Genomic DNA, 72,089 nt, shown 5'->3' with positions numbered 1-72,089 from the left:
ATCTGAAAAAGAATGAGTAGAAGACAGAAATTTCTCCAATTTTCAGCTATTTCCTGTAGAACTCCTCCTCCTGAAGCTCTGATACCACTTGTAGGATCGTTTGGCGACCCGAACGAGTCGTTCAGAGGTGTTTTCGTCAATTACAGGTGCGGAATAACAAGTAATCAACGTAGGAATAGCTTGCAATACACTTTAATCTCCTTTTCTATTGATTTGACGATGAATACAACCTGTTTTCGATCCGGCAGCACCTCGGTACGAAAATCAGGAACCGTTACAAATGAGATCGCTCTAGAGGTATTTATAGGCTACTGGAACCGCTTATTGGACAGGCCCAATAAGCGGCCCATATACATGACATTGGAGCGGCCCACAAACTTGACACATAAGCGGCCCAAGATAGTGTCATACGAGCGGTCCACTATCACCATGTACCTATGAGCGATCCAAACCCTATAAACCTATACAATCTCATAATTTCTCGTATTACGTGCCTGGATCTAACGTTCTAAGATAATGACTCGATACAAGACGTAATCAGCAGATGTAGTGCACCAACAATAATCTGCTTCATTAAACAGTCTTTTAATGCAAAAACCTTTTCAAAACCCCAACTTTTATGGGAAATCCGTAAAATTAAATACCAAGAAACCCAAGGGATAAAATATCGAAATTCAAAGAACAAAAGCAGATTATGAAAATTACAATTAAACGATTCATTTTCCATGTAAACGCGTTTTTTAAACTCTATAAAAAACCGATGATTCGTTTTGATTCAAAACATCAACAACTCGTCCTACAAATCACTTTCTGTCAAAATAGTTCCAAATCAGAAAACCTACAAAAAATCTACATGGCAAAGTTCAGTTTCTACCACAGGTCAGACACCAGCGATCTTAAAACACAATTCTCGATGTGGTCACTCAAAGAACAAAGAACAAACCAAGAAGTAAACAGGAAAGTCGACATAATCAACAACACTAATAACAACAAAACCTGGAACAGCATAGCATTGCTCGATGAAGTCCTCCACTCTCCTCCATCAGACTTCCAGAAGAATGCAGAAGAGTTTCTTACACAACTTCTAGAACAGGATCAGAAAATCTGCAACATGGTAACTGACCTGAAATTAAAAAGAGAGCATGAAATCACATGGAGAAAGGCTAGAGTCTACGAAATCTTAGCAAGTGTTAATCCTAGCGTGTAATACTTTATAAATATTTCATTCAAATTCAATATTTTTCTCTGTAGTAGTTCATTTTAATAATATAAACATGCATCTTAACAGTTAATAAAAAATAAGAAACAAACCTAAAATGCAAAGGTCTCTTCTCAACTGGTGTAGCACAACTGACCTTTTCACGATAGAAGATACATATCGTCGGTTGAAGTTGCAACTCTCCCATCAAAGAATGTAACACATGCAACTTTTCATGATGTTGCAACAATTATATTGCAACATCGACATTGAAAGGTTGATGTGTGATGGCCAACATCATTGATACGACGATGTTGGAACAATGATACCGGAACGATAACATGTAAATAGAATCATCAAACATTCGAACACAATTGTGTAATCGGAGAATAGCGGCTAAATCACGAGAGTCGAGAAAGATGCATTTGAGAGAGAGAGAGAGAGAGACACGCTTGCAGATATCAACGAGAGAGATTTGAATGTGCAGCCTGATAATTATGTCTTATTTATAGAATGGTTTGAATTTTGAATTTTGAATGTGGAGACAGAATTTGAATTGGAGAAGATGTTGATTAGAGAGAGTAATTGATTGAAGAAGATGATATGTTATATATCTGGAGCCACTGTAATTTTGAATTTTGAATTTGGAGCCATAATATTGAATCGTCAGAGTTTTGAAGTTTGAATTTTTAATCATCAGTGGTTCGGTTACAGTGGTTTGATTACATTCGTTTGAATGGGCAGACCTTTGAATGGGCAATGGTTTTGATTACAGTGGCTTGAATGGACAGTGGTTCTTATGAGATTTTGAAGGGGCAGACCTTTGGAATCTAAATGTGGTCCAACTTTGAATTTTAAAGTCTTTTAATATTAGACTTTATGATGTAATAATGAGATAAGAAAAGCCTTGTTGGACACCCTCTCCCGCTGACACATCAGCTTTTCTTATGTCATTTGGATTTCTCCTTTTATAGAAAGTATAGATAGATGATGACTCTTAATAGATCATAAAGTCATATTATGTTTTAAAGAGATATATATATAGTTTTAGTGGGTCATAGTAGAATATAATGGGCAATAACAATAGGGGTGTTCATCTGGTTTCAGGTGTTTATCAGGTTTTGTTTTTGGATATTGGCTGGGAAAAGGTGATCCAATAATCGACCCTTAAAGTGCGGGTTTGGTATATTCGAGTTCGGGTCAGGTTATTCGGTTTTCTGGTTTAGATGTAAAATGAAAATAAATGTTTTTATTACAAAATTATCATCAAAAGTCATATTCCTACTAAAAATATATCACCAAAATCCAAACATCATTTGACAATATGATATTATAATGTTCAATACTCCCAAAACTTAATGTTCCAATACTAGAGACTCCAAACCAAAACACATCTATCAAAAAAGACAATAAATGTTCAGGGTTTTTTTCAGGTTTCATGTTTCGGATTTTTCAGGTCGGGTTGTTCGGGTTTTTGGCTAGGAAAAAGTGACCCGATAATCAACAGGTTTAAAGTTCGGGTTGGTCGGGTTCGAGTTTTTCATGTATTCTCTAATTCAGGTCGATCGGGTTTCGGATAAAAGTGAACAACCCTAGATAACATATTGTAGCATCTTTAACAGACTGTATTGTACCTTGATAGTCATGATGACCCTTAATGGACCATGGTGAATTTTATTTGGTCATAATACGTCTTACTGGACCATGGTGGTCTTATTAGTAATGATGCTCTTAATAGACCATGATATACTTTACTAGGTCATATTGTGTCTTAGAGGGTTATATTAGATCAAAATGGTTCAGTGTTATCATTTGTAAGAGTGGGTTACGGTTTTGCGAACAGGTAAAAATTATCATTTTAGTAAACAGGTCCAAGTTGTCATTTAAGTAAAAGGGCCAACGTTATAACTTTCAGTAAAGCCTTGATCATACCCGTGTTTAGGGATTGTAAACTATGATCCCTTTAAGGTAAAAGGTCTAACAGTAAATTGTCACTGTCTCTCCTGATTGTAAACTGTGACCCCTTGAAGGTCCAACGTCATTGGTGGTAAGTTGAAAAATCCTATCTACTCAATCAAATGAAAATGTATTCAATTTAAAACCAACATACAAAGAAGCTGGTGAACACATTATTAAAAATACCGTAACGAATAACTAGAAAACTCAATAATCAAACATTGTCGTAAAAGCATGTAGATGCTATATTTTGCATTTCACTTTTTGGGCTTTGCTTTTTTCCTGGCGATCTGCTTTCCATGATAACATGAATTCCCCATATCTAACAATTCAAGGCTTTCAACACAAATATACATGCCAACTATGTGTGAAGAAGCACTGAAGTCTGCAAGTTGTGATAGCACCTCTGTCTCCGGATTATAAACTTTGATCCCCCTACCGTATGGGTCTAACAGGAGATCGTCAGTGGCGGTAAGTTGAAAAAATCTATCAACTTGATTCCCATATGAAACTGTATTCAGTTTAAAAGCAACTGACCAAAAAGCAGAAGTGTCATTATATTCTCTCCTCACCCAAATCGTGCAATCATTGTGTCTTACAGAAATTCTAGAAATAACGGCTAGAGAACCTTTGATGACTGCCAGTCCACTCGTTTCCCAAGTTGGCTCTGGCAACTCAATCGAAGAACAAACCTCAGAGCTGAAATCGAAAGTCATTATATGATGATCATAATAAGTGTATTTATCAAATAACAATGTTCGCACATGTGTTTCGACCCAATGCAGTGCTCCATTGAAAAGACACTGGTATGAAGTCACCCGAGAACACTCATTAGGGGAAGCAATCTTACGCCAAGTGCGTGTCTTGACGGTGCAAACAAATAAAGTTGGGTGGGATATCCTCAAAATCTTGTAATCTTGGATGACGGGGTCGTAACCAAACCCATAGACAGGAGAGTCACCACGAAAAGTACGAGGATCACGAATAGCTACTTTGCGCCTAGTTGAAGGGTTCCATAGAGTCACACCCTTTCCAAATGCACGAAGGCATAGAATCCCATTACATGAGCCAAAAGTTGATCTGGCATCTATGAAAGGATACTTGATTGGATTTATGCCCATATAGGAATTATAAGGCAATTGGCCTTCAGAATGGAATGTATAGAAGTTTTTAGTCTTATATATCCCTTCATCTTTATATCCATCGTGGTGTATGCACAAGAACTTTTTCGGAGAACGAAGAGCATGCAAACGGATGAAGGCGGGGCTACCAATACGAGCACATAATGATTTGGAAACTGCTCTAAAACGGAGAAGGGATTTGGTTGGTAGTCTGGAGAAGATTTCAACAGTCATCTCATCACATACATCTTTAGACATTTTTTTAATCCAATCCTGCATGAAATCAGAAAGTTGTTTTCATTAACTAACTCTGGTAATTAAATTATAATAATAACTAAATAATCAACGTCAGGTCACTTTTTTATGAATTTTGGATTAGTTCTAGGAATCATGCATGATCAAGTATAACAGCAATATGCTTCGCGATCTATAGGGATTAGGGATGATAAGTATAAGGAAAAACAAGGATCGGTGATTTACCTAAAAGAATTTCTTCCGATAATCTGCAGTGGGGTGGTGATGTTACGCAGTCCGAGGAGACGTGGAAACAAGAAGGGTTGCGAGCAAGATGTGGAAAGTTTCAGGTTCATATATTAATCGTTGTTGCAGATAAAGGAGACGTGACTTTAGGTATTGTCAAGACTCATATTATTATTATTGTTATATTTTTTTTCTCATTGTTTATTTCGGATATTTCTAACTGGTTAAAAGAATGGTCAAAAGTTTTTTTTGGAGTTGTAACTTATAAGACTATCCGCATAAGTGAAAGGCTATCCTTTCTACAAACAGCCTAATCAGCATGCCACATCAGCTTTTCACTTATTCTCCCCACAAACACTTTTTACCCACAACAATAACATATATATCCTTCCCACAAACAACCTTATAAAAAAAAAAGGACCCACCATTAGCCCATTCTTCACCATTCTTCCCCAAGAATTGTGAAGAATGAAAACCCTCCATGTCATCCTCTACAACACCCACTAATCCATCCCTCTCACAAATGCCCTCCACATAGGAATGAACACCCTCCATGTCACCTACAAACATCCTTGATGTGGATAGTCTAAGTGATTCTAACATGGGAATAATGTAATTAATATTTATTATTATCGATAGTTATCACAAGTTATAAAGATAAACATTATTCTATTAACATGGGAATAATGTAATTAAGTTATAAATTATGGTTATAACAAGTTATCTATACTATATAATAAAAGAAACCACTAAAGGGACACTTGTCATAATTCTAGACCATCCTTAATTATAGATAATTATTATTTAATTTAATTTATTAAATTTAATATATATTTTAAACATAAAATATCGACTTATGTATAATATATATTATCATATATAATACGATCAAAAGGATGAAAACATAATACAATTAATATATCTAAAGGATGAATTACGATCAAAAGGATGAAAACATAATACAATTAATATATCTAAAGGATGAATTAAATTAATATATATTTAATTTAATTTATTAAATTTAATATATATGTTATTTAATTTAATTTATATAAAATATCGACTTATATTGTAAAATATTCGAAAAAAAAACATGGAGGCATGTTTATGAACTTATTTCCAATTGACATGCATTATCGACTTATGAGAAAGTATGTTTTTAACTAACTTCAAAATAAATTCTTTAAAAATTTTAATGTACGATTTTTTTTCCATAGTACGTTCATGACTATTTTTGGTGAAACATATTTACTAACGGATTTTCCTTGAGACAATATGATTTTATTTAAAAAATACACATATTATCAATGGTTACCCTCTTACTTACGAGTTACAAAATCTAATTACTAACTAAATTTATGTAAGAAATATAATTACTTATCTAATTTAACTTCTAATAAATAATAAATATAAACAATTGTAACTAACTCTCTTTGTCTCAAAATACATGAATATTGGATTTTAATAATCCCAACTATTTGTCGTTAAGTTTTGATCTTACATGACACAAAATTTTGTTTGGATATCAGAAAAACGTCTTAAAAATACTGTTTTTATCATTTTTAAATCTTTGTTATTAACTATTTGATTGTTTATTTACTTAACCCGTGTAATACACGGGGTTATAACCTAGTAAGTTATAAAGATAAATATTATATCATGTTATATTGATTAGGTTTCTAACTTCTATCCTTATATTTGATACTATATAACAAAGTAATCAAACACGTGTCTAGAGGATTTATATTTTTATTATTTCCGCCTCTTGATAGAAGATAGGAATAAAAATTTTTATATTTTTATTATTTCCACCTCTTGATAGAAGATAAGGATTTATATTTTATATTTTTATTATTGTTGTTTTGTTTCTCACAAAAATATTAACAATAATCCTTATTTGTTCTATAAAAAATAGGTGAGGCAAACACAACCAATAATATCACAATATAAACAATATACACCAACGTAATTTACGGCTTTTTGAATTTTCGAGAAAATAGATAATGCTATTGAATATCTTCAATTTAAATCATAATCCAAAAATATATTATTGACAAAGATTTGATTTTATAGTATATTACACGATTAAATAAATTAAATTTTATATATCAAATAATAAAAAAGTTATATCTTTAAAAAACCATATGTACGGATTGAATAAATCTAATTTCATATAACAAATAATTAAAAAGTTGTGTCTTTAAAACCCCGTGTATTATACGGGTAATGTAATTTTGTATAGTTAATAAAAAACTATCTTTAAAAATGATCTTTGTCACTATGCTATAAAATCAGATCTTTGTCAATAATATATTTTTAGATTATGATTTAAGATTGAAGACATTCAATAGCTTTATTTTTACTTCCTTAAAAGTTCAATAAGCCATAGAGTATGTTGGTGTATATCAGAGCCGTCCCTGAGAACTTTTGAAAAAAATTAGGCCTTGGGCGATGAAAAAAACTGGGCCTAAAATTATGGTTAAGGGTAAACGAATTACAAAAAAAAAAAAAATTAATGATGGAGCAAAGATTCAAACTTGAGACCTTTAGATTATTTTAAGATGGTTTTTGCCACTACACCACCAATATTTTTTTGCATATTGAATGGATGAACATACTAAATATATACAAGCTTATAAATATTTTTCGGCCCTTTAAAATTTTGGGCCTCGGGCGTCGGCACGGTTTGCCGGCCCCAAAACCGGCCCTGGTGTATATTGCTTGTTTAGAGATATTATTGGTTGTGTTAGCCTCGTCTTTTTTTTTTATGAAAAAAATAAAGATTATTGTTAATATTTTTTGTAAGAAACAAAACAATAATAATAATAATAATAATAATAATAATAATAATAATAATAATAATAATAATAATAATAATAATAATAATAATAATAATAATATAAAATCCTTATTCTTATCATCTATCAAGAGGAGGAAATAATAAAAATACAAAATTCTTATTCTTATCTTCTATCAAGAGGCGAAAAATTAAAAAAATAGATGTCCCAATGAATAGCGTGTGCCATATATTGATTTACTTTATTATATAGTATAAATATAAATTTTATTCCACCGTATAATATATGGGGATATAACATAGTATTTTAATAAAAAATTGTAAAGAGTAGCACGTGTCGGTATCAAATTTTTTCTCTCAATTTTAATGCTATAAAGAGTTTTTAAATTTAAATTCTTGGTTATTAAATCTCTTATTCTGATTTTGGTAATAAACCGTAACAAAATCATATTGAATACATAATTTTGATAGAGCTTATTATATTTATCTTTGACGTAAATTTGTTATAAATATCTTAACTATACTTTTCAACACGATCGTTCTTGTGTCAATTGAATCCAGCACAGCCAGTGTATGAAGTAGCACCAACGGTGTCAAGTCATCAGGCGTCAGCACTACCGTGCTTCAATCTCACAGACCATGCGTCGCGGCAAGATCATGCAAAGCAGGGGTGTAGATTAGTAGATGCTCGGGGGTGCATCCGCCCCCCCGATGTTTCGGTTAGAAGTGTATAATTTCCGATATTTCGTTTGAAAATTATAAAATTATATAGGATCGCCCCTCCAATATTATTTTGCCTAAATATTTATACAATATATAAATCAAAGTAAAGTTTGTTACCACTTTAAATCTTAAAGGTCGTTGGGCTAAGTTGTAATTCTTCGTCCAGGTTTCGTTTATCTCGTACCATTATACATATATTGGTCTTTGTTCATTAAACAATATTTCGTTTTTTTTATATGTAAGAACAAGTCCTTTGAATGAACGAAATTATTTTAGTTTTAATTGGAACTATTATTATTTGACCCGACCCGACCCGAAACATAACGATAGGAAAAAAAATTTGGGTCCCATGATTTTACGCCCCCTTGAAACTTTTGGTCAAGCTCCGCCACTGATGCAAAGCACAGGCAATGCTCGTGAATCTTCATGGTAGTTTCGCCAACATCGAGCCAAGCACAACTGTGCTCAACTATGGCACGACCATCCTGCACAACCTCGGGAAGACTTTCTAGACTTAGCTGAATTTTGAAACATCGACAAAGGCTCTTTACCCAAGCGCGGTTGTGCACATCTAACACACCATGCATTTTCCCAGTGAGGCCTATATTTGCCTAATTCTATATATGCTCATTACAAGTGTTGGGCCTTGGGGGATCAAAACCACCTCTGAGTTCTGTCCAACCGAAATTCGACGTTCCAAATGAGCTTTTGAAGGCCTACATAATCGAAGATTCATCAAGCAACCCTCATACTTGCCTTCTTGCTAGTGGTTTGAATTCTTTTGTAAGGACCGTGACTACGCAAACATGAAATAGAGTCTTACGCTAGTGTATGCCTGATTGACTTAGTGTGAAAGCAATTGATCGTCAAGCTTGCTTCACAATTTGATGTTAACGAATGATGAAAATAGTCGATGATCACGTTTGATGATTGGTTTAAACGATAAATGCCAAGGTTTATCTTAAAGTGATATTTTGATGTTTTGTCTGAAGACAAAATCCATGGTCTATTTCTAATAAACAATTTTTTAATCCATTTTTAGATGGTTAGAATGTGCAAAAAAAACTCATTAATCTTTCTTAATTGATGGTGGATAGGCATCACTTTCATTGAGAGAAAATTGACCAAAGCTTATTCTTTCATTTTAATTTTTTAATTTTTAATCTTTGCTTAATACAAGAAATGTATACTTTAAATAATTAAGTAGCATATTTGAACATTGGGATTATACAATATGCATACATGATGGTACCCTTTGGATGAATACACCCTTGGTAGTGTTTACAACGTTTAACAATTTTAACATATAATTACTTTGTTTGTTGCATAATATAATCCCTCCTTTTGATCTCCATATTTTCACAATATTGTTTCATACGACCTGGTTCGTTGGAGTATTAGTAACCGCTCATGTTTTTAGGCGTTAATGGCTCCAAACAAGCATTCGGATGGCAAAAACATCAAAAAAGGAAACGAGCGGAAGAATTTGAGAAGTCTCAAGCCGGTGCTATACGGTATGTAACTCACTAGAATACTATGATTTTGTCACTATCATAATTTCATTGTTTATCTGTGAAATTTTATGAAACAACTAATAACAACAAATAACAACTGATCAACACAAGAAATAGCGACAAAACAAGTGACAAAACTCTTATTAAACCAACCCAAAATATTTGCCCCCCAAGATACCCAAAACGATCTTACTATTGTAAGATCTAATCAACCACAAGTACAGCAGTACAAAGATGATCATCCACTGATGATCATCAGAACAAGAATACAACAAACCCAGAAGAACAATCTCTAACTTCAGAGATTGTTCGTACAAACCCTAGAAGGTTACAACAACAAGAGAGAGAAAGAGATCTGAACAACTAATCTCATCAACAGCGAACAAACCCTTAAATAGGGTGTAACATTGCAACTTCAACTTTAATCCAGAACTCTAAAGTATCAGCACATTTAGTCCCTGAATTTACACAAAGACCCTTGTAGATATTTTACACCTGCAACAGCCCAACAAACTAAACCATATATTAGCAAAGCCCAATAACTAATTACTAACAACCCAACTATACTAAACCAACGAATGATAATAAGCCCAATAACAATATGTCCAATAGGCAACAATTTTAACATCCCCCCTTCATTCGATTGGTTTAAACATGTCAACCAAACCAAGTTGATTACAAAACAATTCATGCTGATCACTATTAAGCCCTTTGGTAAGAATGTCAGCAAGCTGACTTTCTGTATCAACCTTGACAGTTCTTATAAGACCATCAACCAATTTTTCTCTCAAAAAATGTAGATCCAACTCAAAGTGTTTCGTTCGTTCATGAAACACAGGATTGGCTGCTATTGAAATAGCAGCTTGACTATCACAGTTTAAAGACATAGGTAGATCACAACTAATATTTAATTCAGACAACAAATTTCTTAACCACATAAGCTCACAAGTAGCAGAACACATGGCTCTATATTCTGCTTCTGCAGTTGAACGAGCAACTGTAGATTGTTTCTTGCTTTTCCAAGAAACAAGACAAGAACCTAAAAAGATACAATATCCAGTAACAGATTTACGAGTATTCAAACACTTTGCCCAGTCAGAATCGGCAAAACCATACAATTCAAGTTTAGAACCTTTTTTAAATGATAAGCCTTTTCCTGGACTTTGTTTCAAATATCTTAGTAATCTAAGAGCCAAATTCAGATGAACTTCTTTAGGACTATGCATAAACTGACTTAAAAACTGAACTGTATAGCTAATATCAGGTCTTGTTAAAGACAAATAGATTAATTTTCCAATCAATTTTTGAAATCCAGTAACATTGTTAAGCAATTGTTGATTTTTTTCAATTTTAGAAGTAACAAGAGAGCTCAGTTCTATAGGAGTAGAAACAGGTTTACAACCTAAAAAACCATATTCATTTAAAAGTTCAAGGCAATACTTTCTCTGATTTAGACAAATAATATTTTTATCATATAAAACTTCAATACCTAAAAAGTATTTTAAAATGCCTAAATCTTTTATTTTGAAAGTTTTATGTAATATGGTTTTAATCTTCTTAATTTCATATTCTGAGTTTCCAGTAACAACCACATCATCAACATAAACCAGTAAAAAAACAGTAACATCTTCTTTCAACAAGATAAATAGAGAATGATCACATTTACTTTGAACATAACCAGAACTTAACAAAACATCAGTTAGTCTTTCATTCCACTTTCTAGGAGCCTGCTTAAGGCCATATAAAGACTTAACAAGTTTACAAACTTTCAATTCATCCTTAGAATAATATCCTTGAGGTAATTTCATATAAACATCTTCACTAATAGTACCATGTAAGAAAGCATTATCAACATCAAGCTGATATAAAGGCCAATTAAAAGACACAGCTAAGGTTATAACAGTTCTAACAGTTACCATTTTGACCACAGGTGAGAAGGTCTCTCTAAAATCAAGACCTTCTCTTTGGTTAAAACCCTTAGCAACCAACCTAGCTTTAAACCTTTAAATCTCCCCATTTGACTTATACTTAACCCTATACACCCATTTACAACCAATGGCCTTTCGACCTTGAGGAAGATCAGCTAAGACCCAGGTATTGTTCCTGAACAAAGCCTCCATTTCTTTGTTCATAGCTTCTACCCATCTAGGATCTTTTGCTGCTTCCTCATATGAAGAGGGTTCAACAGTTTTGTTAAGAGAAGTAACAAAGCATAAATTCTCAGCAGACAAACAAGCATAATTAACAACTTTGTCTAGACTATACTTCACTTTACCATTTAACACAAAATTTTCAAGTTTTTTTGGTAAAACACTTTTCCTACTTGATCTCCTAAGAGATACATTTGTTCCCTCAGATGGGTTAATCTCATCATTTGAAGCTCTAATGTCCTCTGCCCTACCAGTCCCTTCACTACTACTACTTTCAACTCCAACAGAAGAATGTTGATGTTCAACATTACTTGGAGTGGCAGATGTAGAGGGGAAAGGTTGCTGATCATCATCAGAAACCTCATGAGATTCATTGTTCCCCTCTTCATCATTGGGATTTATAGGATCAGTTGTTATAACTTCAACACTATCAAAAAAATTTAAATGATTTAAGCTATCAGCTAAAGTATCATGATTGGTTAAACTGTTAGATTTGTAAGGAAATACATTTTCAAAAAACTTTACATCTCTAGAATAAAACTCCTTTTTGTTATCTAGACTCCATAGTTTGTAACCTTTTTTAACATTTGAGTAACCAATCAAAATACATTTCTCAGCATTAAAAGACAATTTATCTATATCATTAAGGATAGTGCTGAAACACAAACAACCAAATATCCTAAAATGTGCAAAAGAGGGTTTAAATCCAAACATTAACTCAAAAGGACTTTTTCCTAACAACACAGATGAAGGTAACCTGTTAATGATATAAACAGCAGTCAAAATACAATCAGACCAGAAAGAAAGAGGAACACTACTTTGAAACAGCAATGATCTAGCCAAGTTTAACAGATGTCGATGTTTCCTCTCAACAACACCATTTTGTTGAGGTGTATAAACACAAGTTGTTTGATGTAAAATACCTTTTGATTTACAAAAAATGTCCATTTTATTATTTACAAATTCAGTCCCATTATCACTTCTAAAAACCTTAACTCTTTTTTTAAACTGAGTTAGTATTAACTCATAAAAGCTTTCAATATTTTCAAACACTTCCATTTTGTTTTTTAACAAATAACACCAAACAACCCGTGAATAGTCATCAACAACAGTTAGAAAATACTTAAACCCATCTCGACTAGTAACCCTATAGGGTCCCCAAACATCCAAATGAATCAAATCACCTACATGTTTTGACTTGTGTTCACTTAAAGGAAAAGGAGTTCTAACCTGTTTAGCTCTATGACAGATTTCACAGGATTGTTTATCAAAACCAACAACACCTAAATCATTTTTTAAAATAGACAAGACTTGATCAGCAGGATGCCCTAATCTATTATGCCACAAATTGCTAACATTCAAACTATTAAAACATAGATTAACAGCATTATCACCTTTGTTAACAAAGTACAAACCATTATCCTGTTTACCAGTCACCAGGGCTTTCCCTGATTTCAAATCCTGAAGCACACAAGTATTTTCATTAAACACAACAGTGATTTTATTATCTTTTGCTAACTTATACACAGACAAAAGGTTAACACTATAGGTAGGTACAAAGAAAACATCACTTAAAATAACATTTTCAGCAAGTTTTAAATTGCCAATTTTTGAAACCTTAGCTTTTGTACCATTTGGATGTGACACAGACAAATCATATTCAGAAACATCAACACAATTAAACATTTCTTTATCAGTTTTAACCATGTGCTGATTAGCACCTGAATCACAAATCCAGTTGTAATCAAACCCAAAGTTAATCAAACTAGAACAACTCATAAACTCTCCTAAAGAATTAAAACCACAACTAGTCTTACCTCCTATATTAGAAGGTTGAGACTCAGTACTTGATTTTTCACCCAACAAACTTAAAATTTTTGCAACCTGCTCAGGAGAAAATGGAGAAACAGAAGGAACAGAAGACACATTTGACTTAGAATTAGACATATTTTTTCCACTTTGATTAACAGGTTTCTTTTTAAACCCCTGAGGATATCCTATAACTTCAAAGCATCTGTCCACAGTATGTCCTATTTTATTACAATGAGTGCACTTAAAATTTGGATTTGGACCTTTAAACTCTCTTTTTCTTTGATCAAAAGATTGATTTGTTTTAGAGACAAATGACACACTTTGATTCTTAGTTACATTACTAGAATTCCTATGTGACTCCTCTCTAGACACAATTGAAAAAGCAACTTTGACTGAAGGCAATGGCTCTCTAGTTAACAAATTAGTTCTTACAGGATGGTAAATATCATCCAAACCCATAAGAAACTGCATCAATTTTATTAGAGTAGAAAAATCATTGAAATCTTTTGCAGCTTGACAAGAACAAGTAGGCAGTTGAAGCACAGCATCAAACTGCTTCCACATTGTATTTAGCTTATGATAATATTCAGACACTGAGCTACCATTTTGTGTTTGTCACACCCCCAAAATCCACACGCGGAGTACCACCGCTAGGAGGCGTGACATGACCAGGATCAAGCCACCAATCATATCGAACATGTAATTAATATCAAGTATAATAAATGTAAACCAATCATTCAATACGATAGGTGTTCAAAACATAATCATAGTTTCAAAGTATAGCGGAAGCATAAGTATGAAAACCCAATGTGTAACATAAGTTCAAATGTTTAAATGTCTTAACATGGCATCCACGTTCCATGCTCCACAACGACCTGCTCCTCCTTGTGCAAGCTCCATGTATCTAATGACCTGCAAGGCATGTAACAGAGGATCAACAACTAGTTGAGCGAGTTCACAGTTAACAGTTCAGTAATAGTATAGTGTGAGTAGTAGTATGTTCGTTCGTTATGTCATGTATCGTATTAATTACCGTCGCGGCCTCCCAGGCAGGTATGCGAAGATATCAGGGAGATGTTCGTCCCGTGTATTCTAGACTAGGTTTATCTGTATCGCGGCCTACCAGGCAGGTGTGCGAAGAGGCCTTCCAAAGGCAGGTGTGCGAAGTCAGTCATAATATCGCGGCCAACCCTTGGTAGGTGTGCGAAGATCAGTTCAATAAGTGTTACTAGTCTAGTCGTAGTTCTATCAGCGAAGTATGTACAATAGATCATCAAATCCCATTCCCACCCGGGAACCCCATGCCTTGGCTGTGTGAACTCACCTTGTTTTGCTCGATATGTTATTGCTTCTAGGGTTTATTAATCTCTAAGTCCGTTACACACGACCTAGGATATATTGCACATGATTCATTCAATTAGGGTTTACAATCCTCGATATTCAAGCAACGGTGCTTTGTGTGTTTAGTGTGTACACGATGATATCACATAGAATGTCTACGTATGCAGGATCGTACAGTTGCATTCAACTTCATACAAGCATATATCGTATCATACAGTTATAAGCAGAGTGAACAGTAACATGAGATCATATACAAATCATACTGTGAGCTTTTACATGCACTTCACTTGTAAAGTCCGGGCAATTAGTATGTAAACAGGATAAAATCATGTTTAGTACGTAATCAGGATAACAATCATGTTTCATTCACAACAACTTGACATATCAGCACAACAGATGATTAGATCGCATTCTAGGTTAATAAATTCGGACCTCTAAGGTTTCATAGATGAAACTCGGACATGGGTGGGGGTTTCCCATTCATAAAAAGTCGGACAAGGGTAATGGGCCAAAGAATTCGGACATAAGCTAATTTGAAAGGTCGGACAAGGCATGTGTCTTCAAAAACTCGGACCATGTGACTATATATAGTGAAACTCGGACAGAATATGAGGAGGATCACAAGGTCGGACAAGAGGGGGGGGGAGTTTCCTCATGAAACTCGGACTAGGCTGCCCCCATTAAACTCGGACATGGTGAATTTCTATCACAAATTCGGACTAGGGGTGTCCTCAAGAAACTCGGACCCCTTTGCTTCTTAGAAAGGTCGGACCTAGTGTCTAATGTATAAAACTCGGACCACATCCATTGTCCTGAAACTCGGACCATGCTCATGAATGAAACTCGGGCCCTTTTGTTTGTTTAAAAGCTCAGACAACTTGTTTTAAAGAGTTCGGACCTATCAATCATATAAAACTTCGGACTGATTATAACATCATTAAAAAGTCGGACCTTGTAGTGTGATACAAAGCTCGGACTATAGCATTTTTCACAAACTCAGACGGGCAAAAGTCATACAACAGATTATTCCAGTTCAACGTGATTGTATCAGTTACGTTTTCTACGTTCGTGCAACCCTAGTTTCTTTCATATCGATAACAGATTCTTAACAAATCCACCATTGCTTAAAAACAACAATCATTACAAGCATAATCTACCAAGTATACAACTAATCATCATCATAATCACAATTATCCAGAATTGAATCAAAATCACAGATCATTATATGAGGAACTAGGGTTTTTGTGAACACATAATCAAGAATCAAGAATTCATAACAATCAAACAATCAATTAGAGTTTACAAGTATTACAATGATCAATAACAATTACCTTGAATGATTTTAGAGAAAGAGAGGAATCAAACTTGTGATGTCTTGCCAATGATTTGGTGATGATTGCCAGAGAATTGTGAACTACGTGCTTGGATTTTTGTGTGTGTGGTTTAGTGAAGGATTAGGGTTAAGTATAATTAAGTTTTCACTAATTACTCAATGCACCCTGAATAATTATATTTTACACAAGCATACCATCTTACAAGCATTTCACAGTTTCACCACCATGTTCACATAATTGACAAGTCTATCACAATTAATCAAACAACCATGCACAATCACACAATACGATTTATTGCATCAAAACGTATACCATTCCATAGCAATCAATTGTGCAAATAATTAACTACACGAACAACGAACGTGCAATAAATGCAAAATAGAAATCTTGGAAATTCAAGTTGTCACAGTGTTATACAGTTAATTTTTTTTATACAAATCATACACTATAGAGCCATCTACCTTATCATAAGTTTCTTTCAAATCTGTCCAAACCTCAGATGCTAGCTTAGAAAAAACTTGACCAAGATATAACTCTTCTGAAACAGAATTTAACAACCAACTTAAGACCACAGAGTTACATCTATCCCACTGACTACTTAACACAGGATCATCAGTTTTCTTTTTACATTTACCATCAATAAAACCAAACTTATTCTTTGCTTCCAAAGCTAATTTCATAGCACTAGACCAGACTCTGTAATTTTCAGTTCCTTTTAATTTTATACTAACAATGGTCAGAGAACTAGAATCACTAGGGTGCAAAAACAAAGGATCACCAATATCTAGTTTACTAATCAAAGTTTGAGATGAACTAGTATTATCATCTTTATCACTCATGATGAACAATCACAGCAAAGACAACAGACAGTATAACAACAGCACAAACAATAACAAGAAATCAATCAAAAACACAAGGCGAAGCTGTATCGGTGTCCAGATTCCAGGTTCATCACTTATAGTGCCTGGACAGGTCTTAATACAGGAGCCAATACCCAAACCAAAGAAATAAAGAACCAACAAGAAACAAACAGATGTGCCGGTCCTCACTACCCCGACTTCAACTAATCAACCAATCAACAAAAATAAAGAGAAAGGGAAGAATAGCCTCACAGCGGGTGCAACTAGATCTGAAGTTTGCAACAACAGATCTAGAATCAACAACAAACAATAAACCACTACTGGTCAGTTTGCCCTAAATCTTCAAGGATTTAGAGACCAACACAGTATGTTTATTCACCAAGAACAAGAAGAATCTTCACACTTCCAATGAAACCCTAGCTAGGGTTTCAGATGCAAATATCGAAGCACCACAACCAAGATCAAGATGATCTATCCAGAATAACAGCCAGATCTGTAACTTCCAAAAGACCTAGACACAAATCAACAAAGGATCAGCAAATAACAGCGGAAAACAACAGATCAAGAGCCTTAAGCTCTGATACCATGTGAAATTTTATGAAACAACTAATAACAACAAATAACAACTGATCAACACAAGAAATAGTGACAAAACAAGTGACAAAACTCTTATTAAACCAACCCAAAATATTTGCCCCCCAAGATACCCAAAACGATCTTACTATTGTAAGATCTAATCAACCACAAGTACAGCAGTACAAAGATGATCATCCACTGATGATCATCAGAACAAGAATACAACAAACCTAGAAGAACAATCTCTAACTTCAGAGATTGTTCGTACAAACCCTAGAAGGTTACAACAACAAGAGAGAGAAAGAGATCTGAACAACTAATCTCATCAACAACGAACAAACCCTTAAATAGGGTGTAACATTGCAACTTCAACTTTAATCCAGAACTCTAAAGTATCAGCACATTTAGTCCCTGAATTTACACAAAGACCCTTGTAGATATTTTACACCTGCAACAGCCCAACAAACTAAACCATATATTAGCAAAGCCCAATAACTAATTACTAACAACCCAACTGTACTAAACCAACGAATGATAATAAGCCCAATAACAATATGTCCAATAGGCAACATTTTTAACATTATCAAATACTACAATTTTTGTCATTTTCGTAATTATATTGTTTATCGTTAAAGCATATGGGCACATTTTTCGAGCTCGAACAGGGTACGTGAATTCTTAGAGATGCCACTGTGTCTAGTCTTTTAATTTCTCTGAATTTAACTTGCCTTTCATGTTTGTATGATCTTTAAGGATTTTAGAACCTTGTGTATGTCTCCGATACCACTTATTATAGATCCAAACGAAGGTGTCTCACAACAATGAAATGTATATGAATAAATTGAAGAACAAGATTAACAAACAAGAAAGTTTTACATGTAAAATCACAAGTAATGTGATTTCCTTACTTTTATTACACACAAATAAACCTTGTCTATAGGGGACTGGGATAGGGAGAATGTGAAAAATGTGGCTAGATGTCTTAGAATTTTTTATTTATGCTCGGGTTTGAAAATAAACCTACACAAATCTAACATATATGGGCTGGTGTGAATAACGAGAACATAAAAGATATGGCTAGTATGATAGGTTGTAATGTGGATAACATCCCTTTGTCTTTTTTGGGCATTAAAGTGGGGGCCAATATGAACAGAATAAGAAACTGGGACCCGATTAAAGAAATTTTTGATAAAAGATTATCGGTTCGCAAAGCGAAAACTTTGTCTATAGGGGGGAGACTGATTTTTGTGTGTGTGGTTTAGTGAAGGATTAGGGTTAAGTATAATTAAGTTTTCACTAATTACTCAATGCACCCTGAATAATTATATTTTACACAAGCATACCATCTTACAAGCATTTCACAGTTTCACCACCATGTTCACATAATTGACAAGTCTATCACAATTAATCAAACAACCATGCACAATCACACAATACGATTTATTGCATCAAAACGTATACCATTCCATAGCAATCAATTGTGCAAATAATTAACTACACGAACAACGAACGTGCAATAAATGCGAAATAGAAATCTTGGAAATTCGAGTTGTCACATTATCCCCAACTTAAAAGAAATTTCGTCCCGAAATTTGGTACGCACTCACTGAGGAAGCTAGGTAAGTTGTATTGTTCACTGGTTTTCCTGGGGTGTCACATCATCCCCCCGTTGATTTGGAATTTCGTCCCGAAATTCAGTAGTAGTAGCTTCAGCCTCACTAGTGGTTGCATTGGTTCCGAATAATTGGGGGTACTTTTCTTTCATTTGGTCTTCGCGTTCCCAGGTGTACTCTAGGCCACGTCGGGAGTTCCAACGAACTCGAACAAGAGGGATTCTCTTGTGTTTGAGGACCTTAACATCCCGGTCCGTGATTTCAACTGGTTCCTCGACGAACTGCAACCGCTCGTCGATAGTGAGTTCCTTAAAAGGAATTATGAGGGTCTCATCTGACAGGCACTTCTTCAGATTCGACACGTGAAATACATTGTGAACTGCACCGAGTTCAGCTGGTAGGTTCAGTCTGTAGGCTACTGGGCCTATTCTTTCAGTGATTTCGAACGGTCCAACATACCGTGGATTGAGTTTGTCTCGTTTACCAAATCGAACCACACCCTTCCAGGGTGAGACTTTAAGTAAAACCCGGTCCCCGACCTGAAATTCCAATGGCTTCTTACGCTTATCCGCGTAGGCTTTCTGACGGTCGCGTGCTGCCGCCATGCGTTGTCGTATCTGTGCAATCTTTTCTGTGGCGTCCACTACAATCTCTGGACCCGTAATCTGACTATCCCCCACCTCTGCCCAACAGAGAGGTGACCGGCATTTACGTCCGTACAATGCCTCGAATGGAGCGGCTTGTATGCTGGTGTGATAACTGTTATTATACGAAAATTCCACCAAAGGGAGATGCTTTTCCCAGCCGTTGCCGAAATCGATAACACATGCCCGAAGCATGTCTTCAAGAGTCTGGATCGTTCGCTCAGACTGCCCATCCGTCTGAGGATGATATGCTGTGCTCATGTCTAAACGTGAGCCGAAAGATTTGTGCATCGCTTGCCATAGCTCTGACGTGAATCGTGCGTCCCGATCCGAAATGATGGAGGTGGGCACCCCGTGCCTCGAAACAACTTCTTTAAGATAGATGTCTGCGAGAGTGGAGAACTTATCCGTTTCCTTTATAGCCAGGAAGTGTGCAGACTTGGTGAGTCGATCCACGATCACCCATATAGTATCATTCCCATGCTGGGATCTGGGTTGGCCTGTAACAAAATCCATGGAAATCTCTTCCCATTTCCACTGTGGTATCCTGGGTTGCTGAAGTAGGCCTGCGGGTTTCTGATATTCAACCTTGACTCTGGCACAGGTCAAGCACTTGCCAACATAGGTGGCGATGTGGGCCTTCATGCTAGGCCACCAATAAGTAGTTCTGATGTCGTGGTACATTTTGTCCGACCCTGGATGTACCGAGTAGCGAGACTTGTGTGCTTCGTCCATCACAAGCTCTCGTAAACCGCCATAAAGTGGGACCCAAATACGCCCCGTTACATAGTAGGCGCCGTCTTCCTTTTGTTCCATTCGTTGCCTTGAACCGCGTAAGGCTTCAGCCATGACGTTTTCGGGTTTCAATGCTTCCATCTGAGCAGCTCGTATCTGTGCAGGAAGACTGGACTGAATAGTAAGCTGTAGCGCTCGCACACGCTTAGGTAGGGTTTCCTTTCGACTGAGGGCGTCGGCCACAACATTGGCCTTGCCTGGATGATACTTGATGGCGCATTCGTAGTTGTTCAGTAGTTCAACCCATCTTCGTTGACGCATGTTCAAATCCTTTTGCTTAAGAATATGCTCGAGACTCCTGTGATCGGTGTAAATCGTGCACCTGGTACCGTACAGGTAGTGTCGCCATATCTTAAGCGCGAAAACAACAGCTCCCAGCTCTAAATCGTGCGTCGTGTAGTTCCGTTCATGAATCTTGAGTTGCCGCGAAGCGTAAGCAATAACCTTATCCCGTTGCATCAATACGCAACCAAGACCCTATATCGATGCGTCACAATAAACCACGAAGTCATCTGTGCCCTCCGGCAAGGAGAGAATGGGTGCACTGCAAAGCCTATCCTTTAAGTACTGAAAAGCGGTCTCTTGTGAATCTCCCCAACGGTAGGTGACACCTTTCTGTGTCAGCATAGTAAGCGGCTGCGCGATCTTCGAAAAGTCTTTAATGAATCGTCTGTAATACCCCGCCAAACCCAAGAATTGGCGTATTTCCGTCGGTGTACGCGGTGTAGGCCAGTTCTTGATCGAATCCACCTTGGATGGATCGACATGAATCCCATCCCTGTTCACCACATGGCCTAGAAAGTGGACTTCACGAAGCCAGAAGTCACATTTTGAAAACTTTGCGTACAGTTGCTCCCTTCGAAGAAGTTCCAAGATAAGGCGTAAGTGTTGCTCGTGTTCCTCCTGACTCTTGGAGTAGATCAGAATGTCGTCGATGAAGACAATGACGAACTTGTCAAGATAGGATTTGCACACCCTGTTCATAAGATCCATGAAGACTGCAGGCGCGTTCGTAAGCCCGAATGGCATGACAAGAAACTCGTAGTGACCGTAGCGAGTTCTGAAAGCGGTTTTAGAGACGTCCTCATCCCGGACTCTCAGCTGATGATACCCTGACCTCAAGTCTATCTTGGAGTAGTAACTCGACCCCTGCAACTGGTCGAATAAGTCGTCTATACGCGGAAGAGGATAACGGTTCTTCACCGTCACCTTGTTCAGTTCACGGTAGTCGATGCACATCCTGAAAGTGCCAACCTTCTTTTTCACGAAGAGTACTGGAGCTCCCCAAGGCGATGAGCTTGGACGAATAAAGCCCTTTTCCAAGAGCTCTTGTAGCTGCTTCGACAGTTCTTCCAGTTCGGTTGGAGCTAAACGATACGGTGCGCGGGCTATTGGTGCTGCTCCAGGTGCCAACTCAATCTGAAACTCGACTTGACGATGAGGCGGTAAACCGGGTAAATCTTCAGGAAACACCTGAGGAAAGTCACGCACAACTGGAATATCCTCCAGCTTCTTTTCTTTTGCTGATGCGTCAGTGACAAGTGCCAGAATTGCAGTGTGCCCTTTTCGTAAACATTTCTGCGCCTTTAAGAAAGAGATGATGCCAACCACAGCACCACTCTTGTCGCCTTGAACTTCGAGAGGTTCTTGACTAGAGCGAGGAATACGGATGATCTTTTCCTTGCACAAAATCTCTGCGCGGTGTTGGGACAACCAATCCATACCGATGACGACGTCAAAACTACCCAAAACTGTGGGTATAAGATCAATCGAGAAGGCCTGACCAGCTAGTACAATACTACAACCCTTGTTTACATGTGCAGCTTCTACACTCTTACCATCTGCTAGTTCTACGACATGTTTGGTGTTTAGGGGTGTTGGTGTACGTTTTAACAATTTACTCATTTTCACTGACATATAGCTTGTATCCGCACCCGAATCAAATAAAACAGTAACATAAATGTTGTCGAGGAGAAACTTACCCATAACAACGTTGGGATCGTTCCTTGCGTCGCCCTGACCTAGCACGAACATACGACCACGAGCTTCGTTGCCATTGTTGTTGTTTCCCCCGTTGTTGTTGTTGTTGTTCCCGTTGCCCTGGTTGTTGTTGTTGTTGCGATTCTGATTCTGGTTCAGCTGAGGGCAATCACGTTTGTAGTGGCCTTCAGCCCCACACTGGAAACATCCCCGGTTTCCACGCTGTGGCTGCTGGTGCTGGTTCTGTGGAGCTGGCGGTGGGAGTTGCTGGTTCTGATTTGCTGGCCGAGAGCTTCTACAATCCTTAGCCTCATGACCCATCTTGAGGCATCTTTGACAACGTTCCCTGCGACATCTTCTGTTGTGGTGTCTGTTGCACTTATTACACAGTGGGTGAATTCCCCAATATCCACCCTGCCCCTGACTGCCAGATGATTGCTGACTCGAATTCTGGTAGTCATTTGTCTTGCGCTGCTGAGACTGAACAGAAACTGATCCCTTGCTGGAATCCCCCTCCCATTTTCTCTTGTTGTCACTGGGAGTAGCAGAAGTAGTGACAGCAGTAGTGGTAGCCTTGACACGTTTTGGCAGCCTGTTCTGGTCCACTGCCTGATCTGTAATACGATGAGCAAGGCGCTGAATGGCCTGGATATTATCAAGATTAGCCGATGTCACATGGCTCTGGATCTCTGGCGCTAACCCCTTGAGATACAACTCAATGCGCTTAACTGGAGGGTCCACCATAGTTGGGCATAGCACGGCCAGTTCATTCGACCGTTTGGTATAGGCTTCGATCTCTGACCCAACCATTTTCAAATGATACAGTTCATCTTCCAACTTGTGGATGTCTTCACGAGTGCAGTATTCCCTTTTGATCAATTCTTTGAAATCATTCCAAGGGGTGGCGTTAGCAGCTGCCAACCCTAGGATCTGTACTTGCGCGTTCCACCAAGTCAACGCGATTCCTTCCAAAGTGCCAGTGGCGTACTTGACCCTGCGTGTAACACCCAGCTTATAAAACCAGATTTATATACATAAAAACCTTGCATTAGATGTCTAAACATTGACATAACAAAAACTTTCATCATTTTAATCCATCTAAGCACCACAACTTGTACAATCTTTACAAAATCAAGACCAAGACATTAACTACAATTGTTTACATGGTTTTTTTTTAAAACAAAAGGTTATATGCGGAAGCGTTTGCTAGAGTGTTCGGTTCGAGTCAACTAGCTTGATCTTCATCCTTCACTTGGTACCTGAAAGCTATCATGTTTAACAAGCATTAGTAGTATTAACCATGGAAGTCACGAATTTGGATTAGATTCGAAAACTTATTCAAAACGAGAAATAAAGTTCATCAAACAGGGCTTCACCGTAATTTACGGTGCCACCGTAAATTACGGTGGCTCCTGAACATTTGGGGGTCTACCGTAACACAGTAGAGATCCTCCGTAACAAAGTTGCAGGTCACCGTAAATTACGGTACCACCGTAATTTACGGTGGACTCTGCACATAACTCCCTTGTTAAATATGCAGGATTCTTGCTGATTCTTTATGTTACAAGACAGTATAGTTTCACATAAATTAATAGACGGCTGAACTAGTTTTTTCATGTTTGTATTTCGATCATCACATTACTCAATTACAACTTAATTGGGCATGTAACGGGAGTTAACATTCACTCTAAATTACAAGATTTCTATTTAATCTTTCGTACTACAAGCATGCATTCTAACCAAAACGTAGCATCTATAATAAGAACAAGGTTTAAGAGTTTATCTATGGTATTCACTACACGGTCTATGCTTCAAATGATATTCGCACAATACATTAAGTCATGCTTCGTGTTTATTTCCAGAACTTGTTTGACCCGTTTAGGTGCTGAAATTATACACCTTACGGATGCTCAATTTTCATGCTTATAACTTGTTTTAAGGCAATAGCCGATTTCATGATATAATGGAAATTCTTGATACTCATGCTTTCCTTTCTTTCAAGCAACGCATAAAGCTAATAATACTTATAATGTGATGAAACAATAAAATTTCATACCTTTTAGAGCGCGTCTTTTCCTCGTGAACTCCCTCCGGCTTGTCCGCTAGATGAACCGGACTCCTTGCCTAGAAAATTCAGTTTTCATAACATGTTTAGAACTCCTTTTTATGACCATAATCACATAATCATGGACCATTATCTAATCTGCGTTTTTATTCAAAATTCACATTTAATTTCCCACTTAGGCATTTCTACAAACACCTAGCGGGTCGAATTTTCCCATCTTCATAAACAAGTTCATGACTTTATGATTTGCCATCAAATATCACTATAATAGAAATTTTGCATACATTTAGCATCAATATCACTGGAATTACTTCTTATAATGGACTTTATACTAGGATTACACTCGAAATCCCAATATTCATCATCAACATACAAAACCCATAACTTAACATCTATGGATTCATGGAATTTTCCTGAATTAGGGCATGATTTCACATTTAGTTGTCTAGGTTTTAATCCTAGACACTATATCATCTTTAATCTAGCTAATTACTATCATGCATCAACAAAATTTCAGATTTGCTAGATTTCATGAGGATTTCAAATAGAGAATTCTCATCAATTTTTACATACCTCTTAATCCTCTTGCGATGAGGATCACTAATTCGTGTTCAAGACTTGATTTAGGGCTGATTTGAGGCTTCAATTTAGAGATTTACTTGAAGTTAGGGTTTGGAAAATGGGGGATGTCGCCCCTGCTTGTTCTTTGATCGACCAGGACCCCCAATTGGGGTGTATGGTTTTGATTTTGTTACTATTAGTAACACAAGTTTCATTTTTGACAAGTTTAGTCCCTTGACTACCATTTTCTCTAGTTTCAAGTATTTTAACCATAATATGAGTTATTTCAAGACTAGAATTTAACTAGGTTAAGTTCTTAATTGGTAATTTCTTGTTTATTAATTCTTTGAACTTTATAATATACGGGTTTATGTTTTTGGGGTGTTACAAGTCCACCCCCCTTAAAAGGGTTTCGTCCCCGAAACCGAATTACGTACCAAATAATGTAGGGTAGAGACGTCGCATCTCCTCTTCGGGTTCCCAAGTAGTGTCTGACCCTTTTCTGTGGTCCCATTTGACCTTGACTTGATATATCACTTTGTTCCTCAAATTTTTCTCTTTACGATCCAAAATCGCAATCGGTTTTACTGCATAATTGAGACTGTTATCCACTTCGATGTCATCGTAGTGGACATGAGCTGTCTCGTCGGCCAAACATTTCCGGAGATGTGATACGTGAAATGTGTTATGAATCCCACTCAACTCTTCGGGTAATTCAAGTCGATAAGCTACCTTACCAACTCGTTCAATGATTCTAAATGGCCCAATGAATCTCGGGCTTAACTTCCCCCTTTTTCTGAATCTGATAATACCCTTCCATGGGGAAACCTTTAGCATGACCATATCGCCAACCTGAAACTCGATTGGCCTATTTCTTTTGTCTGCGTATGCTTTTTGTCGGTCTTGAGCCGCTTTCAAATGTGTCCGAACTATATCAATTTTCGCATTTGTAGCTCGGATTACATCAGTTGGTACTAGCCCTCGCGGGCCCACCTCTCCCCAACATACCGGAGTCCGACACTTTCTGCCATATAATAGCTCATACGGGGCCATTTTAATGCTCGCGTGATAGCTATTATTATATGCGAATTCGACCAAGGGTAAATGGACATCCCAACTACCCCCAAAGTCAATAATGCAAGCCCGTAGCATATCACCCAATGTTTGTATTGTTCTTTCGCTCTGCCCATCCGTTTGTGGATGATAAGCAGTGCTAAGGAACAATTTGGTTCCCATCTGTTCTTGGAATTCACGCCAGAATTTCGAGGTAAACCGAGTATCCCTGTCTGATACAATGGATATCGGTACCCCATGCCTTGCTATGATTTCATTGGTGTATACCTCCGACATTTTCTCAGATGTATAGGTTTCACGAATCGGAATAAAGTGGGCGCTTTTAGTTAACCTATCCACGACCACCCAAATAGCGTCAAAACCACGACTTGTTTTAGGTAGTTTAGTCAATAGGTCCATCGTGATTTGCTCCCATTTCCAAACCGGAATTTCTAACGGTTGGAGTTTACCATGCGGCTTTTGGTGTTCCGCCTTGACTTGTAGGCATGTCAAGCATTTTTCCACGTATTTCACAGTGTCTCGCTTCATTCCGGGCCACCAATAGTTTTGCTTCAAGTCATGATACATTTTGGTCGCCCCCGGGTGAATGGAATAACGGGATTTATGAGCTTCATCAAGAAGAAGCTTCTTAACACCACATGTGTTGGGAACCCAGATTCTATTAAAACGAGTTCTTAGGCCATGACTGCCCACTTCAAGGTCTTTAACTTGACCAATAATTCTTTCCTTTTTCCAGTTTTCCGCCTTTACAGCTTCATCTTGTGCTTCTCGAATTCGTTCTAGTAAACTTGAAGTCACAACCAGTTGCATTGATCGTACCCGTATCGGGGCATAATCTGTTTTGCGACTCAGCGCATCGGCAACTACATTGGCCTTACCGAGGTGGTAATGTATTTCGCAGTCATAGTCCTTGACGGTTTCTAACCACCGCCTTTGCCGCATGTTTAGTTCCTTCTGGTCGAAGAAATATTTCAAGCTTTTATGGTCGGTAAAGATTGTAAACTTTACTCCATACAAGTAATGTCTCCATATCTTTAAGGCAAACACCACCGCCGCCAATTCTAAGTCGTGAACCGGATATTTATTTTCATGAATCTTCAATTGTCTCGAGGCGTAGGCGATAACCTTGCCTCGTTGCATTAACACGCATCCGAGCCCCAATTGAGAAGCGTCCGAGTAAACCACCATGTCTTCAGTCCCTTCCGGTAAGGTCAGTACCGGAGCGTGGGTCAACTTTTCCTTGAGTGTTTGGAAAGCTTCCTCTTGCTTAATGCCCCACACAAACTTTTCCTCCTTACGAGTTAATTTGGTCAAGGGTAAGGCAATTTTGGAGAAATCCTGTATGAATCTCCGATAATATCCCGCAAGCCCTAAAAAGCTTCGGATTTCCGAGGGATTTCTTGGAGGGCTCCATTTTGTCACAGCTTCTATCTTTGACGGATCTACTAGTACTCCATCAGCACTAATAAGATGCCCAAGAAACTGTACTTCCCGTAACCAGAAAGCACACTTCGTGAATTTTGCATACAGCTTCTCTCGTCTAAGTGTGTCTAATATTTCCCGCAAATGACACACGTGCTCGGCTTCACTCTTTGAATATACCAGAATGTCGTCGATAAATACAATTACCGACTTATCTAGCATGGGTTTGCAAACCCGGTTCATGAGGTCCATGAAAGCCGCGGGCGCATTGGTCAATCCGAAAGGCATTACGAGAAATTCATAATGCCCGTACCTCGTACGGAAAGCCGTTTTGGGCACGTCCTCCTCCTTGACTTTCAATTGGTGATAACCGGATCGGAGATCAATTTTGGAAAACCAACTTGCTCCTTGCAGTTGGTCGAATAAATCGTCAATTCTAGGAAGTGGGTATCGATTCTTCACCGTGAGTTTGTTTAACTCCCGGTAATCGATACACATGCGCATACTGCCATCTTTCTTTTTCACGAATAAGACCGGTGCGCCCCACGGAGACACACTCGGTCGGATAAATCCCTTGTCAAGAAATTCCTGAATTTGAGACATCAATTCTTGTAATTCCGACGGTGCAAGTCGGTATGGCGCCTTGGCCACGGGTTTCGCGCCCGGAATCAACTCGATTCCGAACTCTACCTCCCGTTCTGGCGGTATCCCCGGTAGTTCTTCCGGAAACACGTCTTCATAATCTCGCACGACTGGTACATCCCCAATTTTGAGGAGTTCCTTTTCCGTTTCGCTCGCATATACCATAAAGGCCTTGCATCCACGTTTCATGAGTTTGCGAGCTTCTAGCATTGAGCATATCACCGGGTTACCTCCCTTTTCTCCATATATTGTAACTTGCTTTCCGCTAGGAGAAGTTAGTTTTATTTCCTTTCGGAAACAAACCACTTTTGCGTGGTAACGGGATAGCCAATCCATTCCCACTACCACTTGGAATTCTCCCATCGACATCGGGATCAAGTCTATTGCATATTCCTCGTCATCAATATTGATCGTGCAGTTTTTACATACATCACAGACAATAAAGCTTTTATTATTACCTATCTCTACCTCTAAAGGCATAGGCAATTTTGTTAGAACAAATGAGGGGTGTCGAATAAACCCATATGAAACAAAGGATTTATTCGCACCAGTATCAAATAACACACGTGCGGGAATTGAATTTATAGTGAATATACCTGAGACCACGTCAGGTTCGACCTTTGCTTCAGCAGCGGTCAATTGAAAGGATCTTGCTTTGGCTTTTGCGGCTTCACCTTTTGAGTCTTGCCCTTCTTTCTTCCCCGCCAATTCTGGGCACTCTGATCTTTTGTGACCCGTTCGGTAACAGTTATAACAAACGGTCACTTTTTCTGGGCATGATATAGCCATATGTCCCGTTTTTCGACATATAGGACATGGCTTATCCTTGAAGCGACATTCACCTTTGTGATTCTTGCCGCAGATTTTGCAACTTGGCGTACCGCTCTTTGCGTCTGATTTCTTTGACGTTTCATTCGTTCTTGCTTTCTTGGTAGGGCTTGGATTTATATCCTGTGCCCTTCGTTCACCCCGCTCTATACTCTTCTTCAACTCAATCTCCCTTTCCCGAGCAGCATTGACAATCTCGGTAAGGGTCTCATACTTTGAAGGGGTTATGAACTCCCTATATTCAGCGCTCAGCATGTTATGGTAGTAATAGACTTTTTGTTCTTCGTTCGTGATCAGATCGTCACAGAACTTCATTTTGTCCATAAACACCCCCGTGATCTTGTCTATGGATTCACCCTTGTGTCTGAGTTGCATGAACTCTTCCTTGATCTTGTTTATAACCGCTTTGGGGCTATGGTGTTTAAGAAACGGTGTCTTAAACTCCTCCCACGTCATGGCCTTAGCCGCTTCGTTTCCAATCTCTTTCTTCTTATTATCCCACCAATCCTTCGCTTGACCTCTTAACTGACCCGTACCATAAGCTACGTAGTCATTTTCATCACAATGTGTTCTCTCGAACACTCCCTCGATATCGCCTATCCATCGTTGACACACGATTGGATCAACTTCCCCATTATAGATAGGCGGTTTACAAGCTATGAATTCCTTGTATGAACAAGGTTTTCGTTCCCCGGATTTTTCCTTTGCTAGATTTGAATTATCTTCTAGCTTCTTGATTCTTTCTTCTACCACTGATAAAACCGTATTTTGGATTTTATCAATGAAGTTCGACAAGCTGTTTTCGATCGCCTTTCCAACTTCTTCGGCAATCACATTTCTCATCTGTTCGGTGACTCTTGGCACCGCATCTCCGTCACCTCCGCTTGCCATCTTTGATACTGAAATGTTTACATATATTGTTAAACATCTCATTTGTAATACATGTTTTACTTGTTTTGATTTGATCAAGTTCGTAACTTGACTCAATCATTCTTGTCTCATGCTTTTCTCGTGTTTGAGTGTGCTTACACACTCTTGATTTTATTATTCTTGTTTCATGCTTTTCTCGTGTTTGAGTGTGCTTACACACTCTTTTCCATGTATATTTGTTCGTGAATTATTTCTATACTTCTAAATTTTACTTAAGCAATAACTCTTACCGGATGTTGATCAAGCTTGAACCGAACACTTATTGGCAACCTTAAGCTCTGATTACCAACTTGTAACACCCAGCTTATAAAACCAGATTTATATACATAAAAACCTTGCATTAGATGTCTAAACATTGACATAACAAAAACTTTCATCATTTTAATCCATCTAAGCACCACAACTTGTACAATCTTTACAAAATCAAGACCAAGACATTAACTACAATTGTTTACATGGTTTTTTTTTAAAACAAAAGGTTATATGCGGAAGCGTTTGCTAGAGTGTTCGGTTCGAGTCAACTAGCTTGATCTTCATCCTTCACTTGGTACCTGAAAGCTATCATGTTTAACAAGCATTAGTAGTATTAACCATGGAAGTCACGAATTTGGATTAGATTCGAAAACTTATTCAAAACGAGAAATAAAGTTCATCAAACAGGGCTTCACCGTAATTTACGGTGCCACCGTAAATTACGGTGGCTCCTGAACATTTGGGGGTCTACCGTAACACAGTAGAGATCCTCCGTAACAAAGTTGCAGGTCACCGTAAATTACGGTACCACCGTAATTTACGGTGGACTCTGCACATAACTCCCTTGTTAAATATGCAGGATTCTTGCTGATTCTTTATGTTACAAGACAGTATAGTTTCACATAAATTAATAGACGGCTGAACTAGTTTTTTCATGTTTGTATTTCGATCATCACATTACTCAATTACAACTTAATTGGGCATGTAACGGGAGTTAACATTCACTCTAAATTACAAGATTTCTATTTAATCTTTCGTACTACAAGCATGCATTCTAACCAAAACGTAGCATCTATAATAAGAACAAGGTTTAAGAGTTTATCTATGGTATTCACTACACGGTCTATGCTTCAAATGATATTCGCACAATACATTAAGTCATGCTTCGTGTTTATTTCCAGAACTTGTTTGACCCGTTTAGGTGCTGAAATTATACACCTTACGGATGCTCAATTTTCATGCTTATAACTTGTTTTAAGGCAATAGCCGATTTCATGATATAATGGAAATTCTTGATACTCATGCTTTCCTTTCTTTCAAGCAACGCATAAAGCTAATAATACTTATAATGTGATGAAACAATAAAATTTCATACCTTTTAGAGCGCGTCTTTTCCTCGTGAACTCCCTCCGGCTTGTCCGCTAGATGAACCGGACTCCTTGCCTAGAAAATTCAGTTTTCATAACATGTTTAGAACTCCTTTTTATGACCATAATCACATAATCATGGACCATTATCTAATCTGCGTTTTTATTCAAAATTCACATTTAATTTCCCACTTAGGCATTTCTACAAACACCTAGCGGGTCGAATTTTCCCATCTTCATAAACAAGTTCATGACTTTATGATTTGCCATCAAATATCACTATAATAGAAATTTTGCATACATTTAGCATCAATATCACTGGAATTACTTCTTATAATGGACTTTATACTAGGATTACACTCGAAATCCCAATATTCATCATCAACATACAAAACCCATAACTTAACATCTATGGATTCATGGAATTTTCCTGAATTAGGGCATGATTTCACATTTAGTTGTCTAGGTTTTAATCCTAGACACTATATCATCTTTAATCTAGCTAATTACTATCATGCATCAACAAAATTTCAGATTTGCTAGATTTCATGAGGATTTCAAATAGAGAATTCTCATCAATTTTTACATACCTCTTAATCCTCTTGCGATGAGGATCACTAATTCGTGTTCAAGACTTGATTTAGGGCTGATTTGAGGCTTCAATTTAGAGATTTACTTGAAGTTAGGGTTTGGAAAATGGGGGATGTCGCCCCTGCTTGTTCTTTGATCGACCAGGACCCCCAATTGGGGTGTATGGTTTTGATTTTGTTACTATTAGTAACACAAGTTTCATTTTTGACAAGTTTAGTCCCTTGACTACCATTTTCTCTAGTTTCAAGTATTTTAACCATAATATGAGTTATTTCAAGACTAGAATTTAACTAGGTTAAGTTCTTAATTGGTAATTTCTTGTTTATTAATTCTTTGAACTTTATAATATACGGGTTTATGTTTTTGGGGTGTTACACTGCGAGCCTCAGGGCATTCACACATTTCGAACACCGATTCTAGCTTCTCAAACCAATGGAGGAGTCCCACTGCCCCCTCGGTGCCACTGAATGAGCTTGGACGACAGTCCATGAAGTTCTTGAAAGTGCAGACAGGCTGCTGCGCGTGTTGACCTATTGTGTACGAATAGGACAAAGTTAAATACGAGAGTTAATGTAGGATCTAAAGATCCTAGTGTGTGTCTATACTGCAGGGTATACTACCTGCTTGAGCAGCTGCAAGTGCCGCAGCAACTTGAGCTTGAACGAGAGCCTCTAGCTGGGCTTGAGTCATGTTAATTCGTCCGGCCATTGATCTTCACATCAAAGGCAACATAAGTGAGAAAGGTTCGCGAATAGTGCGATGACAGAAGAGTGTAAGCACATAGGTGTTCTCAAGCAATAACAAGTAGTGAGCAAAGTAATGTAAGCATACTACGAGCAAAGTTCTATGCAATTCTAGCAAGCAGGTAATAAACATAAACCTTATTACCTAGTATCTCGAGTCTTGCACGTGGAGCGAAGCGTCGTTGTGGATCGTTGAGAGCACTGTTCTGGTTATAGTCTGGTTTTAATAAAAACGTTTTCTCATATTAAAACCAAGTTCTCTATAACCAATGGCTCTGATACCAATCTGTCACACCCCCAAAATCCACACGCGGAGTACCACCGCTAGGAGGCGTGACATGACCAGGATCAAGCCACCAATCATATCGAACATGTAACTAATATCAAGTATAATAAATGTAAACCAATCATTCAATACGATAGGTGTTCAAAACATAATCATAGTTTCAAAGTATAGCGGAAGCATAAGTATGAAAACCCAATGTGTAACATAAGTTCAAATGTTTAAATGTCTTAACATGGCATCCACGATCCATGCTCCACAACGACCTGCTCCTCCCTGTGCAAGCTCCATGTATCTAACGACCTGCAAGGCATGTAACAGAGGATCAACAACTAATTGAGCGAGTTCACAGTTAACAGTTCAGTAATAGTATAGTGTGAGTAGTAGTATGTTCGTTCGTTATGTCATGTATCGTATTAGTTACCGTCGCGGCCTCCCAGGCAGGTATGCGAAGATATCAGGGAGATGTTCGTCCCGTGTATTCTAGACTAGGTTTATCTGTATCGCGGCCTACCAGGCAGGTGTGCGAAGATTAGTAAATTTCAGTTCGCGGCCTTCCAAAGGCAGGTGTGCGAAGTCAGTCATAATATCGCGGCCAACCCTTGGCAGGTGTGCGAAGATCAGTTCAATAAGTGTTACTAGTCTAGTCGTAGTTCTATCAGCGAAGTATGTACAATAGATCATCAAATCCCATTCCCACCCGGGAACCCCATGCCTTGGCTGTGTGAACTCACCTTGGTGTGCTCGGTATGTTATTGCTTCTAGGGTTTATTAATCTCTAAGTCCGTTACACACGACCTAGGATATATTGCACATGATTCATTCAATTAGGGTTTACAATCCTCGATATTCAAGCAACGGTGCTTTGTGTGTTTAGTGTGTACACGATGATATCACATAGAATGTCCACGTATGCAGGATCGTACAGTTGCATTCAACTTCATACAAGCATATATCGTATCATACAGTTATAAGCAGAGTGAACAGTAACATGAGATCATATACAAATCATACTGCGAGCTTTTACATGCACTTCACTTGTAAAGTCCGGGCAATTAGTATGTAAACAGGATAAAATCATGTTTAGTACGTAATCAGGATAACAATCATGTTTCATTCACAACAACTTGACATATCAGCACAACAGATGATTAGATCGCATTCTAGGTTAATAAATTCGGACCTCTAAGGTTTCATAGATGAAACTCGGACATGGGTGGGGGTTTCCCATTCATAAAAAGTCGGACAAGGGTAATGGGCCAAAGAATTCGGACATAAGCTAATTTGAAAGGTCGGACAAGGCATGTGTCTTCAAAAACTCGGACCATGTGACTATATATAGTGAAACTCGGACAGAATATGAGGAGGATCACAAGGTCGGACAAGGGGGGGGGGTTTCCTCATGAAACTCGGACTAGGTTGCCCCCATTAAACTCGGACATGGTGAATTTCTATCACAAATTCGGACTAGGGGTGTCCTCAAGAAACTCGGACCCCTTTGCTTCTTAGAAAGGTCGGACCTAGTGTCTAATGTATAAAACTCGGACCACATCCATTGTCCTGAAACTCGGACCATGCTCATGAATGAAACTCGGGCCCTTTTGTTTGTTTAAAAGCTCAGACAACTTGTTTTAAAGAGTTCGGACCTATCAATCATATAAAACTTCGGACTGATTATAACATCATTAAAAAGTCGGACCTTGTAGTGTGATACAAAGCTCGGACTATAGCATTTTTCACAAACTCAGACGGGCAAAAGTCATACAACAGATTATTCCAGTTCAACGTGATTGTATCAGTTACGTTTTCTACGTTCGTGCAACCCTAGTTTCTTTCATATCGATAACAGATTCTTAACAAATCCACCATTGCTTAAAAACAACAATCATTACAAGCATAATCTACCAAGTATACAACTAATCATCATCATAATCACAATTATCCAGAATTGAATCAAAATCACAGATCATTATATGAGGAACTAGGGTTTTTGTGAACACATAATCAAGAATCAAGAATTCATAACAATCAAACAATCAATTAGAGTTTACAAGTATTACAATGATCAATAACAATTACCTTGAATGATTTTAGAGAAAGAGAGGAATCAAACTTGTGATGTCTTGCCAATGATTTGGTGATGATTGCCAGAGAATTGTGAACTACGTGCTTGGATTTTTGTGTGTGTGGTTTAGTGAAGGATTAGGGTTAAGTATAATTAAGTTTTCACTAATTACTCAATGCACCCTGAATAATTATATTTTACACAAGCATACCATCTTACAAGCATTTCACAGTTTCACCACCATGTTCACATAATTGACAAGTCTATCACAATTAATCAAACAACCATGCACAATCACACAATACGATTTATTGCATCAAAACGTATACCATTCCATAGCAATCAATTGTGCAAATAATTAACTACACGAACAACGAACGTGCAATAAATGCGAAATAGAAATCTTGGAAATTCGAGTTGTCACAGTGTTATACAGTTAATTTTTTTTATACAAATCATACACTATAGAGCCATCTACCTTATCATAAGTTTCTTTCAAATCTGTCCAAACCTCAGATGCTAGCTTAGAAAAAACTTGACCAAGATATAACTCTTCTGAAACAGAATTTAACAACCAACTTAAGACCACAGAGTTACATCTATCCCACTGACTACTTAACACAGGATCATCAGTTTTCTTTTTACATTTACCATCAATAAAACCAAACTTATTCTTTGCTTCCAAAGCTAATTTCATAGCACTAGACCAGACTCTGTAATTTTCAGTTCCTTTTAATTTTATACTAACAATGGTCAGAGAACTAGAATCACTAGGGTGCAAAAACAAAGGATCACCAATATCTAGTTTACTAATCAAAGTTTGAGATGAACTAGTATTATCATCTTTATCACTCATGATGAACAATCACAGCAAAGACAACAGACAGTATAACAACAGCACAAACAATAACAAGAAATCAATCAAAAACACAAGGCGAAGCTGTATCAGTGTCCAGATTCCAGGTTCATCACTTATAGTGCCTGGACAGGTCTTAATACAGGAGCCAATACCCAAACCAAAGAAATAAAGAACCAACAAGAAACAAACAGATGTGCCGGTCCTCACTACCCCGACTTCAACTAATCAACCAATCAACAAAAGTAAAGAGAAAGGGAAGAATAGCCTCACAGCGGGTGCAACTAGATCTGAAGTTTGCAACAACAGATCTAGAATCAACAACAAACAATAAACCACTACTGGTCAGTTTGCCCTAAATCTTCAAGGATTTAGAGACCAACACAGTATGTTTATTCACCAAGAACAAGAAGAATCTTCACACTTCCAATGAAACCCTAGCTAGGGTTTCAGATGCAAATATCGAAGCACCACAACCAAGATCAAGATGATCTATCCAGAATAACAGCCAGATCTGTAACTTCCAACAGACCTAGACACAAATCAACAAAGGATCAGCAAATAACAGCGGAAAACAACAGATCAAGAGCCTTAAGCTCTGATACCATGTGAAATTTTATGAAACAACTAATAACAACAAATAACAACTGATCAACACAAGAAATAGTGACAAAACAAGTGACAAAACTCTTATTAAACCAACCCAAAATATTTGCCCCCCAAGATACCCAAAACGATCTTACTATTGTAAGATCTAATCAACCACAAGTACAGCAGTACAAAGATGATCATCCACTGATGATCATCAGAACAAGAATACAACAAACCCAGAAGAACAATCTCTAACTTCAGAGATTGTTCGTACAAACCCTAGAAGGTTACAACAACAAGAGAGAGAAAGAGATCTGAACAACTAATCTCATCAACAGCGAACAAACCCTTAAATAGGGTGTAACATTGCAACTTCAACTTTAATCCAGAACTCTAAAGTATCAGCACATTTAGTCCCTGAATTTACACAAAGACCCTTGTAGATATTTTACACCTGCAACAGCCCAACAAACTAAACCATATATTAGCAAAGCCCAATAACTAATTACTAACAACCCAACTGTACTAAACCAACGAATGATAATAAGCCCAATAACAATATGTCCAATAGGCAACATTTTTAACATTATCAAATACTACAATTTTTGTCATTTTCGTAATTATATTGTTTATCGTTAAAGCATATGGGCACATTTTTCGAGCTCGAACAGGGTACGTGAATTCTTAGAGATGCCACTGTGTCTAGTCTTTTAATTTCTCTGAATTTATATTGCCTTTCATGTTTGTATGATCTTTAAGGATTTTAGAACCTTGTGTATGTCTCCGATACCACTTATTATAGATCCAAACGAAGGTGTCTCACAACAATGAAATGTATATGAATAAATTGAAGAACAAGATTAACAAACAAGAAAGTTTTACATGTAAAATCACAAGTAATGTGATTTCCTTACTTTTATTACACACAAATAAACCTTGTCTATATGGGACTGGGATAGGGAGAATGTGAAAAATGTGGCTAGATGTCTTAGAATTTTTTATTTATGCTCGGGTTTGAAAATAAACCTACACAAATCTAACATATATGGGCTGGGGTGAATAACGAGAACATAAAAGATATGGCTAGTATGATAGGTTGTAATGTGGATAACATCCCTTTGTCTTTTTTGGGCATTAAAGTGGGGGCCAATATGAACAGAATAAGAAACTGGGACCCGATTAAAGAAATTTTTGATAAAAGATTATCGGTTCGCAAAGCGAAAACTTTGTCTATAGGGGGGAGACTGACTTTGATCAAATATGTTTTGGAGAGTCTGCCTATTTACTATTTTTCGTTATATAAAGCTCCTGTCGGTATTATTATGAGTCTTGAAGCTAAGATGAGAAAGTTTCTTTGGGCATGATCTATTGAAAAAAAACAAAATGAACTGGGTGGCTTGGGATTGGATTACTGGCCTAAGAAAAAAAGGGGATTGGGTATAAACAGATTAAAAGAAGTAAATGAAGCTCTCCTTTTCAAGTGGGGATGGAGATATAGAGTCGAAAATCAAAATTTATGGAGGAAAGTGGTGGATGCATGTCATAAGAAAAACAATCAAAGGAGTTTTCTGCCTTTAAACGAGAAGTATACGGGGTGCTGGAGTAATATTGCAAAAATGATTTCCAAATTGAAATTAAACGGGAAAGGTATAAATCGGGTTATTCAGGGCAAAGTGGGGAATGGGGAGGATATTCGTTTTTTGTTAGACACATGGATGGGCGATCTTCCTTTCATGGAAAGATGGCCACATTTGTTTGTTTTGGATTCAAATAAATCTTGCAGGATCTCAGAGAGATTAGGAGCGGGTTAAGTTATCGGTGAATATTATTGGAGCTGGGTTAGATTGCCCGAGTCTGATATTGAACGCAAGGAATGACGGAATGCCAAGACGCTATTAACATGGTGAGATTGACAAATGATAAGGATTCTTGGATTTGGAGCATTGACAGAAAGGACGGATTTTTTGTAAATTCGGTGAAAAAGACGTTAATTTCTGATAGGGGAAATAGTCATCTCCCTAATTTCGAGTGGAGCAAATGAGTGCCTATCAAATGCAATATTATGGTTTGGAGAGGTAACCTGGATCGTCTGGGTACAAGAGTTAATTTAAGAAGAAGGAATGTGGATATTCCATCGGTTATGTGCTCTTTCTGTGACGAGTATGAGGAATCGGTGGATCATTTATTTACGGCATGTTCGGTGCCGACTCGAGTTTGGGAGGCTATCAGCGCATGGTGCAACATTCCACCGATATTCGCTTTCGATTTCAAAGATTTGATGAATATTCATATTAGTAATCAAGAAGGAAAAGGAAAAAAGAAGATTCTAAGGGGTTTGTTTATTATCTCGTGTTGGTGTTTATGGAAGGCTAGAAATGATTTGGTTTTCAATCAGATCAGGAAAAGTCCGCAAGAGATTTTGATAGAGATCAAAACGAGAGGTTTTGGGTGGCTAAAAAATAGATCTTCATGTAAATATATAGGTTGGAAGGAGTGGTGTAAATTCCTTATGTATATGTTGTAATTTGGTCCTTTGCCCGTTTAGGTCAGGGTTTTTATTTTGTAGTGGCCTTTTGTCAGTTTGGGTCGGAGGTTGTTTTTAATGAAATTTTATCTTCAAAAAAAATATACATAAGCATCCGGTGTGTTCACTAATTGTATTGACTGGTAGAAATAAATACTGACCCTTATATTGATAATGTGACACATAGTAAATTTATGTTTAATACTTTTAATAGAGCCCATATGCACGGATTTATACAAATTCCTACTTAATTCCAAGCTAGTATAATTATTGCCTCTTGCAATATTTAAAGAAAGAAAAAAATAATCTCTTGCAATATTTTTAGTACCCACATCCGAAAGCCATTGTTTTTCTATTTCAAGTGCCCTGCTCACTGTTTAATATTTTATTGATTTAATATGTAATTTCACATCTTTAATTAATTGACCATTTGACCTATAACAGCAATAGTCCAAACACAAAGAGTTTTATCTATTACGACCCAAAAGCTTCCAGAAGAGGAAACTAAAGAGTGAAGATGAGTGGCTTCACGATTTTAAGTTTAAGCCCATTGAAGATTCTCTCATCTCTATTCTCCATCTTCTTTCAGTAAAATGAAAATGGTTCTTGGAATACATAAAGATGTAGAGGAAATTTGTTATCCAAGTTTATTACATCTACTATACTTTTTAAGTTATAGATATTTTATCATTGTTATTAGTATTTTTTATTTATTTTTTTAATAGCAAATTTGAATCACTGACGGACCACTGGAGTATTATCGTGCCATCAGCGGAACCACCCGATCATATCCATCTCCACTAGGCCATAATACCTATATACACTAATTCAAGCGAAAACCCAATAAATCTGCGAAAAACCCTCTTATGAGACTCGAATCCAGGACTTAGTAGTTCCTAAGCCTTATCTCACCACCTAAGATGCCACTATGCTATAATGTCATGACTATTAGTATTTTTTTATTAGTAGGTTAACTTTCTCGTTAGTTAGTTTTATTATTAATGCATAGAAAGTATAATTCATCATTACAGTTTTCACTTCTTTTGAAATCTTTCCCGATCGTTACAATGTGAATATGAAAAACCGCAATAATATTTATTTAGATTAACCATTACAATGGAAAGATACAAGATCAAAAACCAAATCATAAGTTACTCAGGGATATAATCTAAAATAACCTGCTCTGAGAGCAGCTTGTGTTCCAGAGCTGAAGAGGTTGACTGAACCCCAGTTTTGATGCGGCTAAATCAAACTCAAGAACTCGGTTCTCCAACTGATGCCCACCTAAAACAATCGATGTTCTTGGCTCAGCTCCTCCATCAACAAATGCAAGACATATCACATTCTTCTTAACTTCCACCATTGTGTTAGAACCATAGAGTTTAAACCATATGTTTATCCCCTCTAAAACCAGATCGATATCTGGAACCGCCGGCCCATTTAGCGTCTTGGGAGCAGTCTTGGCATCAAAGCAGGCTCCAAATGGTGCCACTGATGCCACCCTTTTGATGCCATCCACTGCAGCTGCCTTAACAAAATTCTTAACCAAAGGTTTGTATATACTCGAGTGCAAAATGGTGTATGGTACTACAGTGCTGATCTTTGTCCCCCCAACTCCATTACTATCAATGGATAGCAAAGAAGAGTTAAAAGCAACACGTTTGTTGTCGACTTCAATGCTTTTAACATTGATAAAGTATTCATCTGATGCATCTCCCTCAGAGAAAATCGGTGCGGTGCTGACCGGATTGATAACGAGCGGGGTGCTTGAAAGGTCCAAAGATAGATCTTCTTCTCTAGGAGGCATGTAATATGGTCCTCCACCGATAAATATGTCACCTAATCCTTTATCAGTAGAAGCAGGTATACAAAGGGCAAACTTTTTAGCCAAACCGAACACAGATGAGACTTGTGAAACTAATGAGACGTCTGTTCTTGCAAAACCAACCAACCCTTTAGTGTAGTCACCAGGTAAGCCTTCTACAATGCCAGTATCTGCACATGAGAATTGGAATTTGGGGACGTCGTAACTAAGGCCAAGATAGTATCCGTTTGACGATGTTACGCTAACGGTATCTTCACCAAGCTCTTGAGCGGTTAAGTATTCGGTTAACGGGTTGAAAGCGTATACACCACATGTGTTGTTGGAGCAGCCTGGCCTAGGAGTCGAGTTGCACCCGACACAGACTGATCCCAAGGCTTTCTTGCATCGGTTTGAGCCGCAAGCTGCTCGCTTGTAAGAAGACGAGACGTAGGAGGTGCAGTCGAACCATACTGCTTGCGCTCCAAGGTCGATTAATGCGTTAACCTCGGTGCGTGATTGCGGGTTTCCAGCCAAAAATGTGGTGTAGTACTGAAGGGATGTTTGGTTTTTTCTAATGGGGAAGTGAATAATGTTAGATGGTTTGGGTAGTTTGAATGGATCTGTTGCAGCATATGATATTGTTAGAAGTGAAAAGATGAAGAGAGTTGTGAGGGTTTGAGAAGATGCCATAATATTGTTATTGTGGTTGTGTTTGTGAATTATTCATGGGACTAGTGCTCTTTTATACTAATTAATCTTCTTGCATGCAAATAATTTATAATATTGTGTATATTGTCATGTTGGTCAAAGTTGGTGTCCTTGCTTGAGTACCTGGCTGTCAGTTGGGAAAAGAAAATACTAGATTTATAAACATGTTTATCGTATATATTAAAATACATAGAACCAAGAGAGAAAACAGTCTTTTAATATAATTTCTTTAATCTCAAGTGGTCTTTTAATATTAATAATATGTTTTAAACTATAATTTACATTGAAGAGTGTATGGGTTGCATGTTCCTCTATACATTTATTATACATTCTTTAAACGTTTAATAATGGTGTGATCCGACTTTAGTGCTGTAATCTAATTATCCAAATTCAGCCACATTAATTCATTGGTCGGCATCATGATGCTAGAGAGTATAAAGAGGCATATTATGTTAGATATAGTTTGTAATAATAGGGGTTAGATTGTAATAATGTGATAGTTGGGGGGTAGTTGTCTAATTGTAATAGTTGTAACAGTTGGTTAGTTGAGATAGTGTTAGTTGCTATAACTACCCAGGTTGGTTAATGAGAAGATTAGCTGTGAATTGAACCATTTCTTTTCTCTTATGTTGTCAATTTGTAGCTAACAAATTGGTATCAGAGCTACCGATTCTCGGTAATTCTGTGTGTCAATTCAAATCAAACAAACACAATCAAGCTTCCGATTCATTCGATTTCGAAATTAATCATTGTTCGATCGATTTTCTGTTCAAAACTTTGAAATTGATCTTTGTTCAATCAATTTCTCTCCGATTTCTTCAATTCTCAAAATTGATCTTTGTTCGATCAATTTCTAATTCATATTAATTACAAATAACGAGTGTATAAGCAATTCAATCCCAAATGTCGACTCGTAATCAAACAATGGAACAAAAGTTGCAAGAGCATGATGCAACTTTAGTTCGTCTAGAATCAGTAGCTACCAAGAAAGAATGCTGAGAATATAGCATCTATGAAAAGTCAAATGGAAACTCAGATGAATGAAATCATTCGAAGTACTCAGGCTTTGAGCAATAATCAAAGTAACCAAACGCAACAGGTTGTTGGTCCTAGTAATTCACAATTTCCTTATCATAACAGCAACAATCGGCTCACGAAGATGGAATTCCCAAAATTCAATGGTGAAAATATTGAAAATATGGAATTCCCAAAATTCAACAGCAAAGAGAGTTTAGCGGTAAGAATCAGGTACCAAGAGGACTGAAAACCAATTAAGTACAAAGACGCTAAATGCTCTTACGCGTTAAAAGGCCCGATACAGTGCAGTCTAATTTGTTTAGATACTGGTCGACAGCCTCATGCAGCGCATCAAGCCACATCACCTGCGCATTATGGAACCGCAGAGCATCAACCGCAATAATGCGTTTCCATCAGCGCATAATTTTAAACAAAGGTTTGTGGTTACAATCTTCAACGTTAACTAATGTCTACCAGGAACCAAAAACATAATCACTCCTAAGAACATTATCAACAAGATTCCATGCAAATCACCCCTAAGAATATTAATGGAGTAAATTACAAAAATCGTCCTTTATGTATGTCACTTATTGCAAACTGTGTCCTTTGTCTTCAATAATTACAGAAAACATACTCGATGTTTGCAAACATTTGCATGTTATGTCCTTTAGCCCTAACTCAGTTATTTTTTGTGGTTAAATCTGACCAAATAGACCCCATATGAGGATATTTTTGTGGTTAAATCTGACCAAGGACCTCACATGAGAATAAAATGACCAAAATACCCTCATGTGGAGTCCATTTGGTCAGATTTAACCTCAAACATTAACTGAGTTAGGGCTAAAGGACATAACTTGCAAGGGTTTGCAAACATCGAGTACGTTTTCTGTAATTATTGAAAATAAAGGACACAGTTTGCAATAAGTGAAATACATAAAGGACGATTTTTGTAATTTATTAAATATTAATGTATATATGTTACTAAAATAACACGACGCGTATCATTCTTTCGATATAAGACGCAAACGATATATTTCATAGCCATAACTTCTAGCAGATGAAAACCTTCACCTAACAAAGTGAGTTGTTAATTGCACCAATCTGATCTGAATCAGTATTAAGATGGTAAAACTCAAAAAAGTTTACAAATTAGGACCAAATTACCGTCAGTGACAAAAGAAATCAAACGGCACACGAGGTGTGGAATATTGTTGAGACAGAATTTTGGAAGCCATAATGGAATTAGCCGCTTCAGTGAAATGTGTCCCGTCCCAGTTTATGAATCGAGATCCTTGATTACACGCTTGAGCGCCACCATGACCGCATGTGATGTTTATGTTATAGTTGAACGGAGGCCCACCAAAGCCACAACATGCCATTAATGGACTTGTGAAACCTACCAAAGCAAACCGTTGATGTAAGGTCAATATCGTTGCACAAAATATACAGTTATTAATTAATAGTTATATATATGGTGATGGACATACCGTATTTGCTAGCATTTGCAATGAGGTCGTACTTGATCGTGTAAATATCAACATAAACGATTGTTGAATCCTTCAATTCCGACCTTAATTCTGTGCATAAATGGCGCAGTCCCTCGTTAAACACTTTTGCAGCAGAGTTGTAGGTCGAAATACAGCCATGGGAATCCAAATCTCTAGAACTTGGTTGAACTAACCACAGTTTCTGAGGCAGGCAACCGAACGGGCCAGTATTGTGAACCCAAAACTTTCTGCCACCATTATCGTGTATAGTCTGCATAGAGAAAAAAAAGTTTTTTGAAAGATCAAGAAATGACTTATCGTGTATAGTCTGCATAACCAAGCTCACCTTGATGGCGTTCTTGATTTCTGCAAGAACTAAGGGTATTCTTTTGATAACTCTGGCATATGAATACTTGTTAGCAAATGCATCAGCAAGGTCATTTTGGCCAATGTCAATAATATATAGTGCACGTTGAAACCCGTCATCATTAATCATTGCTTTTGACCCTGAATACAATTAAAAGAGTCTCTTAACTTCCTTTGCGTGCATAATCAAGATAAAAGCACATAATTGAGTTACTTGTGAAGGGTTAACACTTGAAAGGTAAATTACCAGAAGCAAGAAGGTCATTAGATCTAGACTTGAAATGAAGGAACTGCATAACCTGAACGTTCAAAGCAAAGGGTACAAACTTAGGGAGCGTTGAGGACCCCACCACAGCAAAGTTGGCCCCATTTGAAAATTTGGAACCCAGTGACTCCATGTATGGCGGCAAAAAGCTTGATTTCACGCTTTGACCTGCATCCATTCACACGGCAAACTTACAAAATCATCATGTGAAAATTTGTGGCATCATATGGTACCATGATTCAAGCCATCTGTCCTTTGATACATGATTAAAGATCATGGTTGTAAAAATTGCTAGGCACTAGTTAGGCGGTGGGGGCAAAAGTGAAATTGCACTAATTTTAACGTTAATTTACTAATTTCATGAAAATAATGTTAAAAGAGGGGGATGGTTAATCATGCATCATGTGGTGCGTTGATAGCCGAAAGACAAGGGAGTACATGCACTAATTGGCCTTTGTCTTAATTGCCGAGTGTTATGTTTCTTATGTCCAAGGTTTGATGCAAAACTACCATCGAGCCGAGGGTCTCACTGAAAGCAGCCTCTCTGTTCCTACGGGGTAGAGTTAAGGCTGTCTACATCTTACCCTCCTCAGACCCTACCTTAGCTTTGCTATTGGTGGGATTTACTGAGTATGATGATGATGATAGTTCGGCGGTGGGGTACTGGCCAGCGATTAATCGGATTATAATTTTACATGTATTTTTTGTACTTATTAATCAGATTGAATTAAGCAGTATAATTTTTACAAATACTTCAAAGTTTTTGACCGATTTTGACTGACTTTGACCGATTACCAATGTTAGTCCTACTAGGTGAAATTTAATCAGTAAACTACCCATTAACGATTAATCAGCAATTAGTCCCGACAATACTGTTAAAGATTGTATTTGGTATTCACTAAAAAAGTTGAGTGATGAACCATCCAATATGAAGTTAAGAATGGCTCAAAAGAAAAATGTAACACTTTAGGTGGATGTTAAATGGCACTGGTATTGGTTACATAACTTACATTCATCAGTGGTAGAAAGTGTACATACACCTCTAACCATACTTCAAAATCCTTGGTATTGGTATTGGTATATAAGCAATAGATCCGCGGATAACAACTAGTTTATACTGATTTTAAAAAGTTTAAATTTGACTGTCCCTCTTTTATGCTAAGACCACCTGTAGTGGGTACCAATTCGGGCGTTTTTTCCCCATCCACGCACTTTCACGCCTGCGCACCGCCCCCTGGGGCGTTTTTTTGCATTTTTTTTTGTTGGGCGTTTTGATTAAACCGCCGGATTGTTCAAAAGTTTCAAACTTTGACCAATAACAAATCTCCAACTCATTTATTTTTTTTATTTTTCTAAAAAAGATAACAACCGGGTAATCATTGTTGGGGCATTATACCACTACACCCCTTTTTAACAAATGCCCCTTTGCTGACTAGGCGGTCACCTGTCGCTTCATGCCCAAGGGTGGGGCATTTGATTCACTCAACACTACATACACATGGTCTAATATTGGTATATTAAGAGACCCTACTACTTTTTAGGGTATTTTAAAGTTTAAATTTTGAGGATCCACATGAACAATTTGGAACATAAATTCCCAAAAGGTCAACCATGTATTCCATCTAAACTATTACCACATGAAGTTACTATCAAACAAATGTAGTTGTAAAAAGATATATTAATTTACATAATTATAATAATAATATATCCAACCAAAATAAATGTCGGTGCTACATATTTTTAGATCAAGATTCGAATTATCTTCTAAATCTGATACCATAACTAGCTAACAAAACTCCATATGCTTTACTAAAAGTGTGTACTTGATCAACAGCAACACACATAACACATTGCGATTAAATGTAATTATAATAAGTAAAAGTAAGACAAACTTACAGAGAAAATCGATAATAAGGCGACCATCGGAGAGGCGACCAGTGGATCGGCCAAAGAAAGTGCGGCCATATGGAGATGTGACGGAGTAACCAAGACCGGCGACGAGGCCGCCGGTGTCGGAGTTGGAATCACCGAAGTTGAAAATGATAGGTTTGGAGGTGCATAAGGATTCTGTAGAGTGGGGAAGAAGAAGAAGAGAGATTATTATGGTTATGTAGGAGAGAATGAGAGAGACAGATTTGGGAGAATCCATTTGCATTTGAGAGTTGAGTGACTGTGGATGCTACTTCCAATGAGGTTCAGGTTTATTTTAACATGTTTTCTTAAACAAGTAAAGACAAGGGTTGGGAACTAGTTGTTGTCTAGTTCCTATGTTTTTTATTTTTTTTAGTGTGTGGTAATTTCCATTTTTGCTTGAATGGCAAAACTTTTATATAAAAAATTACAGAAATCGGGTCGGTAAGAATGTGAGGCGGGGGTTTGGGGCATGGGTTGACACGTGGAGTTCGAGCCCCTCCACTGGTGAGTGACGTGTCCGTGGGGTATGGCGGGGCGTGACTAGCCCGCATGGCTTGGCCAGCTTTATTAAAATAAAAAAAAACTAAAATTAAAAAATACACACAACATTTAAACAAGTGGGTGGGTGAACCGTTTGGCTTGGCCAAACGGTTATATTTTAAAATTTAAACATGGCCCACTATGACCTAGCCAACAAGCGAATAGGAGCTGGCCACGTAGGACCGCTAGGCATGCCCAACGCCCGGGCTGAAACTCCCGCCCAAGGGGCCACGCCCAAACCCAACCCCACCCAGGGTGGTGACTTGGACGTTTTCAGCCAACCCACGCCCCAACCCCCCGCCCCATACCCCATACTCTAACATTGTTAAATAGCTTGCATTAATAAATTCAATAAGGCTCTTACCTTGTATTTGATGCCACTTTCATTGTGTAGACGTTGTAGCAAAGCTTGGGTTGAGATCTCATCTAGCACATTTTCTATCTCCTTGATCTGAGATTCTTAAGCCACAACTCAACAGCCTTTTCCTTGATGTGTTTCTCTTCGGCATCTTGAAGAACAGCTTCGATTTGTTCAAGGTCACTCTTGAGCGTCGAAATATCATCCTTCAGTCCCCAAAGTTGAGCTAGCTGTTTGATAACTTAATAAGTCAATCTCCCCACCACCTTGCTTACAAGGGCGGAAATAGCCGCATCTCCCATGATTAACAAAACAAAATCAACAATCACGAGTGATCAAGAAAGCAAGTTTTTTTTTAAATGAGGATTAAGCATCCTCTCTGTAAAAGATAGACACACTCAATGCTTTTGGGCCAATATATGTTAGGCTCAGCCATGTTTGGTCAGGCCTAATGAGGTTACAAATCTATAAATGACTAGTGTTGGCTGATGAGGTTAATAATGATCGAAGTTTTGTGACACATTTGTAAGAGATAAAAAGTATAGAGGTTAATAGGGAAAAAATAAGAAAAATTAAAAAAATCAACAAAGCACAATGTACATAGTCTAATGCACAACAAAGTTGGTATTTAATACATGTGACACATTTGTAAGAGATAAAAAGTATAGAGGTTAATAGGGAAAAAATAAGAAAAATTAAAAAAATCAACAAAGCACAATGTACATAGTCTAATGCACAACAAAGTTGGTATTTAATACATATAGAATTATTGACTTTGTATCCCACTATTAAGAACATGAGCCCAATCCCACATCCATCTAACATTTGAGTCCACCTCCATACATTCTTTAACCATTGCTTCCTTGTTATTTGCAATCCTAAACCGCTCCTTAAAATTGTCTTTAATCGGTCCATTGCCCAGTGGCGGAACTAGAACATTAACTCAGGGGTATCCCAAAAAATTTTTTTTACCGTGCAATCATACAATATTAAAAAAAACGACAATAAATAAATAAAGTAAAAGAATTACCTAATAGATTTGTCCTCTTCTTTTTTTCATAGCTTGAAATCGTTCCATCACATCTTCGTCTTTTACTTCACGAAGAAAATCCTTTTCGACCGCACAAACCATAGCATTGTTCAAATATTCTTGGCCCATTCGATTGCGTAAATCCGTCTTGACAAGCTTCAATTTCGAAAAACATCTTTCAACGGTTGCGGTTGCAACCGGTACAAGCAAAGCTAACTTAACTACCCGATAAACTATAGGACAAGAAATATGCGTTCCCGTTTCAACCATAAGACGCGCAAGATCACTTATTCCATTCAAGTTGTCAAAGTTATCATCATCGCTTATTGTGTGACCAAAAGACTCAATATCACCCAAAAGAGTCCCTATTTCTTGTGTAGTAAAATCATCCGGGTACATCTTAGCAAACGCCAATATCTTCGATGGGTCAAACTTAGAAAAACCGTTAGAAGGATTTAAACCCGACATATTTTTTATCAAAGTAGTTGTTACCTCACTAAATCGACTTCCTAATTCTTGAATTTGCATGTCTAAAACCTTATTAAAAATGTCAACCTCAAAATGATGTCGATTTGTAATGACATTCTTTTGGTTTCTTGGGTTACCATAACTTTCCGACATGTCCAACATTGTAATGTTATATTTTTTACAAAAGGAAGTCACTTTTTCCAACATCGGCTCAAACCCATTTTGTCTTAAAGCATTTAATGCTCGTTTTGTACTATTTCTCAAGTTGGCCGCTTCTAATAAATCTTTACCTTTTTGTTGAAGGTGTTTTGAAAGAGCATTTGTGTAACTTAATATATCTCCCATCAAATGCATATAAAAAACAAACTCGAGTTTTTTAAAATACGATAGAATACCTTTTGCATTTGTTCGTTGTTAACTGCAATCTCCATCTTCTTTAACATATTGGAGTACGGTCACAACTTCCGGAAACAATCTAAGCAAACTGATGATGGTTCTATGATGTGAACCCCATCGCGTATCACCGGGTCGTGCTAGGGAAACCTCTTGGTTTGATCCTTTACCCGTTTTAATTTCACCTTCAAGTAATTCTTTTTCCACTCTAGCCTTTTTTTCCTCCCTTAACATATCTTTTCGTTTGCAAGAAGCTGAAACCGTAGTGACAACCATGGAAAGGAACTCATAGAAAGTTTTGACACCGCTATGTTTTTTTGCAACAGCCACAATAACCAACTGAAGTTGATGAGCAAAACAATGGATGTAATGTGCTGACGGGTTATCTTTCAAAATCAACGCTTTTAACCCATTAAATTCTCCCCGCATGTTGCTTGCACCATCATAACCTTGCCCTCTCACCTAAAACAAAAAAGAATTATAACATAAAAAATAAGGCAAATTGGATTTAAATAATCCCAACTTGCTCAATTTGGCCGATAATAATCCCAACTCAGTTATTGGCCGATAATAATCCGAACTAGTCCACTTTTGGCCGATAATAGTCCGCCGTTAAAAATAGCTTAACAGAGTTAAGCTTTTTTCCGAATTACAAACCGATGTTTTATGGATTTTGATCAGAACGAGGATACGATTCGATTTATGTAAAACTTACCTCGAAACGGTGCTTCAAACGACTTGATTTTTGTTAATTGAAAGTTTAAACACCCGAATTGAAGCACCGTTTTCGTCGTTTGGGTCAGTATATTTCGAGGTAAATTTTATATCAATCAACTCGTATCCTCGTTCTGAACAAAATCCAAAAAACATCGGTTTGTAATTCGGAAAAAAGCTTAACTCCGTTAAGCTATTTCTAACGGCGGACTATTATCGGCCAAAAGTGAAGCAGTTCGGATTATTATCGGCCAATAACTGAGTTGGGATTATTATTGGCCAGATTGAGCAAGTTGGGATTATTTAAATCTAATTTGCCAAAAAATAATGATTATTACAATAAATAATGTAAAGAATCTATGAATTTTATTACTTACTTGCTTTACGCTTAACTGGTTGCTTGCTAATAAATCATCAATGGCTTCTTTAAGAGTTATAGAAGTCGTGTCTTTCACATGAACAATTCCGATTAAACTCTCTCTAACAGCCCCAAGTTTATCAACAAATCTAACAACTACAGCCATTTGCTCCTTTAAAGAAACATCACTAGATTATCAACATTTGCTTGGATATTCTCATTATCAACATTCGGACTTGCATCGCCATCAATGTCATCATTTGCTTGGATATCATTACCAACATTCGGACTTGACTCATTATCATTAATTTCTTCGAATTTTCTTTTGAAAAAGTTCCTAATTAAAGCTTGTTTTTTGGATTTTGGTTTCGTCATCACTTCAAAGTTCAAACCATTATCAATCAAATAACAGTCAAAGTTCAAACAATTATCAATCAAATAACTGAATAACAATCAAACAAACCTGAATTATCAATCAAATAACTGTTTCTCTCGCTGTTGTTCGAGCTTCGATTTCGATTCGCTGCTGTGCGAAACTGCGAATGGGCTGCCAAAGTGCCGATTATCGAAACATTATCAATCATCATTCATCAAACTAACAAGTAACAATTATCAGTCAAACAATATGTTCGAAAATCGAAATCGAAACAAACCTGTTGTTAGTGTTCGTCTCTGAAACAAATCTGCTGCAGTCGAATAGTCGATGATCTGCTGAAAGTCTGATTGTTCTGTGTTCGTATAATCGTATGACTATGATCTATTGCCAGTTGCCTCTCTGTTCGTAACTTCGTGTGATGAGAATTGCCGAATTGGAATTGCTTGCCGAACAGGAGTCGACTGACGTTTGATATGCCAATATCATTCTGCCGCCCAAAATAATCAGTTGGGCTATTACTTAATTGGGCTCATGAGCCAGGTGGGCTATTATTACTTAATTGGGCTAATTACGTTGCTGAATAACACCTGAACTAGCAGGCTTATTATTTTGTAAAAAAATTTTTGAGGGGTGTCCTCGTACTTGTTCAGGGGTGTCCTATGTATAAAAAAATGAAAAAATTTTTTTTTTACACTTCTAGTAAAAAGTTGAGCCGTAGCCCGGGCTCCGCCCGTCAAGCCTTCAGGTCCGCACCTGCCATTGCCTAGCCAATTATCATGCCAGAAATAAATGTTTTCACCGGTACCCACCATGCCCATAAGACTAGACCGTAAATCCAGATTTAAGCATGAAAATTCTTTATCAACCGAACGGATATCTTTCCAGATACCCGTAAATCTCCTATTAAATGGTTTGAAATTGGATTGTGACTTGGATAGTATAGGTGTAATTGATTTGAGGATTCCTCTGTTTGAAATTGGTTCGAAACCGGTTAAACCTCAACTGAACCGAACCAAACCGTCAGTTCAAAACGGAATAGATACATTTCGGGTATGTTTGGCAAAAGTAGCTGGTAGCTTTTAGCTGGAGGCTGTAAGCTGGTAGCTGGTGGCTGGAAGCTGGTAGCTGTAGCTGGTAGCTAGTAGCTGTAGCTTCTTAGATATATTTGGTGTTTGGTAGAGTAGCGAGAGCTTTTAATATAATGTATAAAATGACTAAAATGGACATAACTAAAAATTTAGAAAGTTGGTGCATTAAAAAGTTCCTTATTTTTAGAGGTTAAAATAGTCATTTTTTCCCTAAAAGCTTGTAGCTCCTTCTAAACGCTACTAGTAGTAGCGTTCAACCAAAAGTTTCAAGCTCCTAACCTAAAAGCTTAAAGCTCCTTCAACCAAACAAGACTTTTTATTGAGTAGGAGCTTTTTCTTAAAAGCTTAAAGCTTGAAGCCCTTAAAAACTAATAAAAGCTCCATGCCAAACATACCTTTCACCTTATAAATTGGTTTCAACCTGAAAAGGGGTGAGCCATTAACCGCGTTTGACTGAACCCGAACTGGTTTGGGCTCAGAACTTGATTTGTGCATTCTAATTATAGATGGAGTATGTTACACAACCTTTTCTTTTGAAAACATAAGGATTTTTATTATTTATTTACAAAAAAACTATATAGATTTATAAGCGTGATTGTTAAAAAGCTTCGTTAACCGATGATAAGACCATATTTAGTTTGAACTTTATTCACTTTTAGTTTCAAGAAGGACATGATTTCTTGTTACTATAATTGTTTCCTTGATCACAAGGCACGGTAACCGTGTGGTCAAGGAAAGCAGTGATAGTCACAAGTAATGTTAAGGTCCAGTCGAGTGATCCTCCAAGAATTGAATGATGATGCTCATGGCTGGTCTGGAAGGTGTGCGGGGAGGACCACCGGCCAGGGCTTGATATTTCAAAGGGCACGTAATTTTTTAAAAAAAAAACTCCAATATGTATATGTAAAAATAAATAAATTAATAGGGTATACTCATACAAACACCAACATAGGTTCACTTACAAAACTATTTTTATGGTTTAGATTGGTTATTAGCCCATTGGTATTAGGTTTAGACCTTTAGTGAGCCCAATATCCAATTTCGTTAAGGCCAAAAGGCACGTTTTTTCGAGCTCGAACATGGTGCTAAATGGTTATGAGAGGGATAGATGGTAGGAAAATAGATAGGTTGGTAAAACCGGAAGGATTCATATGTTATTTTATTTTATTTTATTTTATTTTTGGACTTGAAATGACAATTTTTCATTATATGATGGTTGAAGGGAACTTTATATCTAGGGATGGTAAAAAATACCTGATACATACGGGCCGAGTATACCCGAAGCCCAATGGGTATAGACCGGGTACGGGTTTAAAAAAAGAAAAAATTCGGTTGATAGTGAGACCACCCGTAGTGGGGCGGTATTTTAAAAAAAATTGAAAAAAAACACCGTAAAACGCCCCCCCCCCCCCATTACACTAGGCGTGTTTAGGCGTTTTTTTTTTTTGAAAAAAAATGTTGTTGGCGTTTTAAATAAAACGCTGAATTTGCATAGGGGCGAGAGACATGACCGTTGCCAACGGTCAATTGTTTATTTATTTTTTTTTTAATTCCAAAATTTACCCACTATATAAATATCACCCACTTTCTCCTACTTTTTTATAAAAAAACTTACACTTTCTCTCCTACTTGTTTTATATTTTATACAAACATGCATCCATACCGACCCCCCTTTGGTATCCCCGCAAGACCCATGAACCCGAACACAACACAACCGCAACACACGTTTAACCTTCAAGAAATGGACCCGTGCATGTTAACGTACGCGGCTTACTTGAGTGGCGCCACTCCGTTCGTGCCTCCCACCTTCGGCTATGGTCAAGCCGGCGGGTCGCAACCGTCACAACAACAAGCCGAATCTGAACCCGATGTCGATGTCGTGCCGGAGACGCAACCCGAACTGGTGCAAGAGAAATCGAAACGCGGCAGAAGGTCGCATAAGAAGAAGGAAAAGGACGAACCTCGACGTACAAAAACTCACCTTAAATGGACGAAGGACGAGGAATTCACGTTGACTCGGGCGTGGCTCGACATTTCGGAGGACCACGAAACTGGTAACTTTTATATTTTTTTTACTTATTTTTTACTTATATTTTTACTTTTATTTTTAACATACAACTTATATTTTTACTTTTATTTTTTAAATTTGTAGCAAACTTTCAAACGGACCCCGTTTTTTGGGATAGGGTTTGTGCACTCTTTTATAGCACGTGGGGTCAAGGCGAACAACGGGACAAAGATTCCATTTCTAGCAAATGGACCGACATCAACAACAAGTGTCATGCATTCCAAGAAGTGTACCAACGTAACTTCGATAATCGCGCGAGCGGTGAAGCTGACGTCGGGGTTTTAACGAGGACTTTGGACGAGTTCGAGAAAACGAAATGCCCTTTCACGTACTATAAGTGTTGGGATCTACTACGAAAAAGTCCAAAGTGGGCGCTAGTAGGTACCATGACGTCTAGTAGTAGACGTCGAGCTAAACGGTCAAAAACATCATCCTCCGTTGACCCTGAAACATCGACATCGGATGCCCGCAATGTCGATCTAAATGAGGTGGTGGACGTTGGCGAGGAACTTGAAGAAGAGTTGACCCGACCGCCCGGTAGAAGAAAGGATCAGCGAACCGGGAAAAAAACGGTCGAGTCGTCTTCCAATCTCGAGTTAAAGGAAGATTTCGAGGAGATGAACCGTCGTCTCCAAGACATTCGTGACCTCGGCCACCAACGTTATGAGATTATGAAAGAACGAGTGGCCGAAACCAAAAAGTTTAACGAGATGCAAGAGGCGAGGCAAATGGAAAAGGACATTGAGTTTTTGTCCAAACCTATCGACTACCTCCAAGGCGATGCGTTGATCCTTGCGCAAATGCGTCGCCAAAAAATTCGAGAAAAATATGGACTCTAGATCATCTTCTTTTTTTTAACTTTATTTTTTTTTCAGTTTTTTTTTTATTTTCAGTTTTTTTATTTTCAGTTTTTTTTATTTTATTTTAAGTAGTGTAATTTTTATTTTAAATTAATGAAGTTTTTTATGTTTTAAATTAAAAAATAATAATTGTGAAATGATTGTATGGGCGTTATTGGAATAATGCCCCACTACGTCACTTTTGGAATAATGCCCCATGCTGACTGGACTGTCACGTGTCGAATAATGCCTCATGCTGGGGACATTATTTTATTTAACCACTACACATGGTCTGAGAGAGGAACAAGTGTTAGGAAAAGGGAGGAGGCAATGGTTACCGTGTGGTCAAAGAAGGCAATGATGGTTGCAAGTAATGTTATGATCTAGCAACTCCTCCCTTTTCGTAACACTCGTCCTCTCTCACTATCAAACACGATCATCCAAAGTTGAAACAACAATCCTAATAACTGCAATCTCATGTACTACAATGTACCGTTATAACAATTGTAATATATAATAAAAAAAATGATACTTGATTTTAAATCATTTGGGATGCACATATGGGTGCAAACAACCAATAAGGCTGATCGGTTTGGAGAAGTCCCTGGGCCGGCTAGGTGCGGCGCCGTTCTTGCACACCGCCCCCTCGGGGCGTCCCCGTCTTCTCCGCCACCCCAAAGACAATAGTGTCGGGCCTCTCTTCAAAAATATAGCCGTTATTAACGGTTAGTTTCCAATAAAAAATTATTTAATTTCTTTATAAATAATAATAATTTACCTCACTTTTCAAACCAAATCAACCCAATATCTCTCTCTCTCTCTCTCTCTTATACAATTCTTCAACTTTTATAAAATTTTAGCCATAGATCCATACAATCAAAACAACCCAAACCCGAACCAAAACGTTTTCTCGGTACCCGGCTACTATCTAACGATGGATTCAAGTTGGTCGGCATCGTAATTTTCTTTTTCGAGTTTCCAACAAAACCCTAATGCTTTCACTCAAATGAACCAAATGCAATCGATGCAACAAATATTAATGCGGAACTCGTTTAACTCGCAATATCAATCGCAACCACAACCTTCACCGCCACCAGTAGGATCGTCTCAACCCGTAGAAGATGAGATTGAAGAATATGTGCCGGAAACACAACCCCAAACCTCCAAACGAACAAAAGGGAAGCAAATGGCGAGTCTAGCCGTTGATCAACCTTCGAAACCGAAGGCGCGATGTAACAACCCTCAAAAATATTCCCGACGACAACCCGTAATCAAAACCCCAAATGCGCGCAATGAAATTTGTATACTCAATCTAGAAAACTTGACGGTTGACGAACCAACCCGCATAAAAGTACCCTTACTAAACACGTAATTATAAACTGAACCAATTGAGATCAAAACCCGAACATACGCAATAAGTATCAGCACGAAAATTGAGAAAAACGCGCGATTGGGCGAAAAAGGCGGTCAAGGACACGTGTCACGTCGAGGCGTCACGTGTCAAACCTACCTAGGACACGTGGCAGGACTAGGCGAGGTCAACACTCCCCACGCCACATGGAGGATATCATGTCCTCTACCGCGACGCGCGGGAGAGTCTAACCTGGCCTATATAAAGGTTGGGTCTGGGACTCATTCAATTGCACATTTCGATCTCTGAAATCGATATTCCTTCTCTCTCGTTCTGTTGTTTCTTTACCTGTAGCCCCTAAACCCCGAAACTCTGTCCGTAATCAGAGTACTAACTCGAATCACTGGTACTGTACCCTGTTCGATTGATTGAAACCAAGCCAAAGGATGTTTAAGTGCTGCCTGTATACGGCTATACTTTGTCATTCGTTGTGGGTTTTGATCTCGTGATTATCGTTAAAGTTGAATTGGGTTAATACGCTAATACGAGTTTCATTGTATCTAGAAATTAGAATTCATAACCAGGGGGATGCTAAACCAGTAAACTTAGTGGTTAAGTAAACTTAATGGTTAAGGAAACTTAATAGGTGTAACAACCCGACTTTTCGGATTGTTATCTGTTTACGACTTGCTTCGATTTGTAACTATCTTGTACTCTGAGATTCGATATAAATAAAGGGTTATGTTATACTAAATACATTTTCATCACACCGCACCGCTGCACGTTTAAACACTTTATACTCGCAGACGCTTAGGCAACACGAATTACAAAGAATTATGCTATTTTAATTACCGAGTGTGTTTGTTTGTTCGGTAACCACTCCCGCCTTCGCACTCGCTTATCGCGCTAACTCGCTAATCGCAAACGCTGTTAATTGTAGTAGTAATGTTATGATGTGTGTTCTTGTATGCCTTACTTGTGTGTGCTTATTGTGTTATGGATTATACCCGCAACTCGATTTATCGCACTCGAAACGCAACGCAACGCAATACTTGCTACCTCGATAAAATACTTAACATACCAATACTAACTAACGTAACAAAACACATTAAACGAGCTTCCTACACGCAAAACGAAAACAAAGTTGCATAAAATAGCACCTTCGAACAAAGCCAAGCAGCCTCGTACGAAGGCAGCTGGTTAGAACCAAGGTCCTTGTGCGATCCCACCTCCTCTATAAATACCCAAGCCCCTCCTCATTCATTCTCACTTGCTGATTTCATACCGAAACTCTGCCGAATTGTTGTCCGACCAATTTCAAATAAGATTTAACAGTTTTATTCAATTACACAATGTTTTCCACTTCGATTTTCCACAAGAATCACTTCGATTTCATCTAACCTCTTATGTTTTCCAACTAAACTTCATCTTTTATTTGAACTTCATCTTTTTCATCATAACTTCTATGTTTTTTACAAAAACCTTCATCTTTTTCATCAAATCTTCTTCTTTTATCACTGATCTACACTTAACCTGGTGTATTGGGCCTAACCTTGGTTTCCCAAGTTAGAAATCTGCTGATTTCACACTCTCCAAGTGCTAGATCTAAGTGAAAATCTCTAAGAACTCTTTTAAACTTAATTTTCACCCTAAAACGGACCTAAAACGGCATGTATTTCATTCACTGAATAGTGGAACGAGATAATGTCAAAACCAGCATGAAAAGGACTCAAGAACCCGTCTGATTCAGGCGAAAATGCAGCTCCAAATGCCAAGAACAGCCACGTTTGTGAACTGGACTCTTCTGTGCAAAGCCCAGAAGGCACTCATGGCTTCGTACGAAGGAAATGCCTTCGTACGAAGGCACTGACTTCGCACCTAACAGCCCGATTCTCACTTGTGACTTAACCAAAGACCTCTTTTACTCTAAGTTCAATCAATAGCTTAAGGTTGGAGGGATGAACACTCGATTTTCCGAAGAAGACGCGAAGCACACTCGATTTTGGACAACGGAAGCAACACGTGTACGAAGACCCACCTTTGTACGAAGCTTCTGTTTCCCACCGACACTTCGATTTCGACCGTTTCAGCACTCTGGAAGACTTACGCATTCTGTCCCCGTACGCAGGCTGATCCAACGCTCCCTTCAATCCATTCAGAACGTGTTTATCTGTAAGACACGCACTGTGAGTATACTTGAACCCTTTTTCGTTTAACGCACTTTTGGGTGTTACATACGTTCTCTACCAAAAACACCACACACAACGTGAACATTCTACAAACGCTAACCGCTCCCTCATGCTATACGTGATTAGTTGAATGCTTGTTGTTATGCTTATACAGTGATTACTTGCCCGACCGCCTTTAGCAACGATAGTACTATAGTTTGGACTCAACACCTGATTTGTCAGGGGTTGCTAAGGATCACATACTTTACTTCACGTGTTCGCTTCGGTGAACATGTGTCGCGCTGATGTGTGAAAATGTATATATTGAATTCGAACAAGTTTTAAAAATGGAATCACAACCTAAACCACACACAATCGGCAAGTGCACCGGTCGCAGTGTAGTGTAGATGGCAAGACTGGATATCAATCCGTGGACACTATATGCAAACTCTAGATAATGAACCTTTGTCGAATAAAAAGTCAATTTTTAAGTTTGAATTGGAAGTGACTTTTAATAATTAAATAATAACTAAATTAAATAAGAAGACGTATGAAACAAAGCCAACAAACGAAGCAAACACGCGAGCAAATTGTGATCAAATATATATGAGATAAAGGCTACCTAGGTGTCGAATCCCTAGAATCATGCAATGCTAATGTGACAATGATAACGGCTAAATATCTATTTCCCTCAATTGACCCCCCTCTAGAGATGTCCCAAATGAAGAAGCAAGACTAAATGTGAAGTGCCAGAACGAACCGGCTCGAGCTATCGATACCAAATCCTACGAAAATAGAATCCTTTTAACCTCAGACACAGTTATGTTAAGAGAAGATCCCAAAATCGCAAAGCAAACCCAACTTTGATAATTAAAATCCTAGGAAACCTTAATTACGATGCAATAAACGAGCCCGAGCTATCGGTCACCCAATCTACCCACCAATAATTAGCTAATAACCTAGCTCACCCTAATCGTCTTTCGAGTCACAAGATGAGGATGCAAGTTTTAATATAGTGATTTTAATTATTAGTCAACTTGGTCAATTTCTCAACACAATACCTATCCCGAAAATCCTAAGATCAACGAATTAAATTAAATCCTAAGTCTAGGGGTAATTTCTTCGTATCTAAACTGCTGAATTTATTGACTAATAAAATAATCAAAACATACCAACATGCAATATCAAGATCAATATCAAAGAAAAGTTATGTAAATTACATCAAATAACCGAAAACATGTCACAAACGCATTACAATCCTCTAGTTCATCTCAACCTAAGTAGTATGAAAAGTTTAGCCAAGAATCATAGTCATGAAAAAGAAACAAGTCTGAATCGAGTAGCAAAACATGTTTATAATTTTGTAAAACACAAAGTCTAACAAAACCAAAAATAATAAATTGCAAACCCGAACTTGAAACTTGATCGCGGCTTGAAGCTCGAACCAATCCTTTCTTTTCTTTTTTTTCCTCTTGATCGCAGCCTGCTTGTTCGTCGAACTGTTCAGCCGTCTAACTCCAATCTATTGATGATGATCTCCTATTATAATAGGTGACTACCACTTTTGTGCTTGTTGCCCTATGGCCCAAAGCCAAATTACGAAAACATTCTAACATGTTCAGCGTCCCACTAAGACTTCATCCGAAAAATAGGAAGCCTCCACTATGATTTTCTTGAATAAAAATAGCCAATTCCTCCACTGTTGCTTTTCGAAAAGAATTATGATAACTTTTTTTTCTTTGATATCTATGGCCTTAAATAATAATAATATAGAGATAGGTGGGCTCGACCCGATCAAGGAAAATAGTGGCGATTTTAGTTCAGTCATTGACGGTCTACTCTACTCAACTGGCTGGTTATTTGTTTATTACTCGTTTCTGCTCCATTTGCGCCAGGACCTGCCAAAACACCAAATAATGTAATCTAATACTAAAAACTAAATAAAACAAATAAAAATTATACAAAAACTATACAATTTACACGGGACAAATATGTGTATTTTACAATACATCACATATCCCCACACTTAACCTTTTGTTTGTCCCTAAGCAAAATCCTAAGCAGCATGTCTAACTCAAACACTTTAACAAAAACGTAAATCTCGAACAAGTTATAACGCTAACTACAAAGTCATCAAACACAACAGTTTCACAAGACTTACATCGTTCAAAAGGTTGACGAATCGTAACATTTATATAAAAAACGGGCCTACCTAATCAAGCTTTTCTTACCCTCGAGCAACCAATCATACAATGTCAATACCCCTCACAATATCACTCATCTCTCGGCTGATAAATATGTAATTTTGAGTGAACTCTCAAAACCAAACTATGAAGCATACTATCATAAGCTTGTACGTCAATTAGATTTCCACCTATTTGTTAAGATTTAACATGGATCAAGAGGGCTTTATTGGGTAGGTAAGGGCTAAAGGTAGGTTTTTTTTTTCATTTTTTTTCATTTTGGGAATATATGGCTAAACACGTAAACACACGAAAAACCGGATATGCACGAAACAAAATACTAACATATTGGTCATTTTGACCTACAACTTTATTCTACTTTTTTTCTTTTTTTTTCAATTTTCAATTTTCTCTCTTTTTTTTTCGTTTTTCATTTTTTTTTTCATATATAATAATCACATAACGCGATCCGGCTATCATATCACAAACGGGTAACAAACGAATGGCTAGGCTCGAAGTGGTGTATCTAAGGGTAATGATGAAACAGGTCAAACACAAAGGTAACACAAACAAGGTGATCCTAATGCCTCTATCATATCCATGTTAAACCCTAACCGAAGGTCTCAAACTGTATCAAAACGCACAAGTTCTAAAGTAATGCAACAAGTTGGTAAACACACATGAAACGAAAATAGTGATCATATATATATGACATGTAAGGCTCAAATCTCACTATCATGTGGAAAATAAGGGCTACCGATATCAACAATGCATAATCAATTAACTCTCCGGCACCATCCACCATCCTAGGCATCCCAAACCCTTTTACTCCAAAAAAAACTGATTCAATCAACCTACTATCCCGCAACTTAAAGAAACAAGTGCTCTCCGACTCGTAGATTCGACAATTAAACCGCTTTTGACCGATGCTTTGAAAAGGTTTTTCGTTTTCTATGCGCTAAAGACCGGGACTCACAAAACCATTTTTTTTTCGTTTTTCAATTTTTCATTTTTTTATTTGATTTTTTTTAACTCAAAACTACCTAAAAAGACGTAGTCTCCCATCCCCACACTTAAAATTTACATTGTCCCCAATGTAGGGTGAAAGATAACTAAAATAAATAAGAAATAAAACCTAAAATAATATACAAAATAAAAAGATAACGAATTGGAAAGAACTTAGCTGGTTAGGATAAAAATCAGTGCCAGCTGCGCGTGTCTTCAATCCGAACTCGTACACGATCGTATAGCATTTCCTTCGCGATCAGCTTTGACTCTAACTGACAAGCTCGGTAAATGCCGGATATTCGAAACGCAGCTCCAAACTCACCCGAATGGAGATTGAGTACGGGTGGTACATATTCAAACCTGCATCAACAAAAACAAGCAAAACCAAAGCAGTACTAACTCTAAAAAAAAAGACAAAAACTGACTCAAACCAACTAATTTAGACTCATGTACACAAAAGATAAAAATAAAATAAATACTACTAAAAATCATACAAACTCTACAACTCGGACGAACATCCGAGTACGCAAACCAACTCTCACGTGCTAACAAGCGGGAGGTGGAGTACCTCCTCCTCTCTCTCCTCAGCTGGTCCCTCGACGAAATGCTTTAAGCGATGACCATTTACCTTAAACCTCTGACCCTCCTCATTCTCAACCTCTACTGTTCCGTATGGGTAAACCTGCGTGACCACATACGGTCCATGCCAACGCGATTTCAACTTTCCCGGGAACAGCTTCAACCGGGAGTTGTATAGCAACACCTTTTCCCCACACTTGAACTCTTTCACTTGCTTCAAGTGTCTGTCGTGCAACGCCTTAGTACGCTCTTGATATGCCCACGACTTCTCATACGCCTCATCGCGTAACTCCTCTAACTCGTGAAGTTGAAGAAAACGGTTTTTACCCGCAGCTGGCAAGTCCAGATTGACTGCCTTCAGTGCCCAGTATGCACGATGCTCTAGCTCAACCGGTAGATGACACGCTTTCCCATAAACTAACCTAAAGGGTCTGGTCCCAATAGGCGTCCGGTACGCAGTACGGAAAGCCCACAGAGCGTCATCCAACTTCTCGGACCAATCAATGCGGCTGTTTCCGACAGTTTTCTCCAAGATCCTCTTTATCCCTCTGTTCGAATTTTCCACCTGCCCACTAGTTTGTGGATGATAAGCTGTCGAAAGCCGATGGGTCACCCCATAGCGTTTCAAGACCTTCTCCATCTGTGCATTGCAGAAGTGGGTGCCTCGATCAGATATCAAGGACTTCGGTGTCCCGAACCTAGCAAACAATCTCTGCAAGAATCTCACAACAACCCTAGCATCGTTCGTAGGCAAGGCCTCTGCCTCCACCCACTTAGAAACGTAATCAACTACGACTAGGATGTATCGGTTCCCTCTCGACATAGGGAACGGACCCATAAAATCGATACCCCAAATATCAAAGACCTCAACCACCTGAATGGGGTTTTGGGGCATCTCATTACGGGATGAGATATTTCCTGTCCTCTGACAGGCATCACAGCTTCGCACAAACTCATGTGCGTCCTTAAAGATGGTCGGCCAATAAAAACCCGCATCAAACACGCGTTTGGCGGTATAAGCAGCACCATAATGGCCACTAGTCGGTCCCTCATGACAATGTCGCAAAATGCTGCGCGACTCGGACCCAAACACGCATCTCCTAATAACCTGGTCCGCACCGATCCTAAATAAGTACGGATCCTCCCAAATGTAGTGCTTGACATCCGCAAAGAATTTCTTCTTTTGCTGACACGTCATGCCCTCCACAAGGTCACCTGTAGACAAGTAATTCGCCAGATCAGCGAACCAGGGAAAGCCTTCCTCGTGGGCTTTCAAAAACATCAACGCCTCATGGGGAAACTCATCCCCAATCCTATCCTCCCGAGTTTTCTCTATCTCGGGGCTCTCCAATCTCGACAGATGATCAGCAGCTACGTTCTCAGCCCCCTTCTTGTCCCTAATCTCTAGGTCAATCTCCTGAAGCAGCAAAATCCATCGAATAAGCCTAGGCTTCGCATCCTTCTTCGCAAACAAGTAACGAAGAGCCGCATGATCTGTGAAAATAACAGTCTCGATAGCACAAGATAGGAACGGAATTTGTCGCACGCGAATACGACTGCCAGCAACTCCTTCTCCGTCGTGGTGTAGTTTTCTTGGGCGTCGTTTAGGGTCTTGCTAGCGTAGTAAATGGGATGAAAGTGTTTCTCCCTACGCTGCCCTAGAAGGGCCCCAACAGCAAAGTCGCTGGCATCGCACATGATCTCAAATGGGAGGCTCCAATCGGGAGCAATCAGAATAGGAGCACTCACTAACCTCTCCCTAATCAGCTCGAAGGCCCTCAAACACTCATCGTCGAATATGAATGGCCTATCCTTCTCTAGCAGCTGGGTCATCGGGTGAGCAATCTTCGAAAAGTCGCGGATGAAACGGCGATAGAATCCCGCATGACCCAAGAAACTCCGAATTGATTTCACAGAAGTAGGTGGCGGGAGCTTGGAAATAACATCAACCTTGGCTTGATCAACCTCAAGCCCCACCTGTGAAATCTTGTGCCCTAGCACAATCCCCTCTTGAACCATAAAATGACACTTCTCCCAGTTAAGCATCAGGTTCGTCTCCTCGCATCGAGTAAGCACACGCTCGAGATTACGCGGACAATGATCGAAGGAACTCCCAAACACAGAAAAGTCATCCATGAACACCTCCATGGAGTCCTCGATCAACTCGTGAAAAATCGCCACCATACAACGCTGAAATGTGGCTGGAGCGTTACATAACCCAAATGGCATGCGTCGATACGCGAAGGTGCCAAAAGGGCATGTAAATGTGGTCTTTTCCTGATCCTTTGGTGCAATAGGGATCTGGAAATAACCTGAGAATCCATCAAGAAAGCAATAGAACTGCTGTCCTGACAGTCGCTCCAGCATCTGATCAATGAATGGCAAAAGAAAGTGATCCTTGCGCGTGGCATCGTTGAGTCTGCGATAATCTATGCAAACTCGCCAGCCGGTGACGGTCCGGGTGGGTATCAACTCATTCCTATCGTTGACGACCACTGTCATACCCCCCTTCTTGGGGACCACCTGGACGGGACTCACCCATGCAGAGTCCGAAATCGGGTAAATCAGTCCTGCATCCAGAACTTAATCACCTATTTCTTCACTACATCCTGCATATTAGGGTTTAGCCTTCTCTGAGGCTGAACCACCGGCTTGAACTCCTCTTCCATCAAGATCTTGTGCGTGCAAAACGAAGGGTTAATACCCTTGATGTCCATTAGCTTCCACGCAATAGCCTGCCTATGCTCTCTCAAAACACTCATCAGCTTCTTCTTCTCCTCATCCGTAAGTCCAGCAGAAATGATGACGGGTAACTGAGATCCCTCGCCCAAGAATGCGTACTCCAGATGAGATGGCAACTCCTTCAACTCCAGGGGCGGGGGTGCCTCAACAGACGGTCTCTCTTTCGGGATCTCCTCCTCCTCGATGACCTCAAACACCTCGAATCTAGGGGAAGGCTCGGTAGCCTGCAACAGAGGGTCCTGCTCAACATCTAACTCAGTGACCTTACTCCCCTGATCATCCATACTCGCATCATGCGTATCAGACGCATCTCTCCCACAAATCTCGCTGAGAAGGCCACCCACATGTGACATGAGAGTATCAATAAAGTAAAGAGTGTCATCATGCTGACGGGTGTGCCTCATAGAATGTTGGATATCAAAAGTGACCTCATCTTTATCGACACGAAGAGTCAACTTGCCATCATATACGTCAATGACTGCTCGTGCAGTGGCAAGGAATGGACGACCTAAGATCAAGGGGACCTCAGAGTCCTCATCCATGTCGAGAATGACAAAGTCCACGGGAAATACGAACTTGTCGACTTTCACCAACATGTTCTCCACGATGCCCCTAGGATACTTCACTGATCGATCGGCGAGCTGAATACTCATGCGCGTAGGGGAAGGCTCTCCTAGGTCAAGCTTAGCGAATATGGAATAGGGCATGAGGTTTATGCTAGCACCTAGGTCAGCAAGCGCATTGCTGACAGTAAGATTCCCAATCAGACATGGGATGGTAAAGCTACCAGGATCAGACACTTTCTTCGGCAGCTTGTTCTGCAAGACGGCAGAACACTCCTCGCTCAGGGTGACAGTCGACAGATCCTCTAATTTCTTCTTATTCGTAAGAAGATCCTTCAAAAACTTCGCATACTTTGGCATCTTCGCCAAAGCCTCAACGAACGGGATGTTCACATGTAGCTTCTTCAGCATCTCCATGAAGTGACCATACTGCTCCGCGTCCTTTCCCTTCACTAACCTACCAGGGTAAGGGGTGTCGGCTTATACACCCTCATCGGCTCCTTCTCTGGCTCCTTCTTCTCTACTGGAGACCCGCTGGACTGTGCTGTACTTGCTGGGCGCAGCCTAGGGTGCACTTTGCCAGCTGGTGTCTCCATCTCAATCTCCTCGTCGACCTCCGGGTCCTCATTGACTACCGGCTCGACCTCTACAGCTCCTCGACCACTCCTCGTAGTAACAGCCTTCGCAGTGGCGTTCGGATTTCCAACAGTGCTACTAGGGAGACCACCTTGAGGTCTCTGGTTCAGCTGATCGGCCAGCGAACCCACTGTTCTCTCCAAGTTCTGTAGTGCAGTGCTCTGACTCTTCATGAAGGTCTCGTGCTCCATGAACCTCGACTGTGTCTCCTGATGTCGAGTATCCTCTCGCGTGATGAAATGTGTCAGCAACTGCGTCTGCTGGGCTAATGTCTCCTGGTTTTGCCTCAGCATCTCCTCTATGGTCGGGTTCTTCGTACCCGAACTCGCTCCTGCTCCTGCGTCCTGAAACAGACTCTGACGCGGCTGAAACCCCGGTGGGTTGTTGTTCTTCCAGCTGAAGTTTGGGTGGTTCTTCCAGTTCGAATTGTAACGCTCCCTGAAATTTCCTTGATTTCGATTACCCACAAACTCTACCTGCTCTGGTGTCTCAGTAGGAGCAATAGGACACGCGGTTGTGTCATGCCTACCAGTGCATATCTCGCATAGCTGCTCCTTCTGTACCTTCATATCACCCACCTGCTTTTGCAAAGCGTCGATCTGCGCTTGCATCCTGGTGACCTCATCGACCTTGTGCACTCCTCTATGTGTAGTGGATGAATCTCTAGACTCAGGAAACTCGTAGCTACTTATCGCTATATCCTCGAACATATCCATGCACTCATCAGGTGTCTTGGCGGTCAGCAGATTGCCACCAGCAGTAGTATTCAGCATATTTCTCGTAGTGGGCGTCACTCCATGATAGAACCTGTCAACTAAAGCCCAATCCTCGAATCCATGATGAGGACACTTGAGTAGTAACTCCTTGAAACGCTCCCATGTCTCGTAGAACGAATCTCCCTCCTTTTGGCGAAACTCTTGGATCAGGCTCCTCAGACGAGCGGTTTTAGAAGGGGGAAAGTACTTGCCTAAGAATTTTTCTTTCATACCGGCCCAGGTAGTAATGGATCCCGCAGGGAGGGATTCCAACCAAGCATGAGCACGATCAGCAAGTGAAAATGGGAATAGACGCAGCTTGCAGGCATCCTCGGTTTCACCTTGCTCCTGGAATGTGTCGCAAATAGCTGAAAAGCGCGAGAGATGGACATTCGGGTCCTCAGAAGGTAACCCGTGGAACTGGATGGTGTTCGTAACCATCGTGATGATCTGGGGTGGAATCTGCCAGCGATTAACCCCGATAGCGGGTCGGGTAATGCTGGAACGAGCATTGGCCGCGTTCGGCCTGGCGTAGTCTGCAACGACTCTCCTAGCTGGGGCTTCGTTGTCACCCATAGTAAAAGCAGAATATGAAGTGTGTACCTGACTAGCTCGGAAAGTTCGAAGGCGCTCGTGGAAATCTCGCTCGGGCTCAGACGAAGCAGCAAACGAAGGTGGCCCCTGTGAACGAGTGTGGTGCATACAATGAAGAAAACTACTTAAACACATACTAAAGGAAATCTAACCCTAAAGGCACAAATTGCAAGCAGAAGGCACCTAAAGGCAATGAAAATCTATGAAAGCAAATAAACAACTAAATAGACGACTCGGGTCGTTCTCTAAAGTGCAAGTGTCCCCGGCAACGGCGCCAAAAACTTGATGTGTGAAAATGTATATATTGAATTCGAACAAGTTTTAAAAATGGAATCACAACCTAAACCACACACAATCGGCAAGTGCACCGGTTACAGTGTAGTGTAGATGGCAAGACCGGATATCAATCCGTGGACACTATATGCAAACTCTAGATAATGAACCTTTGTCGAATAAAAAGTCAATTTTTAAGTTTGAATTGGAAGTGATTTTTAATAATCAAATAATAACTAAATTAAATAAGAAGACGTATGAAACAAAGCCAACAAACGAAGCAAACACGCGAGCAAATTGTGATCAAATATATATGAGGTAAAGGCTACCTAGGTGTCGAATCCCTAGAATCATGCAATGCTAATGTGACAATGATAACGGCTAAATATCTATTTCCCTCAATTGACCCCCCGCTAGAGATGTCCCAAATGAAGAAGCAAGACTAAATGTGAAGTGCTAGAACGAACCGGCTCGAGCTATCGATACCAAATCCTACGAAAATAGAATCCTTTTAACCTCAGAGACAGTTATGTTAAGAGAAGATCCCAAAATCGCAAAGCAAACCCAACTTTGATAATTAAAATCCTAGGAAACCTTAATTACGATGCAATAAACGAGCCCGAGCTATCGGTCACCCAATCTACCCACCAATAATTTGCTAATAACCTAGCTCACCCTAATCGTCTTTCGAGTCACAAGATGAGGATGCAAGTTTTAATATAGTGATTTTAATTATTAGTCAACTTGGTCAATTTCTCAACACAATACCTAACCAGAAAATCCTAAGATCAACGAATTAAATTAAATCCTAAGTCTAGGGGGAATTTCTTCGTACCTAAACCGCTGAATTTATTGACTAATAAAATAACCAAAACATACCAACATGCAATATCAAGATCAATATCAAAGAAAAATTATGTAAATCACATCAAATAACCGAAAACATGTCACAAATGCATTACAATCCTCTAGTTCATCTCAACCTAAGTAGTATGAAAAGTTTAGCCAAGAATCATAGTCATGAAAAAGAAACAAGTCTGAATCGAGTAGCAAAACATGTTTATAATTTTGTAAAACACAAAGTTTAACAACACCAAAAATAATAAATTGCAAACCCGAACTTGAAACTTGATCGCGGCTTGAAGCTCGAACCAATCCTTTCTTTTCTTTTTTTTTCCTCTTGATCGCAGCCTGCTTGTTCGTCGAACTGTTCAGCCGTCTAACTCCAATCTATTGATGATGATCTCCTATTATAATAGGTGACTACCACTTTTGTGCTTGTTGCCCTATGGCCCAAAGCCAAATTACGAAAACATTCTAACATGTTCAGCGGCCCACTAAGACTTCATCCGAAAAATAGGAAGCCTCCACTATGATTTTCTTGAATAAAAATAGCCAATTCCTCCACTGTTGCTTTTCGAAAAGAATTATGATAACTTTTTTTTCTTTGATATCTATGGCCTTAAATAATAATAATATAGAGATAGGTGGGCTCGACCCGATCAAGGAAAATAGTGGCGATTTTAGTTCAGTCATTGATGGTCTACTCTACTCAACTGGCTGGTTATTTGTTTATTACTCGTTTCTGCTCCATTTGCGCCAGGACCTGCCAAAACACCAAATAATGTAATCTAATACTAAAAACTAAATAAAACAAATAAAAATTATATAAAAACTATACAATTTACACGGGACAAATATGTGTATTTTACAACACATCACGCGCATACTCTACTTGCAGTCACGTGGTTAGGATGTATCATTGTTGGTAGTTTACATGCTTCGCCCGTTACGTGTTACATGCTAGTTATGCGTGAACGTCTTTATACTATATCTATGCAAACTTGTGTAGTCACCTTTACTTTATGTATTGACTTTTGTTTTAACATATGGGACAGGTTGATGGATTGTTATGCTGCAAACAAGATAGGAAGTCTAGAAACTCATCTAATAAAAATCTAGGTTGTCGGATCAAGTTTTGTTTATGAGAACTCGTTATCTGTAAAGACTGTTTGTTGAATATTTGTTCGTTAGTATGGGATGATGAACCTTTAAAATATTGGTAATGAATAGTTGTTATGGATTCTTTTGAGCAATCTGATTCGCCTAGTGTCGCACCCCAGTGATTCCGCCATCGGTTGGGGTGTGACAATAAGAAAACTTAATATCTAAGTAAGCTAAGTCAGTTAATTAATTAGCTAAGTAAGTTAATTAATCGGTTAAGTAAGTTTAATAACTTAATATCCAAAGAAGGTTTATCTAAGGAAATATTTAACTAGTGAGTGTGTATATGTGTATATAACAACTGGGAAGGTGTATATGGGTAGATAACAACTAAGGAAGGTATATATGGGTAGATAACACCTGGGGAAGATTTATATGGGGTAAGACATATTCCTTACCTATAAATAGGAAGCTTAGGATTCATTTTTCTTTGCTCATTCTTTTTCTTCTTATCTCTATATGTTGGTGTTCTAACCAATAATCACCGATACGATGTTCTGTCTGATCGATCCGGGAACCAACTAACGAATGCCAAAGTGTTGTCTGAATAAGACTATACTTTGTTGACTTACGTTATGGTTCTGATCTCCTGACCATCGTCAGGATTGATTTGGTTTTACACTAATACGTATTCTACTCTGTTATACTAAATGTTTAACTATCACAAAGCTTAGAACTATAATCTTACAATCAAAATAGATGCTTAACTACCAGAAGATTCAGAATTATAAATAGATGCTTAACTATTAGAAGGCTCAAAACCAAGAGGCCTGTTAAATCAACACTATATGCTAACAAGGTGAGTCATTCTTTCTTTTTATCAAAATTCTTTGCAAAACCCTAAATGTTTTCAGTTACACTTATAGTGATTAAGTGTTTGTAATCTAAAATTACTGCCAGTATGTGGGGTTTTGTATACACTACTAGTCCAGCATCACTAGTTGAAAGAATGATCAATAGTGATATGACCAAAATCATTGTAACTACCAACATGACAAATACTGATTTGAGTAAATCATAGATATAAGCAAATGTAAAAACTCTTGATACGTAATTATAACAAATGTGTTTTTGAACAACTGAATGAACTCACCAATATTTCCTACTGACCAAATGTTTTTAAACGCGTTTTAGGTGATTACAGTAAATCAGGATAAGAGTTGTGGTTTGATGGTAGTGGAGGTGGTGGGGATTGATGGTGGTGGAGGTGGTGATGGACGGTGGTTGTTATGCAGGAGAGATACAGAGAGACAAGAGGTAGAAGAAGAAGTGGGGGTGTGGTGGGACCCAAAAAAGATTATTGTTTTAATAAAAGCTTTAAATAAAATAAAAAGGAAATGACCATTTTGCCCCTTAGAGAAAAGACAAAATACCATAATTTAATTTGAGAAATATGACCTGATTTCATTTTTTGGACCAAAATGGCAATAAAAGTGAAATCACAGGGACCAGATGCAAAAGGTTTCAAATTTGGACTAAAGTGGCAAAAGTGACCAAACCTCAGGGACCAAAATGGCAGTTTACTCTAAATAAAAATCCGGTGTTTCTAAACTCTGCTATTTTCCTAACTCACGATCTTGATGAAAATTTCCACTGTAATATTTTCAAAATAACCACCGGTACCACTTGACTGTTCACGGCTCACGTCCAGGTTGTGGTGGCGGGTTGTGACACGCAACCTTGGCTAAAACTCTAGGAGGAGGCATTAGCTAAGGCGTGGATTAGTACGACAAAATACCCAATTGTTGGTATGTAAAAATATATAAATTTTAAACTTTTTAATATATAAATTTTAAACTTTTTAATATATAAATTTTATTACATTTTTGAAATATAGGAAACAACCAAATCGACGAAGGATTTTAGAAGGAAATACTAGCAAAATTCCTTGCGATTATGGAACAAGGTCCGTATTGGGATCTCGATTAGAGGCAGACCTACGTCGCATCCAAGTGGCGAAAGATGCATCATATCGTCCACCTTTTTTGTGGGTATTACAACAACTTATATACTAATCATCCAAGTGGGTGG

At 38.4% G+C, this 72,089-nt stretch overlaps 6 protein-coding genes and 1 non-coding gene across 7 annotated transcripts; 1 reads left to right on the top strand and 6 right to left on the bottom strand.

The window, feature by feature from the left end:
- Nucleotides 1–3,411: 3,411 nt before the first annotated feature.
- LOC110938624 (putative F-box protein At3g16210) lies at nucleotides 3,412–4,533 on the bottom strand. The gene has a single exon (XM_022180826.2). The coding sequence runs from the start codon at nucleotides 4,531–4,533 to the stop codon at nucleotides 3,412–3,414; it is 1,122 nt and encodes a 373-aa protein (XP_022036518.1).
- A 36,044-nt stretch (nucleotides 4,534–40,577) lies between these two features.
- Nucleotides 40,578–41,903, bottom strand: LOC110940149 (probable aspartic proteinase GIP2). The gene has a single exon (XM_022181710.2). It carries the CDS (start codon nucleotides 41,901–41,903, stop codon nucleotides 40,578–40,580), a length of 1,326 nt encoding a protein of 441 aa, XP_022037402.1.
- Nucleotides 41,904–43,945: 2,042 nt separating this feature from the next.
- On the bottom strand, nucleotides 43,946–47,270 carry LOC110940150 (GDSL esterase/lipase At1g09390). Its single transcript, XM_022181711.2, has 5 exons — nucleotides 46,953–47,270; nucleotides 45,039–45,224; nucleotides 44,772–44,932; nucleotides 44,426–44,696; nucleotides 43,946–44,334 (listed from the first exon to the last, which is right to left on the bottom strand). The coding sequence occupies exons 1-5, from the start codon at nucleotides 47,209–47,211 to the stop codon at nucleotides 44,105–44,107; spliced, it is 1,107 nt and encodes a 368-aa protein (XP_022037403.1). The 5' UTR covers nucleotides 47,212–47,270; the 3' UTR covers nucleotides 43,946–44,104.
- A 678-nt stretch (nucleotides 47,271–47,948) lies between these two features.
- On the bottom strand, nucleotides 47,949–49,711 carry LOC110942787. The gene is made up of 2 exons (XM_022184551.1): nucleotides 49,124–49,711; nucleotides 47,949–48,074 (listed from the first exon to the last, which is right to left on the bottom strand). Exons 1-2 carry the CDS (start codon nucleotides 49,709–49,711, stop codon nucleotides 47,949–47,951), a joined length of 714 nt encoding a protein of 237 aa, XP_022040243.1.
- A 69-nt stretch (nucleotides 49,712–49,780) lies between these two features.
- LOC110942788 (zinc finger MYM-type protein 1-like) lies at nucleotides 49,781–50,997 on the bottom strand. The gene is made up of 2 exons (XM_022184553.1): nucleotides 50,851–50,997; nucleotides 49,781–50,221 (listed from the first exon to the last, which is right to left on the bottom strand). The coding sequence occupies exons 1-2, from the start codon at nucleotides 50,995–50,997 to the stop codon at nucleotides 49,781–49,783; spliced, it is 588 nt and encodes a 195-aa protein (XP_022040245.1).
- Nucleotides 50,998–65,082: 14,085 nt separating this feature from the next.
- Nucleotides 65,083–66,213, bottom strand: LOC110942789. The gene has a single exon (XM_022184554.1). It carries the CDS (start codon nucleotides 66,211–66,213, stop codon nucleotides 65,083–65,085), a length of 1,131 nt encoding a protein of 376 aa, XP_022040246.1.
- Nucleotides 66,214–67,263: 1,050 nt separating this feature from the next.
- On the top strand, nucleotides 67,264–67,370 carry LOC118492616. The gene has a single exon (XR_004894620.1). It is a non-coding gene; the product is annotated as a small nucleolar RNA R71 (small nucleolar RNA).
- Nucleotides 67,371–72,089: the final 4,719 nt, after the last annotated feature.

The sequence above is a fragment of the Helianthus annuus genome, chromosome 5 (assembly GCF_002127325.2).
Source record: "Helianthus annuus cultivar XRQ/B chromosome 5, HanXRQr2.0-SUNRISE, whole genome shotgun sequence".
NCBI classification, from domain to species: Eukaryota; Viridiplantae; Streptophyta; class Magnoliopsida; order Asterales; family Asteraceae; genus Helianthus; species Helianthus annuus.
Note: the sequence above shows the minus strand (reverse complement) of the source record. Positions and strands in the feature narration are given on the sequence as shown.

What these genes read in the sequence shown, in the direction of transcription:
- LOC110940150 (XM_022181711.2), bottom strand. Translation starts at nt 47,211, where the DNA reads ATGCAAATGGATTCTCCCAAATCTGTCTCTCTCATTCTCTCCTACATA. An exon ending in TAATGACCTTCTTGCTTCTG is followed by an intron (nt 44,933 to 45,038) that starts GTAATTTACCTT and finishes AATTGTATTCAG; the next exon opens with GGTCAAAAGCAATGATTAAT. An exon ending in AAATCAAGAACGCCATCAAG is followed by an intron (nt 44,697 to 44,771) that starts GTGAGCTTGGTT and finishes TTCTCTATGCAG; the next exon opens with ACTATACACGATAATGGTGG.
- LOC110942787 (XM_022184551.1), bottom strand. Translation starts at nt 49,711, where the DNA reads ATGGGAGATATATTAAGTTACACAAATGCTCTTTCAAAACACCTTCAA. An exon ending in CTTGTCCTATAGTTTATCGG is followed by an intron (nt 48,075 to 49,123) that starts GTAGTTAAGTTA and finishes TGGGGACTGAAG; the next exon opens with GATGATATTTCGACGCTCAA.
- LOC110940149 (XM_022181710.2), bottom strand. Translation starts at nt 41,903, where the DNA reads ATGGCATCTTCTCAAACCCTCACAACTCTCTTCATCTTTTCACTTCTA.
- LOC110942788 (XM_022184553.1), bottom strand. Translation starts at nt 50,997, where the DNA reads ATGGCTGTAGTTGTTAGATTTGTTGATAAACTTGGGGCTGTTAGAGAG. An exon ending in ACCAGTTAAGCGTAAAGCAA is followed by an intron (nt 50,222 to 50,850) that starts GTAAGTAATAAA and finishes TTTTTGTTTTAG; the next exon opens with GTGAGAGGGCAAGGTTATGA.
- LOC110942789 (XM_022184554.1), bottom strand. Translation starts at nt 66,213, where the DNA reads ATGGAGATGCTGAAGAAGCTACATGTGAACATCCCGTTCGTTGAGGCT.
- LOC110938624 (XM_022180826.2), bottom strand. Translation starts at nt 4,533, where the DNA reads ATGTCTAAAGATGTATGTGATGAGATGACTGTTGAAATCTTCTCCAGA.